The sequence below is a fragment of the Terrapene carolina genome, unplaced genomic scaffold, assembly GCF_002925995.2.
Source record: "Terrapene carolina triunguis isolate 2854851 unplaced genomic scaffold, T_m_triunguis-2.0 Scaffold131, whole genome shotgun sequence".
In the NCBI taxonomy this organism is placed as follows: domain Eukaryota; kingdom Metazoa; phylum Chordata; order Testudines; family Emydidae; genus Terrapene; species Terrapene triunguis.
In genome coordinates this window covers 1,192,661-1,264,749 of record NW_020664482.1, presented here as the reverse complement: position 1 = coordinate 1,264,749, position 72,089 = coordinate 1,192,661, and positions in this window count along the sequence as shown.

Below are 72,089 nucleotides of genomic sequence, written 5' to 3'. Positions count from 1 at the left end.
CCACATTGCATGCGCTGTGTATGTAATAAAAATACACACAGCATGTACAATGAGGACAACATAGAGCCAGGTTTGCAGAGGCTGAGCAGCAGGATCAAAGGGAAAAACAGCATTCATTTTTTGGACTGGCATTTACTGAAATATGAATTCATCTGACTGAAGACAAAAAACAGCCTTGAAGATTAAAATGCATTGGAGAACACCATTAATTTATCAGATTTCAAATTCAAAATTAAATACAGTCCATACAAAGACTTTTTAAAATATATAGAGGAAATAATATATTGACAATGCCAATCAAACTGATAACAGTTTAGGAGTTTGCAAGAGTTACTTAGAGCTCAGTGCACTTGCCAATCCACCTAGGGAGTAGTTTTTTTTAAAAAGACTGCTTTACTTACATTGTTAACACCTCTTCTATTACATAGGTTTTTTAAAATTAGTTGTTATTGATAATTGCTGAGAACGCTCTGTCAAACATGAGACATTTTTCCCCATTATGTCAAACTGAAATTGAAAATGTTTTTTAAACCCCACAAAACAGTGCACAATTTAGTGCTTCAGTTTTGCCATAATTTAAAACCCAGAGATTTTACATATTTACTGAAGTTAGCCATTTGGATTGTAAAATTGCAGCGGGAAGCACCCATCTGGAGACTCCAGAAACCTCCAACAGGTGATTAAAGAATAATCAATCACCTTAGATCACAATGGTTTGGGCAGAGAGGAGACGTGACCAGTCATAGGCGCAGGAACTAGGGGTGCGGAGGGTGCTGCAGCACCCCCACATTTTACATGGGTCCCAGCTCCCCCCTCCAATATGCCCGCGGCTCTCGGCTCCCTCCCCCACGCCCGCCCCCAGCTGTGGCCCCAGCCTCAGCCCCCTTACCTGTGTCCAGGTCCCCCCTCCTGGAGACACAGCCCTGCTCCTGGCCCCAGCTCTCGGGGAAGGGGGCTGGACAGGGGTAAAGGGGCTGACTTTAAGCACCCCCACTATTTAAAATGTTCCAGTGCCACTGTGACCAGTCAAGACTTCAAAGTTCTGTGACACGGAAATTTATTAAAACATGAAATTAACCCTCTTTGTCTTACTAAGCAGCGCTGCAACCTGTGTAGGATTCTCCAGATTCATGCCGTAGCCAGGGTCCTAGCTGCGTTAATTAAAACCAGTCTCTCCAGACTATGGGCATCCTGATCTTGTTTATAGTAACAGACTTTTTCTTAACCGATACCCTCTTTTTATGTCAAATGGGAAACACTCATTGCTCATGTTAATGTTTACGAGGAGGTAATGACCATCAGTGCATACTGACATATGAAGATAAGAATTCCTGGGTAGCACATCACATGCTTTCAAAAGTGATGCAGCATGTCACCTACTGCAAGCAAATTAAGCATACAGTTAACATGGTTAAAATGTAAAGACTACTGGAGCAAAGCCCCAGGAAGGGACAGGAGGGAGCTGTCCCTCTCCACCAATGACTTCTGACCCAATAGTAAAAGAAGTCTAGATTTGGCACTGGTTCATCCACTGCTGGAATTCTGTGTCCAGTTCTGGTGCCCACAATTCAGGACGGATGTTGATACGTTGGAGAGGGTTCAGAGAAAAGCAATAAAAAGTGATTAAACGATTGGAAAACATGCCTTATAGTGATAAACTCAAGGAGCTCATCTACTTAGTTTAACACAGAGAAGGTTAAGGGGCGATTTGATCACTATCTATAAATCTACATGGGGAATAGAAATTTGATAATAGAGGGCTCTTCAATCTAGAAGACAAAGGTATAACGAGATCCAATCGCTGGAAATTGAATCTAGACAAATTCAGACTAGAAATAAGGTGCAATTTTTTAACACGGAGGGTAATTAACCATGGGAACAATTTACCAAAAGGTGTGGTGGATTCTTCATCACTGACAATTTTTAAATAAAGACTGGATGTTATTTTAAAAGATACGGTCTAGTTCAACCCATAGCTATTTGACTTGAAGCAAGAATTAATTCAGGGAAGCCCCATGGCCATGTCATACAGGAGGTCAGACTAGATGATCACAATGGTCCCTTCTGGCCTTGGAATCTAGGACTCTATGAAAGTTTCCTGTGTAGCCAATGATTTGAGTTTAGTATCCATTTATTGTGTGATGCTATGATTAATCAATTTGTTATGTTACATATATTCATTGTATGTTAATTAGAGTTAATTTGTAGGATTATAAAAGTATAAGATTGATCAGTATTTAGAGGAACCAAATGTTAGACATGAGTAAGAAAAGCTGAAACACAAGACCTATACGTTGAGGCCTGCAAGACTTTAGCTTAGCTATTTTAGGCCTTGGAGACAAGAAATGTTGACTTAAGCCAATGACCAAGAAATAACCCAATGCTCTGAGATTATGGGAAAAGAGGTACCAAGTGGTAATACTGCACAAAATTACCCAGAAGATTAATATTAGATCATAAAAATACCATAAAGGTGCATCTGTCTCAGACATGTATCTTAACCACAGGGTACAGGTTGTGCATCAATGCTAATGAGAACAAAGGGAACTTACACAGCCTATAGAAAATTGGGGTCCCTTAAATTTCCAGGGGACACAGACCAATAAGAGAAAAGAGGGTGGACACTTTTATAGACGCGCAGAATGTAGGTGTAGACAGAATCACATTATAAAAAGGAGATGCCCAGAATGGGAAAACTGAGCTCTCTCTGGGAGACTCCAGCAGGAACCATCCCTCTACTGATGATCAAGCCATGAGAGACCCATCTGACCCTAACACTGTTATTAAGGATGTGGGTATACTAACTTTTTTTTTTTTAATATGGAGATATACCTATCTCATAGAACTGGAAGGGACCCTGAAAGGTCATTGAGTCCAGCCCTCTGCCTTCACTAGCAGGACCAAGTACTGATTTTGCCCCCAATCCCTAATTGACCCCCTCAAGGATAGAACTCACAACCCTGGGTTTAGCAGGCCACTGCTCAAACCACTGAGCTATCCCTCCCCCCAAACTGTATTTGTAACTTGTGCATAGGTCTGTATAGAATTCCTATATTCTTGGGTAATCATAACTTTAATTGTAACGTTAATAAAACTTATAAAATAGACTAGACTTTGTACTGGTGAATGTATGTGTGGTCACTACCCTTGGTCTCTGTGTGTTCCTAGAGACTCTAACTCTGAAGCAAGTAGCAGAGGTGACTTTCACTCTGTTAAGCTTGAAACTGTAACCGCCAGCGCTGAACCCACGGTGATGTAATACCATGTTATAAAACTCACTTTAAATAAAATAAAAGGCTACACCTGTAAAAATTTCCAAATGAACCTGAGTGGGGCAAAACAAGAGGGCTAGAGCCTTCTGATTTTCCAAGTTCCGAGGATATTAGTTGATTTGAAATGTGGTCTCAGACGTGAAGGCAGATACTGTTCAATTTTATTTTTAATGTCGCTGTTAGAATAATTGGGAGATTTCTGTACTCATTGCACTCATTGTTCCTGCCACTAAAGTTGCTATGGCAGCTTGAAATACAATACAACCCTCTTTCTGAGCCAGCCGGATTCCAAAAGACAATTCTTTCTCCTCATCCCGAATATTAATTGATTAAAAAATGTCTGTGGGTTAAATCTTTCATTTGACTCTAAATGCAGGTTTGTCCTGAGTAAATGCCAGGCGAAGATTGCAGGATTTGGCCTAATTAAAGAGCCATGAGAACTGTTTGGGCTTTGTAGAGGAATCCACTAGAGTTATAATCGAGTTTCAAATGGATTCTGGGCTCTACAAAAGAATCGGGTTTGTTAACATTCTTCACTAGGTCAGGTACCTCCTCAGTGCCTGTTTGAGAATCGCACTGTGCCAACCATTCTGGAAGGCATAAAGTCTGCAACCTCATTCAGCAGCACTGTGTGATATTAACAGCCACCCAGCTGTCTAGTGCTTCCAAATATTCAGATGGAGCCCACAGCACTGCAGAAGCCATTTTCATTAGTGGTACATTAAGGCCAAGCAGGCATGTGTCATAAATCCTTCATAATCTGTAAACTTTGTACAGATCAGGCATACATAAGATAAAATAACAAGGTTTTTCAATAAGATGAATAGGTATTGAAATCCAGAATCTTAAACCGTGGTGAGATAGTTGGAAATTTTTACAGGAGACTTTCATAGATTCCTAGATGTTAAGGACAGAAGAGACCACTGTGATCATCCAGTCTGACCTCCTCTATGACACAGGCCATAGGGCTTTCCTGAGGGCTGTAAAGACTCTATTATATTCCCAAATACCGCCTACATCACCCGTACTGTTTAACTTTCAGAAATCTGCCGTTGTGCTTGTACAAATACAGATCCCAGCCTCTGGTTGTTATATATTTCTTACTGAGGTAACAGCATATGGCAAATGATTCCAAGAACTGGGGAAAGTCTGCTACACGTCTGGGACTGAAATCTAGCTTTAGTCTCCACAGACAGTTCTCTTCTTAGCAAAGGAGTATCTAGTCTATGATCCCCAAACCTGCCCCTTGAGAACAGAAGAATGCCCATACTGGGTCAGACCAGTGGACCATCTAATTCAGTATCCTGTCTTCCAACAGTGGCCAATGCCAGATGCTTCAGTGGTAATGAACAGAACAGGGCAATTAGCGAGTGATCCATCCACTGTCGTCCAGCCTCAACTTCTGGCAGTCAGAGGTTTACAGACATCCAGAGCATGGGGTTGCATCCCTGATTATCTTGGCTACTAGCCATAGATGGACCTATCCTCCATGAACTTATCAAATTCATTTTTGAAACCAATTACACTTTTGCCCTTCACAACATCCTCTGGCAATGAGTTCCACAGATTGACTGTATGTTGTGTGAAGAAGTACTTCATAGAATCATAGAATATCAGAGTTGGAAGGGACCTCAGGAGGTCATCTAGTCCAACCCCCTGCTCAAAGCAGGACCAATCCCCAACTAAATCATCCCAGCCAGGGCTTTGTCAAGCCTGACCTTAAAAACCTCTAAGGAAGGACATTCCACCACCTCCCTAGGTAACCCATTCCAGTGCTTCACCACCCTCCTAGTGAAGTAGTGTTTCCTAATATCCAACCTAAACCTCCCCCACTGCAACTTGAGACCATTGCTCCTTGTTCTGTCACTGCTTGTTCTGTCATCTGTATCCTATCCCTACCCTCCAGCGTATCTACCACTCCTCCCAGTTTAGGGTCATCTGCAAACTTGCTGAGGGTGCTGTCCACGCCATCCTCCACATCGTTACTTCCTTTTGTTTCTTTTCAACCTGCTGCCTATGCTTTGTTTCCTATCTTTTAACCACTGATCCATGAAAGGAACTTCCCTCTTATCCGATGACTGCTTAATGATGCACAACAAAATAGTGTTCTCCCTTGCTCACTTTCCACCTAAAAAGACGGAAATTCATGCTGAATGGAGTGCATAATTACCCCAATATATTTTCTATATTAATATGATAATGAGCCCTATTCAGTATTCCCTAGTACATTTGAATGAACAATTGACTATTAGGCATGTGAGTATTAAATGCCAGAAACGCACTCTGAATATTTAAATATTTCAAATAGTTAAGTTATAACACTAAATTATTAAATTCCTCAGAAAGTCTCAGATCAGACTCACTTCATTGGTTAATATATGTTGCACTGTTATCCACGTGGATTAGAAATTGCTGACAGAGTAAATGGCTTAGAGGTTAGTTTAAGAAGCCATGAACCTGGAGTCATTTTCTGATATTTTCCAAAACTACCTGTAGAATTGAAAGGGGACTGAGCATGGTCTTCACTATGCGTGTGCCCATCACCTTGTCTCTTGCAAAATCAGTTTCCACATCATTTATGCATATGCATGTGCAGTTGCTAGTTCTACAAAAGACGCAGCATTTTGCACTTCCCTGGGTGAGAGCAGTTTCAAGCTTAGAGATACCATGTGGTTTTCCTCACAACAATTTGGGGACCTTCATTTATGGGGCAACTGCCTCAGCACAGGTGGGGTCAAATTGTTTATATCTGTTTACTAACCACCCATCAAGAGACTGGATAACAGCAACCCGTAGCCTTTTGCTGAGTCCCGTCCCTGTCCAAGGGGACACTGTCAACGCTGTTCAATAGCGCAAATCTGGACGAGCAGGTCTGGCTTCCAGAGCACAAAGGTGCCACCAGTCTGGGCATGTGAACAGCAAGTTCCAAGACGCCCCAACAGACCCCTGAACTCTGCACAGAAGGTAGTTTATGGAATCTGGAGAATTACAAGTCTGATCTGAAGACAAATCATGCTGGGAGCTTGCCAAGATTCTGCTCATACCATAACGAACGAGGAAAAGATTTTACAAGTAGAAATTTTAAGATGGCATTGTCCCTTTAATTAGAGCCCGATCCAAAATGACATCTCAGACTCAAAGCCCCTCCAAGCACGGGAGTGCCTGGATTTGATCCTCAGACCTGAGCCCACCTTCTGGATCTTGGCTCTATTTCCACAGAGCCAGTTGGAGGCTCTGGTTTCAGAAACGAGCTCATCTCCGGTCCTGCTGCACAACCCTGCCCAGACCTCTCACAGTCCCACTTCTCTCTCCTACCCTGATGGTATCATCCAGCCTTCTCCCTCTCCTCTGTATCCTACAAGCCCAGTTTTGTCCTCTCCCACCGTTTGTCAGAGATTGAGGCCTGGTGACTTCCCGTCCCTTTCTTCCTGAGGGGCTCTTCCCGGGAATGGATCCCTCTGTTTGGAGGAGTGCCACCAAGATCCCTCAAGGGACCTCTGCGGAAGGCTGGGGTTGTTAGCCACCCTCCAATTCAGTAGGGAAAGGCACCTCTCTGCTCATCACTACCCTGCCGCCTCAGCAGACAGTGCATGGTTCCCTAGCAACTGCATGACGACTGCAGGCTGCTGCAGGAATGTGGGTGGAGTATCTAGAGCCCCACAGAAAAAACCCTATAGATGGGATGCAGCAGCTCCCATTCCACAGGTGTGGGAGGTGTGGGGGGGACGGATGACAGCTGGCACTGCAAATGGCCCAGGAAGACGAGGAGGAAGGAGGCTCTCCTTCCAACAATGGCAGAAGTAGGTGATGCATGGGGAAAGGACAATCAAGTGGGGCAGAAATCTCACAAGAGCTGCTCTTGCAAGAGGGTTATTGTTCTGGCAGGCAGCACCTGGCAGCATTTGGGAAGTCATCCAAATCCTGAAACTTTGACCTGCCAGAATCAAATCTGAACAGTGCCACCATGGCAAAGATGAAGGCTGACTGGCGAACCTGCCACTATACAAGCACTAACTGACCTGCTGACTCTCTGGCACGCCCTTCAACAGTCTGAAGATTTATAACGTTGAACTTGAGGTATGCTACCTATTTAATCCCCTCATCGCCCTAGAAGCAGGAGAAGAATTATTTTAAGGGCAAAAGGAGATTATGTTAGCATGAAAATGTCACAAAAGCTGGTGCATCAATGTAAAATTCTCCATATACCTCTAAGTCCTAAATCCAATCCATCTAGTCTATCCCCCTTCAAACTCTATTGCTCTATGATTCTAGGATTCACTAATTAATAAATAGAAGTCTTTCTTACTCATTAAAATATTCTGGGGAAAAAAATCCCAAGACTATGCTTTGAAGTAAGGACCAAATCCAACAACCTTTCACTCACATCTGACGGAGAAGGTAGGATGTGGAGTCTTTAAGTCTAAAGTTGCTTTGAGCCGGACAAAACAGTTTCTCAAACAGCAATGCAATGGCATCTTCTCAGAGACAGAGTGCAAACCAGACCTGCACATACCTACGAAGCAACAGCTCAAGAGCACCCTTAGGGCTTGTCTTCACTACCGGGGTAAGTTGACCTGTTACGCTACTCCAGCTACATGAGTAACTTAGCTTAGGTTGACTTACCCCAGTGTCTTCACTGCACAGCATCGACGGGAGACGCTCTCCAGTCAACTTCCTTTCCTCTTCTCGGGGAGCTGGAGTACCGGAGTTGACCGGAGAGCACTGTGCCAACGATATAGCGGGTCTTCACTAGACCCACTAAATCGACCCGCGCTGCATCTATAGCAGCAGCCTCAATCTCCCTGGTAGTGAAGACCAGCCCTCAGTTTGCACCCGAGGCTGCTCACCCCACTGACTCTGCACTTCTATCATTGGGGCGGGGGGGAGAAGATAAGCGGGAGGGGAGAGATGGGCAAGAGTTAGTAGCTCAGATCTCTGTTAACTGACTGGAGACTTAACAGGTGGCCTTGCCAGCCAGGGGGATAGAGGGCATTTTACTGACCCAGGACTGCAGGGAATGAATATTTCTCTCTATGGAAACACTTCGATTAACATGATGGCAACATAGTAGTTCTCCTGGTTTAACGAAACAACAGTAAGAGACCTGACAGTTCAGCTGCAGGGTTCCATCCCGTCCCATCTCAGCCGGTTTTAAACAACTGCAAACCCCATGCTGTTTTCACACTGTAACGCTGACACTGATCTCCTTTGTAAGGCGCGTTGAGATTTATGGATGGAAAGTGTTCCGTGAGCGCTAGGGATTATGATAATCATAATTATTATTACTACTTCTTCAGCCTGGCCTTTTAAGAAGCACATTACAGCCAATCGGTGGGCTGAGTCTTTTTCCATAGCATGCTGCCAATCAGTGAGGAAGCAGGAACTCCTCCTTTCTCTCTAGCTTCCATGCCTTTTCCGGGAGCAAGCCCGCCATGTGCCACGTGCAGGACAGTGTACATCTGTCTTCTAAACAGATCAACGTGAACAGTTGATGTGTTCATGCTATTACAGACCGGACATTTCTTTGGGAGAAAGGCATGGGCTCCAACAGCCTCCACTTCCACAGCTCAGGGGAATGTCAATTTGCAAAACCACTCCTGTGTATTCAGTTTCAGTTTTATTTGCTTCAGGATATTGCCTTTCAGGTCAGAGGCAGAGTATACCGCAGCCTATGCAGGCTAACAACAATGAAGGATTTGGTTACTTAAAAGAAAGCATCCTTGGCATTCAGGTTAGTCAGTGTAAGTCCCACCAAGCATATCTTTCTTGGTATTTAATATGACAATTCTTGGTGATTATAAACAAGCTAGGATCAGTCCTGTAACCCAATGTCATTCCAGGAGCCTGAATCTTAACCTTTAATAACTGGGGATTGGAGAACCTCAAACAGTTCATCATTCTGCCTTGGAATTTGCAATTTTGGGCAGGAAATCTTGGGCAAACAGGATTTCTCACATGATTTTCAGCACTTCTGTTCCCAGACCTTGTTAGAAATTCCAAAAGTACAAGGTTTCTCATGGGTTTTGCTTTTTCAGTCCTTTATTGGAATTAAAAGTAAGAAACTCTCATATAAATAATTTCATGACATCAATAAATGTCAGCTTGAATTCGATTCTAAAAATGGACAAAAGTTCAAAAATGGGCGGACAAACCCAGTTCTCCCATTTCTAAGTTCCTCCCACTCCAAACCTTTATGTTAGCATTGCAAAATACCGATGTATTTGGAATTAAAGCAGAGTGAATGATTCACAAACCAGTCCAACACATTAAATTAGCCTCTTTCTGATTGTGAAACATCCTTGAGACCAGTGCACTTTTCTCAGACACATTCTTTATTCCAAATCGTTCAGTGACATTTGTGGAGTGTCTGTGGAAAGCAAACACAAAAGGAGCAGGGACAGCTCCACAATGAATGTGTTTGCTTTAGTCTCACAAATATTCAGAGACAAATACCCAGCTGTAGCTGGAATACAGTTGTAGGTCACTTGTTCAAATCTCGTCTGTGTCAGTACTGACCAGAAGTCATTACCATCTAACTCCGATTTGGCAGACTTAGTGCAGGTCATAGTGCACGGGTATTTGCGGCACAAAAGGTGCCATTACAGTTTATACTCCTGTCAATGTTATTAGCAAAGAGGTCACGGATTGGACGGGCAAGAAGAAGGAACTACTCTCTCTGCACTTGAAGTGGGTCCCTACAGGTCAGGGCTGAGCACACTGCCAAGGCAGGCAAATATTCAAAGATGTAATCCCCCCTCCAAAGAAGAAAAGCTAATGCAGTTGCTAGATTAGATAAATGTCCATTTATAAATCATCTTACAGTCCCTTGCTGTTTGACAGTATTTTAATAGCGATATTTATGCAGCATCGAAGGAGCACAGTTGCTGAAGCTGTGAAGTATCTCCTGGGTCACAGCATACCGCTGTGAAACTGAACTAAAACGGATGGTAAAAGCATGGGAGGGGGCGGGGGGGACTTAAAAATCTTCATTTCTCGCACAAGAGGAGAACTCTGACATCTGCTTTCTTCATACCATTCAAAATGATTGTAAAGAGTAGACAAAGAATCCAACCAAAGAAGCAAATGTGTACGTTTCGAGTGTGACGAGCCCAAGATGACTGGCAGGGGGAAGGGAACGGTTTGCTGGTTTGGTTAATAAAACAGAAGCCCCAGTGATGTACTGTGGGAAGTGACACCTCTCAAGTGCTAGCAGAAAACGGGTCTCTTTAAATGATGAATTCTCTGCGGCACCAGCAGGTTTCTGATTCTCCCCATTTTCTCCTTTCACCCTTCTTCTGTGCTCTCGCTCTATCCTCCTCCTCTTCCCCTGGCTGTCCTGTCTTTCATCCCTTTTCCTCCTCTACATCCTGCCACCCTGTATGGCTTCTGACCCACCCTCCTCCCCACTCCAACAGCGTCCTCACATGCCACATTTTATAGCCACCCATCACAGGGACATTTCTCACGCTGCGCCTCACCAAGTCCAGACCAGGGCCGGGCTATGCCGTCCCCTTTTTACCAGTGATGGGGGGAAGGAGGGGGCAGAGAGGAGCAAGTAGGGGCGGAGTCTTGGGAGGAAGAGGCAGTGTGGGGGCAGGGCCTCCGGGGAAGGGGCGGTGCAGGGGTAAGAGCTTGGGGAGAAGGGGCTGTGTGGATGGGGTGGGGCCACAGTTTGGGCACCGGTGCCCCCCCCCCACTTTTAAGGACCTTCCGCGGCTCCTGGTCCAGACCCCTAGTCCCTTCCCTCCCTTGCTCTCCTTGTTAGTATGGTTCTGTCCATCAGACAGCGAGTGAGACCTGGTTGAATCCCGAGGTCCTTGTTTTAAACAGGTAACCCTCCACCGATGTCAGAGCAAGTCCTAAGGAAGGACTGGCAGTTTGCCCACGTCTGTACTGAGTAAAACCTAAGCAAGGACAGTCGGATTTGCTCCTTGGAGTTGAGTTTCTATATGCTGGAGGCCACACAGCAGTGCCCTAAAGGAGGACAAGGGACACAAAAACTTCAAAGGAGCCCTTTCCACCTGATGTAGCACTTCTCTGAGCTGTGACATCATCTCCGCATCCATAGCACCACTGCAGGGATCCGCATGGGCTTGCACTGACATCATTAACCTTGTATCCATGTAACTGCATTTTGCTTTTACACACATCACATCATCCCCCCCCAGTGCTTCGTTACGGGTTTGTCTGTACACCGCTTCTGTATCATTTAAACTACACAGGTTTGAAACCAGTACTGTTGAAGCAGTACAGAGCCTGCCTGTGGATGCAGCTATACTAACAGAAGGCACCTTTTTATACTAGTATCATTGCATTCAGATCCCAATGAGGGAATAGCTCTGATGACAATTAACCAAGGACCATGCTCCGTAGGAATTTATCAAACCTGAGGTCCTGTTCAGCAGAAATAGTCTGCCGGAGGCCATCGCTGTGGCTTCTGCCATGAGGAGGAACCATTTCTTTTGTATTTCCATAGCCACTTTTTGCAAGGGTAAGTGGCAGAGATCTTTGTCTTCCCCTGTACATTGTTATGTAGGGCAATGAGAAAGGTAAGTGCACAGACGCCCGATTCCCTTAAACCTCGGTACAATCAGGAAATAGAAATGTACTGCTAAAGCATGCATCTGTCATGTGGCTAATTAATGCGGCACACTCCTCATGGCCACGAAGCTGTGACAGGCTGGTGACAACTGCACTCTCCAGTCATAGAAACAAGCCGGATTGGTCACTTCTGGTGAGGGGATATTTTAATGCTTCGGGAACTGTTTGTCACAGATGGACTCCAGATTTACAGGCACAATTTTGCATCTGCAAATAATTCCACCCTCAGTGTACTTCTGGTGCAAATATTTGCAGTGAGAAGCCTACCTACCTGTTCGTTCAATGTAGACTCAAACGGTGGGTAGGATTATTTGTGGGTGCAAATTGCTTATGCAAAAGCCAGGCCAGGTTGAGGTATATCTTAAGATCAGACCCCTGGAAAGAAAACTAATAAGAGGGGACAAAACTAAGGGATCTTTTCTAAATACTAGATTACGTGGAACTACTGTTTACAAGTTTTAGAAATAACTACTGTGGATGGGAAGCAATATTTCAGCCCATTCTGTGAAAATATTTAATTATCATTAATTAGTGCCAGTTAGTGTCCAATAGTCACATTAGAGTATATGAAAAATCACCACAACGTTTTGCTTATCTAATGGAGGTTAATTATCCTTTGTGAATGTAACCCATTAATATGAATATATTGACCCATATTAATATGGATACATTTCTAAAGAAAAAATGTGTAAGCTTCCGAGTGTTCTGAAACAGAAATGAAACAGCTTTTTAACCAGACGTACTTTGACATTGTCACGCAAAGGGTCTAGACCTGCCAATCTCACACAATCCAAACCGCTAGTCCCAGACTGGTTGCAAGGAGAAAGTATTTCAGATTTATTATAGCAGTACAGCACTGTAGGGCTTCCTTGGGCTCTCTCATTAGATGTCATGATTTTTTATGGTTTAATAATTAAAAACCACCACAGGATGTGACTTGCTATGGAAGATGCCCTCTGAGAAAATATTTTTTTTAAAAAATTTCACAAAGCATGGTTGCAAAAAATTTTTTAAAGTTTTACTGTTTCAGAAAACATTCCATTCAATATTCTGGAGTTCAGATGTTTTCTCAACATGTTGGCATTTTGCAAAAGATCTATATTTTGAACTAGCTAAGGTATTTCAGGAATGTCTCTGGGACAGTTTCAGAGCTCCATTACCACACAAACAAACCCTAGAGAAAATGATAGCCTTCCCTCTCCTAAAGCTTTGATTGCTTCTTTCAGCTACAAGCAAAGGATCTCAACAGGACAGAATGGGACTACCGAGGAACACAGGAATTGCCAGACTGGATCAGAGCTAAAGTCCAGTGTCCTGTTTCTGACAGTGGCTAGCACCAGATGTTTCAGGAGTTGTAAGAACCACACAATAGTTAGATGCAAGAATCTGCCCCTCATGCTGGCTCTCATCCTAATTGGTTTAAACCCTGAAGCAGGAGGTTTAATATCCCTTCCAGAAATTTTGTTATAAATAACTGTTTAAACTCAGGACATTCTTCTTATCTAAATAAATGTCCAAACCATTTTTGAATACTGCTAAATTGGTGGTCTCTTGTGGCAGTGAGTTCCACAGTCAAAGTACACACTGTGTGAAAAAGTATTTCCTTTGGTCACTTTTGAATTTCTCGCCTTTTAATTTCTTGTGTCCTTGTGTTATGAGACACAGCAAACAGGAACTCCCGATTTTCTTCATTGTTGCATGTACTTTTACCATGTCCCTTACCAGAGATCCCTACTTCTGAGGAGCGTTTATCAGAAGACTCACAAGATCAGAACTTTAAATTTTATTTTCCAAAATTCAGAGGGCTTGGTAAGTGCACATATTTTTGAGCAATACTTTCCATTAAGGATCATGTTCTATCCCACTTACTCATGTTCAGTAGTACTTTAAGGTCTGAGCCAAAGCCCACCGAGTCAAAAGACCTACTCAATGGGCTTTGATTTAGACTCTGACAATGAACATAGCCCATTGATATCAATAGGAATCCATGCAGAGGAGGCTATGATGGGAGGTGATGCAGGACGAGGGGACAGAAACTTGCCCTAAGAATTTTGTGTGAAAACAACAGTTGAGACAAATAATTTTGAGACTGGGGGAAAAAAGCCAGCAAGCCAAATCCAAATCTCCATGCGGACAATGACAGGAGGCCATGATTAATATCGTTGCCATGGCCTTTGCAAGTCATTAGCATCACCACACATTCAGAGTATTCCCTCCAACATCTATAGGGAATTGCACAGTGAGGCTGCCTACTTGCAAAAGCTAAATTGTAAAGGTTTTAATAGTGCCCACTCCATTGCCTACTAGTTCCTGCAGCAAAAAGAAAAGAAACAAGCAAACAGCTCCAAGAAAAATCCTCACGCTGAATCCTGCAACCTTGCTCCCACGAGCAAAGAAAGAAAGAAAGATCATGAAGTCAATGGCATCATTCGTGAGCTTTGAAGGACCGAGCACAGGCTGAGTAATGCTTTGCAGCATTGAGACCTTAGGCATCAGCTCTGCACACTTGTACACACACTTACTCCTCCTCGGTTCAATGGCACTGCCCACACAGGGGCCTTAATCTGTAACAATACAAACATCACCCTAGTACCTCACAAGCACAGAACGACAACGGGTTTCAAGTATTTCTCAAGAGCAGCAAACACTTTGTGTATATAATCCCGAAAGGTTTCCAGAGCATGAGGGGGACCTGTTTAACCAATCTACAATTGGTCTTCTCCTAGAAAGACACCTGAAGCAATGATAACCATTCCACCTCAGCGGACTGTCTATCCAGGATCATAGTATGACTCACTTTGCTGCCATTAGTACAATTATCAACCAGGTGTCCCCCTCTCTAGATAGGTTCTAATGTCAAAAGCGTCAGTACTAAAACAGCTGGTGAGTCTGACATAGCTGAATCAAGAACATTATATATGCCTTCCTCCGCTCTCGTTTGGACTACAGCAGTGCGCCAGACTTGGGCTTGAAGCCGTCAGCAAACTGCAGCTGGTACATACGCTGCAGTGCAGCTCCTCAGCAATGCACGCTACTACAAGCGCATCAAGCCTGTCCTCCGCTCCCTACTCAGCTTCCCGCAGAATTCTGAGTGAAGTTCTAGGTTTCAGTCTTTATCTTCCAATCCTCAATGGCCCAGGCCCAGAGTATCTAAAAGAGCATCAAGCTCTAGGCTGAAGGCCATCATCAACAATTCCCCTCCTCTGGCACAATGGAACTCTCCACAATAAGGACAAAGCATATCCATGCAGGAGACAGAATTTTTGCAGGGGCCAACTTGAGACTGTGGAACCAACTCCCCCAGGAACTAAGGACCATCCCAAACCACACCTCCTTCTGCTTCAAGTTCAAGGCAAAATTTCTTTAACCTAGCTTCTCTCATATAAACATAGAGCAACATGTGTATAATTCAGCAGTTCCAGATAAATTGCATCCAAGAATTTTAAAAGAGCTGGCCAAGAAGCTCACTGGAGATTTATTGCAGATTTTTCAATAAGTCTTGGAGCACTGGGGAAGTTGTAGAAGACTGCAAGAAGGCTAACGTTATGCTAATGTTTTAAAAGGGTAAATGGGATGACCCAGATAATTGTAGGCCCATCAGCATGACATCAATCCCTGGCAAGATAACAGAATGGCTGATATGAGATTCGATTAACAAAGATTTAAAGGACAGTAATATAATTAAAGCAAATCTACATGAGTTTAGGGAAAACAGATCCTATCAAACTAATTTGAGATATTTGTTATGAAATTACAAGCTTGGCTGATAAACATATCAGTGTTGGTATAATATACTTAGTCTTTTGTAAGGCGTTTGACTTGGTACCGCACATCATCTTGATTAAAAACCTAGACCAATATAAAATTAACATAGCACACATTAAATGGATTACACACTGGCTAACTGACAGGTCTCAAGATGAAACTGTAAACGGGGAATCATCAAGTACGTTTCTAGTGGGGTCCCACAGGGATTGTTTCTTAGCCCTATGCTATTAAACATTTTCATTTAATGACCTGGAAGAAACCATAAAATTCATTACTGATCAAGTTTGCAGGTGACACAACAATCGGGAGAGTGGTAAATAAGAAAGAGGACAGGTCACTAATACACAATGATCTGCATTGCTTGATAAGCTGGGTGCAAGCAAGCAATATGCATTTTAATATGGCCAGATGTAAATGTGTACATCTAGGAAAAAGGAATGTAGGTCATATTTACAGGATGGGGTACTCTATCCTAGAAAAAAGTGACTCTGAAAAGAACTTGGCGGTCATGGTGGATAACCAGCTGAACATAAATTCCCAGTGCAATGCTGTGATCAAAGGGTTAACGCAATCCTTGGATGCATAACCAAGGGAAACTCAAGTAGGAGGAAAGAGGTTATATTACCTCTATGTAACACTGGTGTGACCACTGCTGGAATAATGTGTTCAGTTCTTTTGTCCACAATTCGAGATGGATTTTGAAAAACTGGAGATGCTTCAGAGAAAAGCCATGAAAAATGATTAAAGGATTAGAAAACGCCTTATAGTGATAGATTCAAGAAGCTCAATCTGGTTAGTTTAACAAAGGGACTTAATCACAGTCTATAAATACATGTATGGTGAACAGAAATTTGATCATAGAAGGCTTTTCAATATAGCAGCCAAAGGTCTAACGAGTTCCAGTGGCTGGAAGTTGAAGATAGACAAATTCAGACTAGAAAGAGGGTGCAAATTTTTAACTGCAATGGTCATTAACCAATGGAACAATTTACCAAAAGTTGTGATGGATTCTCCATCACTTGACATCTTTAAATCAAGACTGGACGTTTTTCTAAAACATCTGCTCTAGTTCAAAGAAGAATTAATTCAAAGAGTCCTATAGCCTGTGTTATGGAGGAGGTCAAATGATCACAGTGGCCCCTTGTGGTGTTATCTATGAATATATTATAGCAACAAATTCCACAACAAGACACTCCCCTGAACACACTTCTCCAGCTGTGGAGAGGATGAGAAAACACACAACAGGGGTGTGTCACATGCTTAATGAATGACTGGAGGGGCTCAGATACTAGAGTGAGGACTGCAGTGTAAGAACCGAAACAGAATCGAAAAGAGAATTCTAAACCCAGTTCCCATCTGACTCTGGCATTTGCAATGTTGACAATCTGTCCATTTCACAGACTATCAATACCGTGCATTTATTGTTTTGAAAATACTTTAACTTACAATTTGCATTTCTTACTTGTGTATTTTTTTAGTAGACCCATTCTTGATAAGTAAATGATTCGCAGTGTCTTGATATCGTGGGTGGTATTTTTATCAAACTGTGGAAAGGATACAACTGTACTGCAGCTTTTACATTTCACACTAAATTGCTTGAAATATAGCCAACCCCCAAATATGTCATTAATCTCTGTCCGGCCATTCCACTAACTTTGCCTTCTCATTTAACTGTTGCTTTATAATTTGCTCAAAAATGTATTTCAAAGTTAGGGCCTCTAATTGAATCTGCCCTGCTAAAACCAATTTATTTTACAACGTACGTTAAGTGAGAGATTGGCTTTTAGGACCAGTTCAGGTCTGATAGAGATTGCAGAATATATGGTTAAAATATATGATTAAAAAACCCTATAGCAGGCTGGCACTTTGAAAGAGACACCTCATCACAGTACTTAGCACTTTCCATCCACAAATGTCAAAGCACTTTGCAGAGGTGGGGAGGTGTCCTTAATGCACTTCACGGATGGGGAAATGAGCTAAGCACCACCGCCATCAAACTCACTTCACAAAGGCCATTTGTCACTCCACATGCCAGCTGCAGTGCTGTGCAGGTTGGACCTGCTCCCAGCCCTGATTGGCTAGGACGGGGCAGACAGGACAAGCCGCTGGCCTCTCCCCCCTATGTCCCGCTTCCAGACCTCCTCCCACTGGAGCGTGGGGATGACATTGGAGAAAATATGTAGGGGCTGCTGGACAGTGTAGGGCTGCAGCAAGCCAGGGCCCTGAGCTCAGGTCTGGGAGATGGCACACAGAGCAGGCTAGGAGCGTGGCCACCACAGGGTCACACTGCAGGCAAGACTCGGTCACTGCCAAAGGTGCAAGGGTCGGAAGTAAAGGACAGAGGCTGGAGGGGCAGATGGGATTGTCTGTTTGCTGAGAGAGTTAGAGTTCCTTTGTGAGGCTCTGGTTTCAGAGTAGCAGCCGTGTTAGTCTGTATCAGCAAAAAGAACAGGAGTACTTGTGGCACCTTAGAGACTAACAAATTTATTAGAGCATAAGCTTTCGTGGGCTACAACCCACTTCTTCGGATTCTTTGTGAGGCTCTGACTTTATTACACTCACATTCGCCATCCCAGTCACTGACACAGACAGCGTTGCCAATTCTCATGGCTTTACGGCAAGTCTCATGCTATTTGGTTGTTTTCCTAAAGCTCTCGCTCCTGGAGGCATGTGATTGGGCAAGAACCTCCGTTTTCATTTTAAAAAGAAAGTTTCCAGCCCTTGTGGTTGCTGAGAAAAGCTTGAAAACGTGCCCCGAGCGCAGCCTAAAGACTCAAAAAGCAGAAGGCAAAGAAAAAAAACCCACTTTAAAAAACACCCCAAGTCTTGTGATCTTTTGGGATCTGACTCATGATTTCGGAGTGCAGGAGGTTGTTATTCTGTATTGTGGCTCTGTGATACGGGTGCTGAAATAGCTCTGCGCGCTGGAGCGATTCCTGAACGTATTCCTCCCTGTGCAGGGGGCTCTTCTCCCCAAGGCAAGGACAGGGAGTTTGGAACAGCCTACCAGGAAGGGCGCTCCACCACAACACTACCGACAGTAGGTGATAACTTTCATTCACCCAGACGGGAAACCTCTGTGACCCCTCCTGAGGCATTCATTTTGCTGGACAGAATGCCACTATGTATAGAAAGGCTCAATCTATATTAAAAACAGCAGACCACTGTCTGTAATTCTCCCCATGTACAAAGAGCAAACACACACTTTCAGGCCAGAATGGCCGTTATTTTTTATTGAGGGAACAACAAGCCAAAGAAGAACGCAAGTAAAGTCTGCAGGAGACAGCAGAGAGTGTGCGTCTCCTCTGACGGTCTGTCCTGAGCGACAAGAACAAAAGCTGTGCACCGCTGGAGTGCTAAGAAGCTCAGAGGTGCAGTATACAGAAAACAAAAGGCATCACAGTTTCATAGCTACCAACACTAGAATTAACAATATGCTTCTCGTGCCCTTTGTCACATGTTACAGCACCAGTGAAATGCAAGTGGCAGTTTTCGGACTAGGTTCTGACTGCATTAATGTGGCACAATGAGTTTTGTTCAACAATTTGCACTGGGATATGTCTGCACATTTTGAATACATTGGCCTGCGTTGTGACTGGCCCTTCTGCACCTGCACTGCTGAGGAGTCATAGCGCTGGTCAGGAATTTTTCAACCAAATATTTTTCCCCTCAGAAAATGCGGATTCATCAAAACCAAACCTTTTTTCAGAAACGGGATCAGTTGCAAGGGAACTTTTGTTGAAGAAGATTTCTCGTGCCCAGGATAGCATTTCTGGGGGTGGAAGGACGAGACAGACACTCACCCACAGAATAGCCAATCGCCGGGACCCACACCTGAGATATGGGAGACCCAGGTTCCAATTCCTGCTCTTCTTGATTCTGCACAGGGACTTAAACATGGGTCTCCAACATCCAGGGTCAGGGCCCTAATCCCCAGGCCACTCTGTGGGGGGCCTGTCTCAATCTCGGTCGTTGGGGCTGTTCCACTTTGTACAAAGAATTCACAATCCATTGGGCCAGCGAGAGAGACTGATTCTATAGCCCAGTGGTTGAGATGACAAAGCTGTGACTTGAATCTGGGTCTCCTGCGTCCCAGGCGAGTGCCCTAACAACCAGACTATAGAGCCAGTCGGTCTCTGGCTCTCCTCCCCCCAGCATGTGAATACAATTATTTATACAAAGCACAACAGCTCCAACAGGAGACAGACAGGCCAACAGCGTGGGTGCTGGCACTCACCTGGATCTCCGGCATCCCAGGGATGCCCAAACCACCAGGCTATTGGCTATTCTTGGATTGGTTTCTCTCTCTCTCTCGTTTTTTGTCAAAAGGTCTCTGTTTCCTCCCAATGCGGCGCAAAGCCTGGACAAGGAATTCCCGTTTCCGTCCAGCCCTAGTCCTAAGGAGCCTTCACTCACGCGAGGGCTCCTGGCAAGGGCCAGTTACCTTGCAGTCCCTGTGCTCAGCGGAGTGCAGGAACAGCTCCTTCTGCCCATCAAACAGTGAGCACTTCACCCCCAGAAGGGGGGAGGGGGCACTGCCTTGTCTGGCCCCTACGGAGCAGGCTGGGCACATAGGTTCGGGGGAGGCGGTTAAGGCTGGAGTGCACAACAGGTTGATGTTGGCTAGTTCACTGGGCACCGGAGCCCCCAGCTCAGGACTTCCCCTTACAGATACACCTGGCCCATAAGATGCTGTCAAGTCACAGAATAATAAATTATCTAGATATGTTGGCCATTAATCAAAATTAATAAACATCGTTTTTTATTTTGAAATTTCTTACTTTCTGCTTCTGCTCAAAAGGCAATTCAGCCAGCATTCTGCCGCTGTGCACGCTGCTACATCCCTGAAAACATGACATCGTTTCAGCCAGCTTGATTTTGAAAAATTTGCAAGAAAAATCCTCAATCTAGAATAGTAAAGTGGTGAAACCCAGAGTTGACCCTGTGACCATGAATAAGAATCATCATTGTTTGAGGACAATCTTGAAAAAGGCAGACTCCAAATATATTTAAATGGCTCATTTTATACTTTTATTTGTCCTGTTTTCTCAGCTCTAGGAAAAACCACTCCTTTTGATGTAAATGTCAGATCGGATGAAAACATCAGGGGTTATCTTACTGTCAGCCCGTCTTAGGCATACTGCCCAGCTGCTGTCAGGGTAGATTCTCATTTACCTTTCCTGGACTCCCTGCATGGAAGGGCTGTGTTTTCCGTCACCAATACGAAGAGCTAACCCTGTACTTTCTGTCTGGATGCCTGGTCTATCAGACTGATGGACCAACAAAGAGAGACTAAAGACACAGACAGAGCATTACACAAAGGGAGCGTGGGGAACTGTAGTGTTCACTTTAGCAGACACACTGAATCGAACAGGCAGCAGCTTCCTCTCCGGGAAAGCTGCAGGACATGGAAAGCAGAATCATCACACTGCCCACACCTACGCACCCCACACACGGTACGTGCAGCCCTTGTTCTAAGTGAGGGCCAACCCCCACCAGAAGTGAAGTTCACCTTCACTTCTATAACCCTGGTTGAGCCAGGCGGACGAGGCACAGAAGAGGGAACAGGTTTCAGAGGGGCAGCCGTGTTAGTCTGTATCAGCAAAAACAACGAGGAGTCCTTGTGGCACCCACAGTATCCCACTTCCAGTCCCCTGCGGGCCCTTCCAAAGGTGGAGAGAGGGCAGCCTAAGCCAGGATGGGGGATGGCCATCGTCTGTGGCAATGCCCCCAAGGAAACCGGCAGGAAGTGATAATGCTAATGAACCACAGTCACAAATGCACACCTGCCGCACCAAAAACACAGGCCCCGATCACGTCAAAGAGGAACTGCTCCAGCTTTCAGGTGACAGCAAGCTGGTTAGTCACTGGAAAGAGTCATTTCGGGGAGGCGTGAGCACACACTGCCATGCTCACTGCTCCTCAAGAGAGACCTGGGATACCATGGCAGGGCCTGACCCTCGGAGCACTCTGCTCTCCCACGGGTGGATTGGATTGTCCTCACCTCCTTGGCGAGGAGCTGCAGAGGGAAAGAGGCCTCTGAAACTCAAAGATAAACAATCCTAACAACGTGTATTAAAAGATAACAGCAAATCAATGCACATGCATTGCCCAGGGCATGCTGATAACAAGTATTCCGCTCACACCTGGGAAAGAGAAAACATTTTAAATGATGAATCTCATAACTAAGGTGTGACGAGTTCTAACCTGAGGGCTAGTCCAGAAAGGCCTCTGAATAATTTATCCAAGGTGTTTAATAAGGGGTGAATGTAGAGTGGCAATACCCAGCTTTATGGTCATCCTGGGACCACGGCTGCTTAGCTAACTGTACAGAGTCGGGCTCCATCCCATCTGTTCAGCTCACTTCTCGCGGGCACAAGCCTGGGAATTCCAGACCTAGTTTGGGCTCAGAGAAATGCCCTTGTTTTTGCGTTAAAAAGACCTTACCTACAGTCTGATCCTACACAGCTCTACGGAGAGTTAATCTGTTCAGAAACATTATTGCCTTCCTTCCACAGGCAGGGCGGCATGGAAACCAGCATGGGCAGCAGCAGCAGTGTGATGCCACTAAGAACGCTCTCATACATTACTATTCCTCTGTGTTAATATTTATTCTACCCTAGTAATAGGAAAGTCAACCTAGGACTAGAAATGGAGTTTTCCTAATAACAATGAATATTAACATGACATGGTCTAAATGAATGATGGCAACTGGATGACCAGAATGATTTTTCAGCTCCCCACAGTACAGTAGGAAAGAGCTTTCTGGGTTGGAACCTGCTCTTACCAGGAAGCTGGGTTTTTGTTTTACCTCTTCCAAGGGTTCTGTATTAGATTCATCCCAGTGACTAGCCATTGTGTGTCAGTTTGGAGACAGTATACAAGAATACAAGAAATTGTATCTTAATGCTGCTGTACTGTCCAACATGACTGAAATGAACCCGGCCGTTTACTTTGTAAGAACGAATGAGGGAGGCAACCTAGTGACAGAGGATGTGGAAAAAGCTAATGTACTCAATGCTTTTGTTGCCTCTGTCTTCACAAACAAGGTCAGCTCCCAGACTGCTGCCCTGGGCAGCACAGCATGGGGAGGAGGTGACCAGCCCTCTGTGGAGAAAAGTGGTTCAGGACTATTTAGAAAAACTGGGTGAGCACAGGTCCATGGGGCCGGATGCGCTGCATCCGAGGGTGCTAAAGGAGTTGGCGGATGTGATTGCAGAGCCATTGGCCATCATCTTTGAAAACTCATGGCGAGGTCCCGAATGACTGGAAAAAGGCTAATGTAGTGCCCATCTTTAAAAAAGGGAAGGAGGAGGATCCGGGGAACTACAGGCCAGTCAGCCTCACCTCAGTCCCTGGAAAAATCATGGAGCAGGTCCTCAAGGAATCAATTATGAAACACTTAGAGGAAAGTGATCAGGAACAGTCAGCATGGATTCACCAAGGGGAAGTTGTGCCTGACTAACTTAATTGCCTTCTATGATGAGATAACTGGCTCTGTGGATGAGGGGAAAGCAGTGGATGTGTTATTCCTTGACTTTAGCAAAGCTTTTGATACGGTCTCCCACAGTATTCTTGCCACCAAGTTAAAGAAGTATGGGCTGGATGAATGGACTGTAAGATGGATAGAAAGCTGGCTAGATCGACGGGCTCAACGGGTAGTGATCAATGGCTCCATGTCTAGTTGGCAGCCGGTTTCAAGCGGCGTGCCCCAAGGGTCAGTCCTGGGGCCAGTTTTGTTTAATATCTTTATTAATGATCTGGAGGATGGTGTGGACTGCACTCTCAGCAAGTTTGCAGATGACACTGAACTGGAGGTGTGGTAGATACACTGGAGGGTAGGGATCAGATACAGAGGGACCTAGACAAATTAGAGGATTGGGCCAAAAAAAACCTGATGAGGTTCAACAAGGACAAGTGCAGAGTCCTGCACTTAGGACAGAAGAATCCTTTGCACTGCTACAGACTAGGGACCAAATGGCTGGGTAGCAGTTCTGCAGAAAAGGACCTAGGGGTTACAGTGGACGAGAAGCTGGATATGAGTCCACAGTGTGCTCTTGTTGCCAAGAAGGCTAACGGCATTTTGGGCTGTATAAGTAGGGGCATTGCCAGCAGATCGAGGAACGTGATCGTTCCCCTTTATTCGACATTGGTGAGGCCTCATCTGGAGTACTGTGTCCAGTTTTGGGCCCCACACTACAAGAAGGATGTGGAAAAATTGGAAAGAGTCCGACGGAGGGCAACAAAAATGATCAGGGGTCTAGAGCACATGACTTATGAGGAGAGGCTGAGGGAACTGGGATTGTTTAGTCTCCAGAAGAGAAGAATGAGGGGGGATTTGATAGCTGCTTTCAAGTACCTGAAGGGGGGTTCCAAAGAGGATGGAGCTTGGCTGTTCTCAGTGGTGGCAGATGACAGAACAAGGAGCAATGGTCTCAAGTTGCAGTGGGGGAGGTCTAGGTTGGATATTAGGAAACACTATTTCACTAGGAGGGTGGTGAAGCACTGGAATGCGTTACCTAGGGAGGTGGTGGAGTCTCCTTCCTTGGAGGTTTTTAAGGCCCGGCTTGACAAAGCCCTGGCTGGGATGATTTAGTTGGGGATTGGCCCTGCTTTGAGCAGGGGGTGGGACTAGATGACCTCCTGAGGTCCCTTCCCACCCTGAGAGTCTATGATTCTATGAACACTCAAGGTCCTTGGAGACTCTCCATGTGTCTGTCTAGATGGAAGTTTGAAAAAAATCTTTGGACAGTTACTATTGTTTTAGATCATATCATAAACAGAAGGCCAGAGCCTCAGCTGGTGTAAACTGGCGTTATTCCACTGACCTCAATGGAGCTACATGGATTTACTCCAGTTGAGGATCTGGCCCTTAATATCCACCCACAGAGAGCTGTGCACTAAGTGACTCTAAAACGGGGGGAGGGGAGATCTGATACCAAAGCCCACAACCACAAGGTCTGGAAGCCATTTACGTTTTTTTTTATATAACATTCTCTGTCCAGAGCACTGACAATCTCCTGGTTCCAATGGATGTCAGAGGCCAGAACTGCTGCTGGGGCAGAAGAACAGAAGTTATGCCTTTTATAAGATCAAAAAGTATTCCTGAACATTTACCAAAGGCTTTAAAGATCCTGGCTGGCCTTTTGGCTCCAGCAGCATCCCCAGAGTTGGCTGTCCTTTCCTTGCCCTGCTTCAAAAACCTCAGCAGGCTTCAACTGAGTTTACTAACTTCCAACAAAGTCGTAGAGCAATCTGTCCAGATGTTAGGGTCAGTTTCTATAGAAATTAAACTGTTCTTTCCCTGTTGCAGGAACAGATAATTGTACATTATCACTGCCCAAAATCTGATGGCCCAGTGATAACATTACCAGGGATGGGCTCAAACCTTCATTTACTCCTTCAATCAAACCACAGCTGGACTGTGCTTTGAGATGAAGCTGGAAAGCAGAGGTCTGGAAATATCACAAGACTATTTTCAAGTTACTCCCAGGACTGGGAACAGACAATACCAGCGAGGTCACAAGACAGACAGTTCTCATGACATCTCCAGACCAGTATGGCAGACCAGAGAGGTCTGCGTAATTTGTGTAAGGGTTAGAACCAGATCCGAACTTATAGTTGCTTAACTGAACCAAACAATTGAAATCTAACCTATCACTAAATATAACCCTTCTAGCCACTTTACATGACAGCTCATTTCCCCAGAGATAAGAACATTAGATGAATGAAAAAACATATTCATCTCTTCATGGTCGATAGAGCCTGTTCCTTGAGGAATCTGTCAAGGGAGCTGGATAAATAGTTTTATTACTGCAATACATGGCAGTTGCTCATATTGATTTATTGTCCACTCAATTCCAAAAGGCAGGGAGCAACATAAAGCACATGCAAAGAGCAAATGAAAGAGTGTGCGATGAAGAATGGGAGACCAGAAGGAACGGGAGCTGGGAAGGTGGCACCATTTCCCAGCCAGAACAGTCATGAGTCTTGCATAGATGAGGCGTCGTATTTTGTATTTTTATAACTCAAAGCTAAAAGAACACTACTGATCTCATTCACTCCAATTTTACATCAGCAGAACTCTACTGACTCCGGTGCAGTTACTCCCGATTTACCCCACGGTGAGATCAGAATCAGGCCATTCGTTTGGACAAAAATAACTGCACTTTTGCAAGGTTTCTTACGCCAAGGTTAAGTCTACAGCAAATTTGTCCATTTTAAACTCTCCTAAAAATAAGGGATCTAATTATGGAAACAGCTAAATTCTTACGAGCCATGCAAACTGTGCCCTGGTAATCTATAATAAATGGGTGACAGGTTTTATGCAGGAGGGTCTTGGTGCTTCATGGTGCTGCACACTCTGGCCCCAATCCAGCAAAGCACTTACACTTAAACATGAGTAGTTCCCCTGATTTCAATTACTCACCTGTCTAAAACTTAAGCACAAACTTAAGGGAGAAAGATTTCCAAAAGGAACCTTGGGAGTTGGGTACCCAGCACCCCTCTGCGCCTTTGCAAATATCTCGAGTGCTTGGCTGGCTCAGGGCCACAGCCGCCAGCGCTGGCCAGATCAAGCACTACAACAGCAACCTGTGTCCTTTGGGGGTTACAGCCCCTGTTTGACACAACGTGTCAGTGCACAGAGAGGGGGCAGGATGCTTTCAGCAAGTCTGTCAGTACTCTAGAGCAGCTTCGGTAATGTACTAAATGGAGTTTGTGTAATTACTTCTTCACATTTACAAAATAAGCTCCAGGTGCCTACCCCTAGAGTAATACACACAGAAGGACTGTCCATGAATATAATCACCCAGCCCTCCTCTCACTCCTTCCTCGCTAGCCTGGGAAAGGAGAGAAAAGCTGGGCTTCGCAGCATGCCCAGAGGGTTACCAACGGCGGCTCCAGTGGTGCCAGGAGGGGCTGGAGTACCCAAGAGGGACAGAATTTCTCTGTTTTTTTCCAGGGTGTTGACTATGTGTGTGTGCGTAGTACTGGGGTGTACATGGTCTGTTCACCTCGGCACTGACAATGCATCCCCCTTCCTAGTCTCCTGCACTCCTAGCAGCTGACAGCAGCATTCTCATGCACTGTTCAGGGGCCAGGGGCCTGCTCTCCCCCAGTCACTCCAAGAGGGGGTAGCAGATGTTATTGCAGTGTTTGGTGGGATTCTATATAACCGGACTGCCACTGTTGAGTCTTCACGCCCTCCCCTGCCAGCTCAGCCTATGCAAACTGCAGCTGGGAAGCAGAAATGACTTCACAATTTTTTCTTAAAGTTGCAAGAGAAAAAATGGACAGCGTGCTACCCCCGGCCCCCAAAGACCTATCCATACCTCACTAAAGTCCCACTCTTTCTGGGTGCCTTCAGGCAGCACGCAGTCGCCCTGTAACACGGTAAACTTCAGCCTACCGACAGTTCTTTTCAGGACACAATTTCTGATCTCATGTAACATTCAGTGACAAGTATAAGTGACATCAGCAGATTTCTTCTCTTGTGCTTAATTAAAGTTAGAAAATGCACCATTATGTAACGCAGCATGGATGAGCTAACGATGAATGATGTCATTTTCATGTTCCAGAATGTCAAGTTATACCAGATATTCAGGATCTCCAGTGTTCGTGGTTTTTTCAGGAGAATTTTTTAAAAGTTTGTTTGGTTTATTGGGGGGAGGGGGTGTTGTTTTGACAAATTATGATGCAAAAATCACTATCTCCCTGTTCAAAATGTCTTCTCTCTTAAATCACACCAGGAAATTTTGTACATCTTTGTACTTCAGCTACAACAAATGCACCGTAAATTGAACAAAAATTGATTTGCAGCAGCAATTTTTGGTTTAAAGTAACACACCAGGTTGCATCAGGACTCAAACAAATGCGTAAGCAACATCAGTTTGGCTTCCTCTATTTTTATGTATAGGGTTGTCAGTAAGAGACAGCAAGTGATTTCTATCTTTCCCATCCATCGGCGAAAACTTTCCCAACACTTTGTGCCGTAATGGAAAGATGGAGTAGAGCGCTCAGGCCGGACATTATGCCAAGGAAAGGCCCTGAGCATGGCGTCTGGATGAAGTAAGTCTGAGAGGCTAGACTCCCAACTCTGGTGCAAAAGGAGACGAAGAGTAGCACCAGAGTGAGAGGCCTTCCTCTCTTCTGACTGGGAGGGGCACAGCCAGAGATCACAGGTGTGTGTGCTTAAGGAGAGCACCCTGCATGGTCTGTGGGGCTAAACCCTCAGATGTTCTGCTGGGGAGAGGAAAGGAAAACAAACTGCCTTATCCTGATGGAATGACCTGCTGGAAACCACATTAGGAAACTCCCGGGCTTTCCTACCTCCCACCTGAGTTGGGGAACAATTTGTCCCACACTCCCACTTCTCAGGCTGCTAGAAACTGGAAATCCCATAGAGGCCAGTCACTTTTTCCCTGTCGAAGGAAAGGCAGTTCTGCAGAAAAGGACCTAGGGGTCACAGTGGACGAGAAGCTGGATATGAGTCAACAGTGTGCTCTTGTTGCCAAGAAGGCTAACGGCATTTTGGGCTGTATATGTAGGGGCATTGCCAGTAGATCGAGGACGTGATCGTTCCCCTTTATTCGACATTGGTGAGGCCTCATCTGGAGTACTGTGTCCAGTTTTGGGCCCCACACTACAAGAAGGATGTGGAAAAATTGGAAAGAGTCCAGCGGAGGGCAACAAAAATGATCAGGGGTCTGGAGCACATGACTTATGAGGAGAGGCTGAGGGAACTGGGATTGTTTAGTCTCCAGAAGAGAAGAATGAGGGGGGATTTGATAGCTGCTTTCAACTACCTGAGGGGGGTTCCAAAGAGGATGGATCTAGACTGTTCTCCATGGTACCAGATGACAGAACAAGGAGCAATGGTCTCAAGTTGCAGTGGGGGAGGTTTAGGTTGGATATTAGGAAACACTATTTCACTAGGAGGGTGGTGAAGCACTGGAATGAGTTACCTAGGGAGGTGGTGAAATCTCCTTCCTTAGAGGTTTTTAAGGTCAGGCTTGACAAAGCCCTGGCTGGGATGATTTAGTTGGGAATTGGTCCTGCTTTGAGCAGGGGGTTGGACTAGATGACCTCCTGAGGTCCCTTCCCACCCTGATATTCTATGATTCTATGATTCTGTTACTCAACGGTGACCCTTGTGGCCAAGCGGGGAACAGCACTGATAAGGTGGATGGATGGATGGAGGGGGGAAATGGAAAGGTAACCCTACAAGAGGAGCTGTGACTCTTCCTGCCTAAGGCACAGGGAGCCTGGATGGAGAGAATGTGCTCCCTGTTGTGGTTCCAAAAAGAAATCACACGCGTTCCCCCCAGTGGCGACTGCCCATTGCAGCATGCGTGGGGGAGGACTGGGGGGATTGCCTACGATAAGCTAACAGGCCACACTTCCATTAGTCAGAGCCTCCAACAATAGCAAGTGCCACCTCCAGACCATGCCCGAGTCCTTCACAGGTGCGCTGGCAGGAAAAAGGGAAGAGGACGCTCCTTGCACTCTCTCCTCCACGCAGTATGCCCTTCCCAAAAGCCAAGCGTTACCTTCTCAGCCTGCCTTGCTACGCAGCTTCAGCCTAACCCAGGCCGTCTTTCGATCAGAAATCCATCAAAACATTTAGCAAATATTTGTTGAATAAAAAGTCAAAGTAGTTTTATTTTTTATAGAGTCTTCGGTATAAGAATAAAACTAATGAAGGAGAGTGATGCGTACCGGCTTCATTATAAGCACCATCTAAAAGCACTGTTGCAAACTGGTAATAATATGCTTTACATTTGACATTTTATTTCCCTCACAGCAGTATGAAGGGACTTGGAATAAAAAAGGATGCATAATCAGGAAAGAAATACTAAAAGCTGAATTAGCACAAAGTTACAAAACTCTAAAGGCCTTTTGAACATTTACGATATGAGGGTTTTAAAATCTAGCTATTCAGGCTGATTGTTCTGTTGTGGAATATTGTCCACAATGTTTCTGTTCTTCTTCCTATTCAAAGTGCAGAAAAAGGTTTAGTGCGATCAAGAAAAGGTGCCAGATACTTTATTGTTGTCTACTGTTGCTTGCTTTTTCTACTATTTGTTTAACAAAGAGAGACCTTAAATTTTCTTAATTAAAATATAGATCTTTGTATTTATAGGCAGTATCTACATTTGATTTCTGAGTGAACCTTATTGTGTGTATGTAATTAAATACTATACATTGTGGCCTGATTGGTTCTCACTTACTCCTGATTTACACCCGTGTATTTCCACTGAAGTCAGTGAAGTTGCACCTGTGCGTAAGAGCAGAATCAGGCACTCTATTTCTCTAAGGTACTTACACATACCTATAGAGAGAGGGCTGCGGGGGGAAAAGCAAAACAAACTCAGTGTTTTGGGCGGGGGTTGTTGAGGGGTTTTTTCGGGGGGGGGGGGGGGGGGGAATGGGGAAGGATGGTTGTATTTTTGTAAAATGAAAGGGCAAGTAGTTCTGACACGCATGCAGTAATGTCGGTTGCCTCCGAGTTAGAGCTGGATGTATCACTGGTTAGAAGAGTTCCATTTAATCTTCTTGGCGCTTAGGAATATTGCTTCCTATTTCCCGTATGAGGTAGTAGAGAAACCATTTGGCTGTCAGTAGGGGCAATGATTTCTGGTCTTCACTAGCAAAAATAATATATCTGTAGGATACGACTGCATAGCACTGAAGGCTTTTTTAGACTGGGGACATCAAAGACTTTTTATAACAGTGCAGCTTGAATATAAAGTACAATGAAAGCCAATGCAGTGCAGTACAGTCTGTGTGATTTGTAATGTACACTGCAGCATAAGCCCTGAGAATTAGACCCCTTCCAAGATACGATTTATTACTGGTCAAGCACTCCCTGTGATCTTGGCATGTTACAGAACACAGCATCCAACATGCTCCTACCTCACAGAGCTTGCATTCGCAGTGATGCATTGTTTGAGTTTGGGGAACACGGGTGCTAAAAATCAGTGAGCATTTTGGGAATGCAGGATAGGGTCCTTGAGATCTCCTCCTTTATATGTAATGGGCCAGGCCCTCAGCTGGTGGAGTTGGGCTACACTAATATATGCCAATTGAGGATCTGGCTCACTGTTTCACTCACAGAATGGCCTTGTTGTTTTGTTATTTCAGCAGATTGTCAGGAACTCCCATATGCCCTTTCCCTTTGCTTCTCCAGTAAGCAGTGTTTGGTTGTTTTTATATACACACACACACACACACAAACACACACAAACTACAGAGTCAGGACGGCAAGGCACAGGTGATTGATGTGTAATGCACATGACATATTTTAAGAAGCCGAAGAAGATCAACAGTTTACTTTGTATTGCCATTTGTCTCCCATCTAAGCCTGTATTTTTCATACCTGTACAAAACTCACTCTCTGTCTTAGAGCAGCTTAACCCCCAGACTGGTTTCCAGCAGGTCTGGGCAGCAGTGTCGCAGCTACAGGGGTTGCACGGGGATGATCAGATCTGGATAGGCACTTCCTCCGAAATCAAGGCTTTCTGATCTGGGCTTTGGGTCCAGAGGTGAGATACAGTGTTGAGATCCAGATCGGATTTGGCCACGTTCAGATCTGTGGTCTCAGTTTTCTACTCAATCTCAAATCAATTACCGCCCGTAGTGAAGTCCCTGCAGGTGACATGCTGACATTCTCTGACACTGAAGTGTGGGAGAAAAGTGCTTTCCAGCAGGGAGCATTCCTCACAAGTTGCAAAGCCATGAACACGTCTGCCACTGAGTGTGGGTTTAGGTCGGGCTTCTCCAAGGAGCCTAGGGGAGTTCTCTCTGTCCTTCCTGGGTACTTACTTCTAGAGCTCCCAGTGCCCTAAGTATGTGCATGCTTCAGAGTCTTTAATCGGTCCCCATTTTACAGCTGCCAAACTGAGGCAAAGGGGAACTGGGAGTGTATCTACATAGTGAGAAGCAGCCTGTGGCAGCAAGGCTCAGAGCCCGGGTGACAGACCTGGCCTCACTGGGCTCTCGCTACAAAGAGCAAGGTAGACATGCGGCTTGCACTCTGCAGCCGAGCGAGGGGAACGCGCTTCAGAGCCTGAGCAGCAAGAGGGCGATTTGCAGCAGCACCACACGAGGTCGACCTGGGCTCCGAGAGTGGCTGCCGCTCCCTGGGTCGATGTGCCCGTGTGTCTACACTGCGATTAAACACCTGCATCTGGCCCAGCTCTGCTGACTCAGGCTCAAGGGGCTAAAAACTGCTCTGTAGATGTTTGTGCTTGGGCAGGAGCCTGGGCTCTGGGACCCTCCCCCTGTAATATCCTCACGTAAGCCCCTTGTGGGGCGCCAGGTCCAATCAGGAACATCTACACGGCAATTTTACAGCCCCCCAGCCAAGCCCCGCCAGCCCCTGTCAGCCGCAGGTGGTTAACGGCAGTGTAGCCATACCCTATTATTACTTGAGATTTTCAAAAGGAGCCTGAAGGAGATCTCTGTGAAACTCAAAAGCTTCCACCAACAGAAGTTGGTCCAATAAAGGATATTAGCTCGCCCACATTGTCTCTCTAAATCCTGGGACCAACACGGCTACAACACCGTGGCAAACAGTATTTTCAGTTAACATTCAAAGAAAACATCTTCAGCTAGTGTCAATCAGTGCAGCTTCAGTGACTGCAATGGGGCTAGGCTGATGTACAGCAGGTGTAGGATCTCAGCTACTGTACTCTGAATCCCTTCAGGCAATGCCATCTGGTTTGCTATAAACTGCAAAGGTGCCATACAAATACACTTAAAAGGATGGACCCTTCCCTTCATCAGCGCTGAGGAATGAAATTAATAGCTACTCTCAGGGGTGAAAGTAGAAATAGGGACTTACTAGTACGGGGCTGGGTTGGGGCCGGCTCTGTTGGGGCCGGCCCGCCCTGTACCGGTAAGTGCCCTCCCCCTCTCCTGCTGGGGTAGCAGCGGCAGCCGGGGGCTCCGGCAGCAGTTTAAAGGGCCCAGGACTCAGCCGCTGCTACCGCCCCGGGCCCTTTAAACTGCTGCCAGAGCCCCCAGCTGCCGCTGCTATCCCAGGGCTCTGGGGGCTATTTAAAGGGCCCAAGGCAGTAGAAGCAGCGGGAGCCCCGGCCCTTTAAATAACCCCAGGAGCCCCGCTGCCACTACCCCTGGGCTCCAGCAGCGGGGCTCTGGTGGCAATTTAAAGGGCCTGGGGCTCCAGCCGCTGCTGGGAACCCCAGACCCTTTAAATTGCCGCCTGGGGAAGCCGTACCGCTCTTGCTGGTACGCCGTACTGGGGCACACTGGCTTACTTTCACCTCTGGCTCCTCTTGTGAAAAGGGGTTGCAGGCTGGTGGTATGTACCCCTGGCAAACCAGAAAGAGAAAAGCAGCACTTAAGGTTCATTTGTGCAAGGAGATTAGCCAAGAGCTGTTTTCTTCCATTTAACAGCTTTACTGTATGTGCTCACGTCTGGGACTGAAATCTAGCTTTAGTCTCCACAGACACAAGGAAACAGTTCTCTTCTTAGCAAAGGAGTATCTAGTCTATGATCCCCAAACCTGCCCCTTGAGAACAGAAGAATGCCCAGACTGGGTCTGACCAAAGGTCCATCTAGCCCAGTATCCTGTCATCTGACAGTGGCCAATGCCAAGTGCCCCAGAGGGAATCAGCAGAACAGGGAATCATCAAGTGATCCATCCCCTGTCGCCCATTCTCCGTTTCTGGCAAACAGAGGCTAGGGACACCATCCCTGCCCATCCTGGCTAATAGCCATTCATGGACCTGTCCTCCATGAACTTATCCAGTTCTTTTTTGAACCCTGTTATAGTCTTGGCCTTCACAACATCTTCTGGCAAGGAGTTCCCCAGGTTGACTGTGCGTTCTGTGAAGAAATACTTCCTTTGGTTTGTTTTAAACCTGCTGCCTATTAATTTCATTTGGTGACCCCCAGTTCTTGTGTTATGAGAAGGAATAAATAACACTTCCTTATTTACTTTCTCCACAACAGTCATGATTTTATAGACCTCAGTCATATCCCCCTTTAGTCGTTTCTTTTCCAAACTGAAAAGTCCCAGTCTTATTAATCTCTCCTCATACGGCAGTCGTTCCATAATCCTTATCATTTTTGTTGCCCTTTTCTGAACCTTTTCCAATTCCAATATATCTTTTTTGAGATGGGGTGACCACATCTACACACAATATTCAAGATGTGGGTGTACCATGGATTTATATAGAGGCAATATGATATTTTCTGTCTTATTATCTATCCCTTTCTTAATGATGCCCAACATTCTGTTCACTTTTTTGACTGTCGCTGCACATTGAGTGGATGTTTTCAGGGAACTCTCCACACTGACTCCAAGGTCTCTTTCTTGAGTGGTAACAGCTAATTTAGATCCCATCATTTTATATGTGTATTTGGGATTATGCTCTCATCCAGCACAATCTACAAACTACTATGTTGATAAACTAGAGATGCTTGTCAAAGATTTTGATGGAACACTTTTTCATCAGAAAATGTTGATCCATCAAGAGTGAAATGTTCCATGGAAATGTGTCGGTTTCAACAAAATTTCACTTGAGGGGAAAAAGAAAAGAGAATGGAGCATTCTGATAAGGTTGAAATGAAAGGTTTGATTTTCTGTTTTGAAACAACTTTGCTTCTTTTGTTCTTTATATTATATAATAATTTTTTAAAAAAAATATGAAAGAATGAAATGTTTCAATTTTTATCTAAATTAAACATTTCAATCAACTCAAAACAAACTTTTTTTTTTTAAATTTCACATCCTGGGAAACAGGATTTTTTGTTTTCATTCCATTTCAAAACAGAAGACATTCTGAAATTGCAGAATTTCCTGCAAAATTGGTCTCTGTCCAGCAGTAGCATTACATAGAAGTCCACGGACAATTCAGTCATTTAATCAAAACCAGAAAAATACTGTTGCAGTTATCTAGCCGTACGTCAGCCTGTCTAAACACGTTCACTGGAGTTCACAAGTAAGAATTCTATAGCACAATGAATTTCAGAGGAGCACTGAAACCAGAAAATCCCATCTCACCTTTGTCTTTTGGAATTTTATTTCCAATCTGTATTCGATTCTCAGGTTACCTACATCTTTCCCCTACTGCCAGCACTTTCCCACAGCTATTCAGTTCAGATGGGTGATTAACAAGCAAGACAGAAAAGGAAGAGATCATCATTATCATAATGTAAGTATTGCCAGGGCTTCAATTGCCTTAACATCTAGAACAACAACAAGGAGTCTGGTGGCACCTTAAAGACGAACAGATTTAGTTAGGCATAAGCTTTCGTGGGTAAAAAACCTCATTTCATGCTTTTTTTACCCATGAAAGCTTATGCCTAAATAAATCTGTTCGTCTTTAAGGTGCCACCAGACTCCTTGTTGTTTTTGTGGATACAGACTTACACAGCTACCCCCTGATACTTAACATCTAGGTGGCATTTCAGAGATTACAGCATTTGTCTGCAGCGGATCGAGCTGATTTCAAAAAGTAACTTAACATAATGGCAGCTCTGGCCTTTTCTCATTTGCACCAAGATGGGCAACCGTGTCTATTTCTCTCTCTCTCTCTTCCTTCCAAATGCCAAAAAGGTCCTCTCCAGTATCCCTACATACCTGGGGTCCATAGAAACTCATTCAACATCTGGGCCAGTGGGAGAATATTTTCACACGGAAATGCATATCAAGGTAGACATGCTACAATAGTGACAACTTAATGCCTGCTCTGCTAAATTTAACACATAGAAAAGGAATATAGTGAATGCTGTTAGAGGAACCATGGTAGGCTGGGAATCCAATCCAGAGAAGCCACGTTTCAATGTCTCATTTGTTTACAGATTATTCTGGAAAAATTCTTAGACTACACATCCGCTTCTCTGTTTTACAGCTCAGAGGACGAGGCTCAACAGAAGGCTGAGTGGAGAGCTTGCCTCACTGATTTCTGTACCAGTGGTCTGTGGGAAACTGCTCTCTCCTTTGCAGTTTCTGGCTGGAACGCTCTCCCATCCCATATCACATCAGGATTTGTCACTTGTGCTGAACTGAGGATGGTGAGAAACTTCACAATGTTGCATTGCATCCTGATGGCCCCAATCCAGAGTTTTCTTCGTGAAGCCACAGTTGCTGAAAACACACCAACTGGGGTAACAGATAGCACTAGGCTATTTAGTTTTTTGTTTTTTTTATAGACAAGTCCCATAATCCAAGAACCCTTCCAGAGACCTTTTTTTAAAAAAAAATGCAGGCTGATAAGCAATAAAGTGTTTATTTTGGCAAGTTAGCCGTGTGGACTATCACAGTATGCAGGCATGCCTTAGAACACAGAGAAATGACTGAGCAAACCATTGGCATGGCTTGCTTTGTTTTTGCATTTCCCACCCACTCACACTGCCTGAGAAAGACAGCACTGAAAGGGGCATTCTGGCTATTCCATCTCAATCAATAATTGCTACCTTTATGACTTACAGTCAGGAGAGTCTATCATTCTCCGCTATCCACCACTTAATTAGTTGTTATTAAGCCTTGCAGACAATGCAAAAATTGTGATCACCTAAAACTTTGTGCCTCGATCAGAATGTCCAGCTTAACATTTGGCATGTTCTGTTATAAAGGGGAATTAATATCTTGCAGAAAATGTCCGTTCCTCTGCCTATCAGATCCATTTGGAAGATAAAATGCACACACTTCTAAAAGATCTGCCATAGCAGGGAACACCTGTGAAGGAACTAGAGGAAGCGTCATAGAAAAGCCCTACAATGGACTTTTTTTAAGCCAGAGGTTTTGTCGGAAGCTCCCTTGACTTGCATCATTTTTGAGTTTAGTGTCTTGGTTACTATTTGTGAGTATTCCAGCTCCATTAGTATTTAATTATCTTTAATGTAATTGTCAAGTCTGATAATAAATTATAATATGTTACTATTTATTATGATAGCCCATGTATTCTAGTGCGATTTGGTGAGCAGGATATTGATATGTACAGTGATCTTTTACAGGGTATGCATTGGCCTTCTCCAAGGGACTATGGATCTTTTCCCACACCACCCCTCTAGAGGTGTCTGCAGGGCAATAGTATCTTTCTGTGGCACCCAATACTAGTCTCCATCAAGGTTTACAGATATATGGCTTCCTTTCACCTAATTCAAAGAGAACATACTATTTAGCTGTATGGTTATGGAACTAAGAATATTTGTGTGCTCTGTTGTCATGGAAATTGGAATCCTACTCCGTCACCCCAATGTAACAGCCATGGTGTAACTGGTGGCCCATTACAATTACGTTCCCCCATTGTCTACTATGTGAAAAACATTAATTATACTCTATGCTAAAAAAAAGGGATTAAGTTCTCAACGGGGAGCATTATTACCCATACAGCACAGTGTTTGGCAGCTATAGCATTGCTACATTGGCTTTATTTTTGTAATGTATTTTATACCTTTTCCTGCTAGATTTGAGAGCTGCAACTTGCTTTTCTTGAAGTGTACAAGTGAAAGGATTCTGCAATTATATTTAATAAAATAAGATCTTTACCTTCATAACAACTTCTTTCAGGTTGAAAGATCCCAGAGCACTTTGCAAGTGTATCTACATACATGCAGCACCACTGTAAACAGAAGAGGGAACTAAATGATGACAGAACTATATTGGATTGTCCAGGTGACAAAAGTGCCATTGCCTGTGACATGATCCAAAAAAGGACATGAAAAAAAAAAATGCAGAATCTGCCATTAGAGAAGACATATGCTTGGACTGGAGATTCATGGGTTTGTAGATTTTAAGGCTAAAAGGGACCATTCTGATCATCTTGCATAGCAGACCAGGTAATTTCACCCGTGATTCCGGCATCTAGCCCAGGGAAGATCCCAAGGAAAATTCTAGTGCATCCAGCAATTTTCTAGCAAAGCTTGGAAAACTGGGGTGCAGGCCAGAGTCTTAAAATGTGCTCTGAGGCATACAGATGGAAAAAACAGGACAGAGAAACAAAACAGAACTAGAAACAAAAATAACCTAGAAAAAATTGCTTGTCTTCCTGAATGGAAATTCCTGGAGACATCTTTTAAAACCTTTGGCAGTTCTTTATCAGTTTCATAGCCTCTGCTGGTTTCTTCTGACTGTTAACGATTTCCAGTAGTGGGCCACTAGCCCCCAAGAACCAGTCAACAAAAGACCCGTTGCTCTATTTCAAAAGCCAGTTGGCCAACTGCTGCCACGTGAAAATTTCCAGCTGGAATTTCCAGTAGGACAACCTTTAGCCAAAGGTTAATAACCAGTTAGAGACCTCAGATAAAGTCTTTGTATACTTGCAAGCCTTACAGCTGCTTGTGTTGAAGAATTGTACAAAGCAACACAGTGTCTCATTCATATGGCTATGCAGGACTGGGGAACATAAGTTATACCTCCAACCATGTATTTCATCATCTGCCTCTAGAATTATAAGCACCAGAATGTGGATAGGTCTGCTATCTGTTCTGGATTTGAATATAATTCTGACGGGTACTAGACGGTAATGGCAAATAAGTAATACCGCTGGCAACATCAGGATTGTCAGGAGGGAAAGAATTATTTGCAGTTTTCCTGTTCCTGGTAACAGAACACTGAATTCCACATAAAATAACATTTCATTCAAAGAGGCAGATGCTAGCTAAATAGAACGGGCAATAGGATCCCCGGGGATGGACCGATATAGGCAAGAAACTAACAGCCATGCATTTCTCAAGAGGTCTAAATTAAACAAAAGTGGAACAGGAAAAAAACTAAAAAACCAAAAAATTCCTAACCTCCACAAGCCTGTGGGGCTGGAGGACTCTCTTAATTTGGGGAAACTGAAAAGGCGACTACCAAATTCTGCCCTGAACCATTCCCTGAGCAGCCCACTGCACTGTATGGGCACCAAGGAACAGCTCCTCAGAACAGAAAATAGCTGGATGCTTAAAAAACCAAAGGCCCGATCCTGCATCAGGATCTGAAAGCACAGAAACCTGCCTGCGGGTGGAGTCCCATTGACGGGTCCATCCCCATGGGTCCATTTGTAGGACTGGAGCCTGGCTGGCTGCAGTTAAAACACTGCGTGCCGCATCCCTTCACCTATCCCTCTGGTCTGGCAGCTGTCTGCCTAGTCCCCTGCCCCCTCAACCTCCAGCGGACGCTGTGTGAGCGGACTCCTGTGCCTGCTCGGAGCCCCAGGGAAGACCTAGGAGAGAGGCCCTCACAAGATCGAGATCGTAGCTGTCTGGCTCAGGACCTGCCGCTAAAGCAGCAGCTCACTTGTGGGTGCGTTCCATTTCTTTTCAGCAGTCGTACCGCCCTCAGCAAACAATTCAGCTGGTCAATCCTGCCCGCGGAGGCTTCTCCCGGCTAACGTGAAGATGACATTTTAATTAAATGGTTTTGTATTAATTGGCCATTCCTCAGTCCAGGCTTTCCACAAAGTAGAATCGAAGCACAGTTCTGATGCGTCAGCACAGACAGCTCATTTTTACTCATTATCTAAAAACGTCTATGGCACTCCGTCACGGGGCACTTAACAATAATTATTTAATCTCATGAATAATCAAACTACAAACCTCAGCAGCCAGAAAGCCACCGTTGCACACAGCGTACACACACACTCAGGTATATTGAATAAGAATTCCCTTTGCTATCTGTGGGAGGAACCAAAGTTCCAGCAGGGTTTGTTTTAACACTGTGGATTACTAAGAGGAGAAAATTTAGAAATCCAGCCAAAATATCAAGAGTAGAGCTTTAACTAACCTGTATTCGAGATATGAAAGGGCCTCCACAAGCGTCATTAAAGTCTAGCATTGTTCCTTTAGGGAAAAAACAGAAAATCATGCTGCCATTTCAGCCATGTATATAGTGCAACATTAATGAAAGTGACCAGATGGTGCTATTGCAGATGGTCTTGCTAGTTCTATTTGTCTGAATGAACAGGAATGAGATCTGAGAGAGGTGCTCATTGTCAGCGGTGATTCTCTTCTTTCTTAGACGCTGGGCATATCACCAGAAACGACTGTTCTGACTAAGTGTCTGAAGAATTATTTCTTAGATGTAAAGCTGTAGCCCACAGGTTATATCCAGGAAAGTAACACCACAACGGAGAGACAGGTTGGGGTATGTGGTGGTGAGGGGAGTGAGAAGGGTCTGGATTTCACGGAGATGTGTAATTCGTTTGCAAAATGATAAACAGACCAAATGTTCTAGACCTTTATGTCTTGATACAGAGTCCCTATTCCCTGGTAGAGAGGCAGAGAGTTGAGGGCTTTTTTGTTTTCTGGTTTTTGCTTGAGGCAAAATTCCTTGTTCCTAATCTAAGTCAGCCGTACTGCAGCATCAGGGAATATCGATTCCATGAAGCAAGACCACATTCTTCAAATCAATCTTTCATGCAGCTGGTGCCCTTGCTCCAGAAGAGTCTGTCTCCCACAGAGCTGGCTGCAGGTAGCATATCATGACCAGCATGTTCATGACCAGCATGTTCAGGCCCAGCCCTCCCTCAGCTCAGGGCAGAGGGGAAGGCCAGAGTGGCAGATTGTTGTTGTTCTTAAGGCTAGAGCTCCGTCATGTCAGCTCCTCTGGGTGTCTGAGATGGGCACAAAACACCTGCACCCAGAAAGTGAAGACAAGCAGCAGCAGATGTGGCCCCTCAGGCACAAAATACCACTCATGACGCACTCCGCAGGGGAGGCCATTGTAGCCAGAGCAGATTGGATCAGGAGGCAGGTCTTCCTCGTCATGGTCTATCACCGACCAAGCAGTTCTGCCTCCAAGTGTCAGAGATGGGGAGGACTGAACAGAAAGTAAGGAAAGAAGGGGGTCAGGATGCTACGGCCACTGGCAGTTAGAGAAGCTCTGATGCTGGTGGCAGCCAGGTCCCCACACTGGAGATGAAGAAAAAAATTGCAGATGATACAAACTTACTCAAAATAGTCAAGTCCCAAGCTGACTGCGAAGAGTTACAAAGGGATCTCACAAAATTGGGTGACTGGGCAACAAAATGGCAGATGACTTTCAATGCTGATAAATGCAAAGTAATGCACACTGGAAAACATCATCCCAACTATAGATACAGAATGATGGGGTTAAAATTAGCGGTTGCCACTCAAGAGAGATCTTGGAGTCATCGTGGATACTTCTCTGAAAACATCCACTCAGTGTGCAGTGGGCAATGGCAAAAGCTAGCGGAACGCTAGGAACCATTAGAAAGGGTATAAACAATAAGAGGATAGAGGATAGGTCCATCAATGGCTGTTCGCTAAGATGGTCAGGATGTAAGCTCATGCTTAGGGTGTCCACAAACCTCTGACTGCCAGAGGCTGGGAGTGGAGGACAGGGGATGGATCACTCTCTAATAGCACTGTTCTGTTCATTCCCTGTGAAGCATCTGACACTGGTCACTGTCGGAAGACAGGATAGTGGGCTAGATGGACCGCTGGTCTGAGTCAGTCTGGCTGATCTTATGTATAAGATACTTCTGCTACCCAGGAGTGCGAAGCCACAAGGCGACATACACCATGGCAGACCAAGGAGGAGGGATAATAACGCAAGTTACTGTTATGGGACAGGTTTCAGAGGGGCAGCCATGTTAGTCTGTTTCAGTAAAAACAACGAGGAATCCTTGTGGCACCTTAGAGACTAACACATTTATTTGGGCATAAGCTTTCGTGGGTTAAAACCCATAAAACCGATAAAGTGGGTTTCAGCCCACGAAAGCTTATCCCCAAATAAATTTGTTAGTCTCGAAGGTGCCACAAGGACTCCTTGTTCTTTTTGTTATGGGACAGTCGCTCCTCAGCCCCAACAGCTGCCCGGCGGGAAGGAGCTGCAGAGGAGCACCCCTCTGCCCAACTGGATCTCCATGGATGGGGCGGGAATGGAGGCAGAGCAACTCCAAGGATAGCAGAACAGACCAGGTAAGGGGATGGCCAGCCATCTTGCAGGATATTGGGAGTCTGGGAGGCTTTGCTAACCACAGTCCCTGCCACCTCACAGAGTAGAGGAAAAGGTGAGCTGGGTCCTGGGACCTCTAGAGAGACAGACATTTTTAGTAAATATATCTAGGAAAAAAACTTATGATCATTGTTTTTGGCTCAAAAACGTGTGAAATGGAAATATGGTGACACTCAGCTGCTTTGATTTAGAGCTGTGGAGGGGAATGAACCAGAAACTCAAAGTGAAACTCAGTGGGTGAGAATCCATGATCCCAAGCTCATGAAAAATATTCGCCCAGACCACCGGGATGGTGAAGTGCTGGGCATGACACAGCTCGGCTCTGGTGACAAAGCAGTCTGTCTTAGATTCTGGGCCTCGGAACTCCTTGACTGAAATACAGGCATGAATTTCGGGAGGAACTATCTAACGGCTGTATTTGTTAAGTTCCCGCTGTGATGAATACAATGGAAAACAGAACTTTATGAGACCCGTGGAATAGGCATCAATTGTCTAGACTGCAGCAATACAAGCCTGTTCTCTCACAGCATGTGTGTCAATATACCTCCCAATGCATACACCAGTGTGACATTTCAACTGTCTAACTGCTGAATCTGTCAGGTTTGGAGAGCTACAATTGTCAAATCCATTCTTATTGAGGGTGGCTTTGTGACAGGCTTTCAGAAACTACGGATTAGCACAAAGCAAACCTTTCCCTTAGTCCTCTAAACTAAAGGGCTTTAAATTGGAACCATTATTAGCTTATTCAGAAATCACTGAATCAGGACCATTCTTAAAATCTGACATGGAACCAAATCTTGTCTCTGTGCAGAAAAATAATCAATCATTTCCTTCCTCTTCCAGCGCTTATGGCTGAGAGTTTGCATCTGTTCTGCCTGTCCCTATCAGGGCTAGGTTGTGGGCAGCCAATGACTCAGTTACCAAACTGGAGTCTGGATACCAGGGAGTCAGGTCAGGCACCAAGTTGCAGATAACAGGCAAATAGAAGAGTCGGGGACAAACCAGGTCAGAAGCCGGAGTCTAGGCTCCAAGGCAAGGTCAGGAGCAGAAGCAAGCCTGCAGTCTGCATTGTTGCTCAGCAGCTAACTAATTAATCCTCACAGCACCAATGTAGGTCTCACCACATTTTGTCTTTACGGAGGGGGAGCAAATGCGGTGTTCTCACGTCTGTGGTTTCAGCGCAGAAGTCTTCTGCTCTCCCATAGGCAGGTTCCGTTTTGTCACACAAGGGGCCGGATCCTGCAGTCTTTGCGCAGGCAGAGCTCTGACTTAAAAGACTACATTGTTTTGAAACAAAGTCAGAAGCATTAATGGCTTACAACTGCTAGTCACAAAATAGGCCAGTGTTCTCAGGTCAGTTGATATTATGAGAAACTACCTCATTTAAATTTGTGCAGAAAGCACGTAAGGAACTAACTAATTTCTCCTAACCATCACTTCTCCACAGACGGTTCAAAGTGACATCTACATGTCTGAACCTGCGGCAGTATCTGCGAAACCTCAGGGAGGCACCCTCACTTCTCAGCCAGCCTCTGGTAATGGGTCCCTACACCCACTGACAGGAAGGGGAGCTGCACGCCCACGAGTGGGAGACTCGTTTGGTTCCTCAGGGCAGAGGAGTACCCCCTCTGTCACACCTCCATGTCTAATCTAACCACGTCAGTGAAATGCGCTGAACAGCCCACCAGGCTGTGAGACAGCCTCCCCTGGGAGATGGCAGAGGGGAAAGTATGTGCTGCAGAAGCTGAGCCATCTGTCGCCGAGACCCTGTGCATCCCAGAGCAGAGACTCTTCCCGGGAGCCCAGAGGGGTTTGGTGCAGGACCCAGGGGCTCTGCGACAGACACAGGCTCTGAGCAGAGAGGTGGGAAGCAGCTGGCAACAAGTGCTACTGCACTACTCTGGCTGTGCATCTGCCTTGTACCTGCCTGAAGGCTGACGGGGAACTTTCCATCCCCGGGATTGCCCCCCACCCCCATGCAGACCCTTTTTACTCTGGGTTTGCATGAGGAACCGAAATTCCCCCCTTCCTTAGGCCCTCTCGGGGAAGGGCAGTTAGGAATGTGCTTCTGTGCCCCAGAAGTCAGTGGGACCTAGAGAAGGGCTCTCCTGAATCGGGGCTTATGGGAAGAAGCTGTGAACTTGCACTTTGCTGCTGTACTTCTACAGACGCTTTAATAAAAGTGATTCTTGTCAAAACTCTGATGTGCTTGAACACGCCAATTCCACGTACCCTTTAAGAAATCAGTCTCAGTCAGCAATCCGGAGAGCTGCATCGGAGCTCTCCAGACCGATTTTGCTCACTCATTTTTATCTAAAAAGGGGAAAGCAAATTAATCTAAAACTCCCTCTGGATTTTCCAAGGGAATAGTCTTATATTTCAGTGGATGCTTCTTTATTGCAGACATTCAGGAAGTCTGCGTGGTCCACAGAACAGAAACATCCAAGAGAGCCACTGCTTTACTAACGCCACGCGCAACCTAGATTAGGTCGACTGTCAGCCACAGCAGTAATTACTGCAGTGTGCATGTCCACACTGCCCTCCTGGGGTTGCTGCGCCGCGTCCTCACCAGGAACACTTCCACGGACCTAAGAAAGGCAGCGTGGGGTGTTGACAGCCTGGGGTCTCAGCTCCGCTGGCAACTCCCTGCCAGGAGCCCCACTGCCCCACAGGTTCCCGGCGGGCTCCCGCCCCCCAGAAGCTTCTTGCCCCAACTCCCAGCTGGGAGTGGGGTCCATTCTCCCCCAGCTATTGGGGTGGCTTCTGAGACCTTATCCAATCAGTGTCCTCTGGGACCTTAGCCACTCGGTTCCCAAGAACTCAGCTCTGAACTTGTCACGGAGGGTTTTTCACTGGCATACAATCGAGTTGATCAGGCTCAAGCACAGGGGTTGGGTACGGGGTATACTACACATCCAAAGTACATGGTCATGAATCAGCTCAGCAGCACATTCGACGTAACGCTATTGGTTAATACGTTGTATCACACACTTTATGATTGGGCTACTAATTTTGGTAGTCAATCCCACTTAGGTCATGAGCTGTTCACGCGCTGTAGTACATGCTAGGCCACAGGTGCAAGCTATGGCACATTGCTTACTACGCGGCTATCTCTTTCCTACTAGCTACAGCTCTTATGTATTTACAAGGTTACTGTAAATTCACACTTTGTTCACTGCATCATGTCCTTTCTCAGACTAGACCAATGCCCCCAGCCCCAAAGTCCTTTCGCTCGAAGATTTCATGCCTGACTACTGCCTTTATCCTTCTCCCTCGTGTCCATGCTGCCCCCGTTTGCTGGAGTGGCTGGACACTTGCTACACGTCTGCCAGGTCCCTCCTCAGGACACAGTCCTTCCATGCAGCCTGCTAGTCTTCATCCCACCACCCTGAACAGTGCTGCTGTTTCTTAATCGGAGCCAAAGACACTAGGATCCAAAGCTGCGGCACCACTGTGTGCTGAACCCAGTGCATTGTGTCTCCCGGTTGTTTCATGCGTTTGTCTCCTCTGGGCAGGGACGTTACCTACACTCTAGGTGCAGGCAGTGCTGGGTATGTTGTCAGTGCTCCACAAACAATAGCTAAAGTCGACACTGCTGGATTCTGCTTTCAGTTTTGGTTAAAGGGCCTTTTATCATGACTGGTTTCTCCTTTCTGAACAGAGGTAGGAATGCTGCTTCCTCCCTCGCCTGCCTTGTTAGCTATTTTTCTAAGATAACAGGGCAGCATCTTTTGCCAGAGGCATACGAGGGATCTGTCTGTAGCTGACCTATACCCTTTGCTATATTTTGCCACTATGAGATCATCTTACTAGGGTCCTTCTTCAATGCCATGTCAGGGAGCAGATACACATGTGGCTTCCCTCTCCACCTCGAGGCTCATCGAGAGCTGGCTGAAGCTGCTGCATTGCGTGTCACGCTCATTAAAAGCCGATCCGTCAGCCCCTTCAGGCTGTAGCGAGAAACTTTCCCCCCTTCTGCCCCCAGCCACGGGAGAGTGTGGAAAGACTGCAGAACGACTTCTCATCCTTTGCTAGAAACTCTGGCTTTTGTTTTTACATTCCCAGAACCCCTGTACACAGGAGAGGATAACTCACGATACAGGCCCGCTAGCCCCAGGGTATCTGGGTGACTCCACTAGCTGAACTGCCGGACAGCTCAGTTACTTGTGCAGACCATCTCTTCCCAGTGTGTCTCCCTGTAAATTGCTCTGTTGGTCTCCCCTGTCCAGCTGGCACTACATTATTCTCCCAGGAATTCCCACACCCTGCTCAGTAATACGAATATCATCAATGTTCCCTCTCCCTACAGAACAGTCTTCACTTATTCTCCCACCTCGGACTCCCAGCCTTTAGCTACGGACTCCCAGCCTCAACCCTCTCCGCCCATGGGAAGTGGGACAACTCCACAAGAGCAATTCACCCAAAGGTTTCCCAAATAATTCCAGGGTAGGACTGCAGTTTGCCTCTCCCAGGGAGATGCAGATTCTGGGAGATTCACAGAAGGCCTGAGTCATCTGCACACGCTTCGGGGTGCTCTGAGTCCCAGGCACCACAGCGTCTATGGAGCCGCGCTGCCAGGGCTTCTCCTGATGGCATTAGCCCCTTTGTGCAAGGGGGACCGTGGAAAAGCTAATGCAAGCTCAGGCCGGCATCCACTTAATACATTGATGCCTGCTCATAACTATGGAGAACTTCTGCTCATATCCCCAGCTTTACACAGATCACAAGCCGGAGCTGTGAACCCAAATCACTACAGAGAGATTGGCATTTAACCAGCTGCCTTTTACAGCAGGGCTTTTAGGTTTTCTTCATTTATGTCATCTCAGATTTCTAATTAAATATTTAATCGGAGATTTTTCTAAATTTGCCTCTTTTTAATTGAATGTTTGGATTAATTGTCTCAGAGATATTTGATGCTTCCTGAAGATAAATTAACAAGGAAGTTCAAAGGGAAGATCTCACAGCAATAATTATTAAATTAATCAGTGAAGCCAGTTCCATATTTGGGGGAAAACTTCTGTTTTAATAGACATGAGAGTGGGAAGCAAAACCTAGGAGACAGAGAAACCAAAGAAAGACAAAATGACTTTCTACAGGTGGCAATGCCCTAGATACTGGACTATACGATGTTCTAAAGGTCCGTCCTGCATCATGAGGGAGAAAGGGAAACTAACAGAGCTGGCCATCTCATTTCACTCTGGAGAGTCTCTAGAGCATTTACCACCATATAGAATACACCACCTCCCAGACCTGATGGAAAGGGCCAATGTTCTAATCTGAAAAGCTAAACTGTAGCAAGCAGCATTGTGGGGTTTCCTGGTCACTGTCTACCAATGATTTTCAGATCAAATGTGCTCAGTTGAGAAGTAGAAAGAGGTTTCCCTTTACCTGCCAGCCCTGCCAAGTTAAACTGGCACTTGAGAAGCAATCTGGGTTCTTTTCTTTTCCGATGTCAGCAGTACATAAATGTTGTGCAAACTCAATTAGACCAGCAGTGACAGCTGTGTAACCCCACTGCCTTAACTGAGCACTAACAGAGTTAACTGATTGGAAGGCAATACATCTTTCTACTGGGTGAAGAACACAAAGGAACAGTACTCAGTTCACCATCTCCCAGCTGGGCTGGTGTAACCACCAGCCAACACAGGACCTTCAGTACTAAAAACATCAGCACTTTACACGTGCACTATAAGGTGTAACTCTATCATCCGGCAGTATTAGTAGGCTCTTAACCTCTTGTATGGACCAGCCACTAGAGAGGATACCAGCCTTGGTGTACTACCTTATTTTAGCCACTGGAGCCACTAGAACTGACTAGTAATACACACAGGTAGCAGAAAGTGCCATTTTCCCATGGTCATTTTCACTGCAGAACCACATTATTACAGTTGTGGAAGTAACATTTTTTTTAAAAAAGCAGAGCTGAAATTAAGTAAGCCCCTGAGAGGAAGGCGGACTGGTCAGCAAGGCAAGGCTAAAGGGTATATTTCCTACAATAAATCCAGGGATGAAAAGTCAGGTTATTCAGAGAAAAATAAAAGCCCTGGTGCACTAAGTGTTACAGAGCGAGAAGACTACCATCAACGAGACATCAAGTGCTTGGTCCTGCAGAAATGCAGAACTTGCTAGAGGGACACAGCAAAAGGTAGATAGCTCTCAAGGATGCTGAGCATAATACTTACCTGGTCCCCATCCAACAGGATGGAGTAGAGATAATCCAGCTTGCTCAGCAACTGTGCAGATCTGCAGTATATGGCAGCACTATTAAAGTGGCCAGGAGGACTGTGTTTATGAATATGCAGTCTGTGCCTTATGTCTGTGCCTTATGCACGTCAGCACAGGATTTAGTTTGGGGATTGGTTGATTTAGTTGGGGATTGGTCCTGCTTTGAGCAGGGGGTTGGACTAGATGACCTCCTGAGGTCCCTTCCAACCCTGATATTCTATGATTCTAGGATTGATCCTATGATTTCCATAGTCAACAATGGTGATCTGCATGGCTCCCCTTTGCACAGTTACTCATGCAGCACATTTCAGGAGCTCTTGCATTCTCACTCTGGCTGTTAATGGGTTTGCAAAGTGAAGCAAGCCACTCTTGGGAAGATGGTAACACTCAGAATGTCAAATGTCTACATTCTGAAAGAACATCCTCAGGGCTGGCATTGCCAACAAGTACCAAAGTCCTGTAGTATTTAACAGGAAATAAAGGCAATGGTGTTCTATAGAAATTACTCTAAAAACCTATCTGGCTCAATAGAGAATGCTAGGGACAGATTTCTCTATTCAATTCTATAGGATGGTTCAAAAGTTCTAGAGAACAGCTATCATTTCTTAAGTCCCTTAAGACATTTCCATGGGGTGAGACCATGGCTATGTTGATTTATGGTTAACAGGCGGGATGGGAAACGGTTCTCTCATTCGGGGGGAGGGGGAGGGGGGAGAGAGATTTCAAAAAAAAAAAAAAAAATCCCATCCTGAATTGTGAAGAAAAAGTCAAAATCTTGAAAATATTCATGGACTGATAAACCAAACTGGTCTCTGTACTGGGTCAATCTAAAGGTTTCATTCTGAAAATTTCAGAACATTTTGTTTTGATTTTAACTTTTTTTTTACACTATAAACTACAATAATTTCAAACTGCAAACAGTGTCTATGTTGGTATGTTACAGGAAGCAAAATGGCTGCTGCACACCTGATTTCCCACTCCAGTTCTACTCACTGACAAGCCCATTTTAGTCACTTAACCCTCATGTGAAAGTTTGTGCCGCAGACCCTTTGGCTCAGCCTGGTGTGATCAAACACTTGACTGCTGAGCACACTGTGGGCTTCCACTGAGCCTCTGCTGAATGCTAAGCAACCCCCAGGTCTCTCCGCAGCACACCCTGCTCAGGATCAGCACAAGGGAACAGCAAATACAGGCAGGGGAAATGAGAATGAGACAACGAGACGAGAAAAGTCTCAGCCAAGAACTCTGGGACATTTCGGGTACATCTACACAGCAATGACACACCCACAGCTGGCCTGGGTCAGTTGACGCTCGCGGGGTTCAGGCTGCAGGGATGTAAACATTGCATAGATGTTTGGGCTTGGGCTGGAGCCTGAGGTCTGGGACCCCACAAGCAGAGCCCCAACGTCTACACAGCCCCCTCAGCCCAAGCACTGTGAGCTCGTCAGCTGACCCAGGCCAGCCACAGACGTGCCCCAGGTCTTTTATTCCAGTGGAGACGTAACCTTAAGGACCTAAAAGAAGCGTTGACTTTGAGAGTCCTGCCTGAGAGTCTCTTCTACAGTAAATGTTCACACACCATAAATGTCCATCTGATCTGTTCATTCCCTGTCTGAAGTAGCATTGCCAATACACAACTGCACCCAATCTGGATTTCAGTCTTAAATGGACACAAATCTGAGATCACGAATCATAACATTCAAAAACCAGTAGGAGAACACTTCAACCTCTCTGGTCACTCAGTAACAGACTTAAAGGTGGCAATTTTGCAACAGAAAAGCTTCAAAAACAGACTCCAACGAGAAACTGCTGAACTGGAATTAATTTGCAAACTAGATACCATTAACTTGGGCTTGAATAGAGACTGGGAGTGGCTGGATCATTACACAAATTGAAGCTATTTCCCCATGTTAAGTATCCTCACACCTTCTTGTCAACTGTCCGAAATGGGCCATCTTGATCATCACTACAAAAGTTTTTTTTTCCTCCCGCTGATAATAGCTCATCTTAATTAATTTGCCTCTTAGAGTTGGTTGGGCAACTCCCACCTTTTCATGTTCTCTGTATGTATATCTCTTCTTACTATATGTTCCATTCTATGCATCTGATGAAGTGGGCTGTAGCCCACGAAAGCTTATGCTCAAATAAATTGGTTAGTCTCTAAGGTGCCACAAGTACTCCTGTTCGTTTTGTCGGTGTTAAACTGCAGCTGCAGCCTTTTGGCTTCACAATCACATTCTACAGATATTTTAAAAGTGCTTGCAGGAAGAAAAGGGGAAACTGAGGCAGGTGCACATGCACTTGTTGTACCATGGCCTGTCACTGGAGGATGTCCCAGAAGTGAGCTGCCCTATGACAAACCAAATCCACTGGCTCCTACTGCCTCTATTGGGAAGGATGTTAAATCAAAGATAGACAAGGGCAACCTGTCGTTAACACCTGCTCCACTGTACTGTCGCAAACCAACAAGAGTCTGCCCCAAATTCACACTCTGCTTGTACCTCGCCCTTCAAATGTTCAACCCGTATACCCTGGGTTATAAAACACCTTCTCTTGTTCTTTCTGCTAGGAATTACATCCTGTGGCAATGCCTGGCCCTCTAGTATGCAAACAGGTCGCCCAGCCCAGCTCTCTGGAAGGATGAGGAGTTGCAGTGGTTACATGGATGGAATTAGGGCCATCACTCCATCGTATACGGTCTAATTTACTTTTTTGAAATTCACCTTGTCCAAGTTAATTTGAGGTCTATTAACTGCGTTCCTCAGCTTTGCCTATGCCTGCTTGCAAGTCTTAACTGCATTGCCCTTGTGCCCTTTCCCCTGTGAAGTCTGAAAATCCAAGAGACATTAGGACTTGCCCTAGTCCGTTTCCAGATGTGATCTAATGAAACAATCTTCCCTTTGTCAGCACAAAAGGGATTGTTCGCAACAGCATGTTGTTTTGCTTCTGAAGGGCGATGTTTTCACCAGACAATTGGACAGTTCTTTAGTTTTGCTTCAGTTTTTCCTCTGACAAATGTTACCTTAAAATTGCCACTCTCGTCATTCCACTCTCCACACCCCCCAGTGACTACAGCGAACTGGCAATGGATACTAGCTAGGTTGGCAGCCAGCGGGACATTGGATATTTAGCTTATGTTTTACAGTTTTGTTCAAATCATACGTAATCAGCATGAAGGCATCTGGCGACACACCGCTGGCCCATGTAGAGATGTTTCTGGCCTATGCGCGATTTTATTAGCTTTCCTCATCCCCACTGCCCCTTCACATTGTTTTACACAAACTGCGCAGCTTGTAAGATCTCCAGCTCTGTGCTCTCTTTGTACAGCACCTAGCGCCATAAAGCCCCTCTCCTGATTTGGGCCTGTAAGTGTTACTGCAATGCAAATAATAAATGATAACACTAACTCTAGCCATTCACAGCCTCCACCATAACTGATTCATAAACAAGCTAAACGCGAATTTGGTTTTCAGCATGTACTTACATTCCGAAGAGGAGCGCGTTGCAGTGACAGCATGATTTGTTTGCTAAAAGCATTAGTCTGGATCCCTCCTTTCCCTAGAAAAGCAGACACGTTCCCTGTTAGACACTGCATTGCTAAATACTTTAGCTAGTCACTTTTAAGACAGCACATTACAGTAGCCATAAAATTCTTTGACATCATTGTAGGAAAGCTATAGCCATAGAATTTCCAGCCCTATAGTGCACCTCTACCCCGATATAACGCGCCCCAATATAACACAAATTCGGATATAACGCGGTAAAGCAGCGCTCCGGGGGGGCAGGGCTGCCCACTCCGGCGGATCAAAGCAAGTTCGATATAACACGGTTTCACCTATAACTCGGTAAGATTTTTTGGCTCTAATGAATTAGAGCAGAAATTAAATGGCAAAACACAGGATTTTAAAATGAACACATGACTGCTGGTTTATTCCAGGATAACTAGAGCTTTTGACACAATTTAACATAATTTTGGGGGGTGGGTTGCGGGGGAGGGAGGGAGGGAGTGGGTTAGGTCCCAATCCTGAAGCCCTTATTCATGCGATTTTGTTGATTTCAACAGGACTATTCACATAAGACCTAAAAGTTTTAATTTCAAAGAGATCCAAGAAGACATATAGCTGCGTGAGCCCTCCATAAAACCACAAGGATACACTTTCTAGCTATGCATTATTGGCATTTAAATGAAGCGTCACATTTACTCAGTAGACCAATGCATCAGTTATGGCTGTTACAAAAGTTATTATTTGTATTGCAATAATCCGACAGGTACCAGACAGGTACCAGCACTCCAGTGTGCACAGCGCTATACAGAAACACAGTGAAAAGCCAGGCCTGGCCTCAGCTGCTCACGGTTTAGATTATACTGAGCATGCAACACTGTAAGACCTAGAACACACCAGAGCAGCTCAACACTTCCAAAGATACCCACACCGGACAGGAATTATTGATAGACCTCATTCTGGGTTGAGGGAAAAATCCTCCCAGAATATCCTAAGTATCTAAATTTAAAGTGTGCATTAAAATCTCAAAGGTGAGCGTTCCCATACTGGTAAAATGGGCACAGAGTAGGTATGTGCAGTGGTAAAATACATCAACTCATCTAGATATCTGCCTAGTTTTACATAAAAAGCACTAGCAAAGTCACTACAAACTAAAATTTCATACAATGATTTTATACCGCTCTATATACTATGCACTGAAATGCAAGTAGAATATTTATATTCCAATTGTTTTTTTAATTATGTGGTAAAAATGAGAAAGTCAGCAATTTTTCAATACTAGCATGCTGTGACACTTCTGTATTTTTATGTCTCATTTTGTAAGCAAGCAGTTTTTAAGTGAGGTGAAACTCGGGGTACACAAGACAAATCAGACTCCTGAAAGGAGTACAGTGGTCTGGAAAGGTTGAGAGCCCCTGTGTTTTTGAGCTAGTCCCAGCAAAACCTCTCAGATCACATGGTTTAACACTGCTCAGGCTTTGCTATGCAGTCCAGTACCTTGGGCAGTAGGGTCTATTGTATCCAGCTTTCACTCCATAAAGGGTTTAATTGCTCCTCCTATTTAGCCAGAAAAAGGGGTTGTTAGCACACCCATCAGTTTTATCCAGGTCTGTGATTAATCTACAGATCAAAGACGTGCTTGATGACGACCATTAGCACATTTCAGCCTAACAATAGATTTGAACTTTAGGAATGTAAAATAAGCATTTTATACACAATATGTTTAATTATTTTATCTTGATTTACTTGTCAGGGTATGGAAAGGAAAGAGGCGAAAGGGCAGAGAGAGTGTATATTGTATAGAAGGCTCAGGGAGTAACATTATACATGCAGAAGGAGATGGAGGAGAAAGGTACTATACTGGCAGTCTTGCATTAGCAATGTTTCAGCAAGTGGGAAAAGGTTGAAAGAAAGAGACACCCAAATTAATAACTATCTACAGAGGCATAAACTCGCTAGGGTAGCTGTCACAGATGTACCAGAACAAAGCGATCCTGCACACTGATAGCAGGAGAATGCAGTAAATAGAAACACTTCAGTGAACAGTGGCTGACCTTAAATTGCCATGAAGGCTGAGTACAAGAAAGCAAAATGGATCTCTTGCATGGAGGCAGAGGTGTTATTACTCTGCAATAGTTAAATGAAGGGAGACTAGAAAGTTCAATGAGGAATTATTTTTCTAAATTCTCACACAACATGAAAAACAGAGCATGGCAGAATTGGCAGCATCTCCAAGTGCCTTATATTGTCCCGCTTTAAGCTGCTGATCCAAAGCCCATGAAAGCTAATGACCCCTGTGCACTGACTTCAGATCCATCCCTGAATGCTGAAGCAAGTTGAGCAGAATTTGAGCTTTTGGAGAGCAAGAAAGAGGGCACAATTTTCTATTCTATTCTATCCTCTCAGTCTCTGAGCTCTGCGGGTACCTCACCGGCATAGGCACATCCCCTATTTGGAAACCCAAGTCAGCAGAGGAATGTTTGTGCCAGTTTAAACCTCAAAATGCAGGACATGGATACATGGGAAAGTTGGGTCCAGAGAGAGAACTGACAGCTGGCTAAAGGCATTTACAGCTAAGAATGCCTACCAATACCTTCTCACTCAGAACAACTAAGAAATATAGAAAATAGATGAAGGAAGCTAAGCAAATTATCCATGTAAACAGGGAAGAGATGTATCAAAATGAGAGTGTCATGAAATGTTGGTCTTTACCCTAAAAGAATGTTAAAGGTCTGATCTACCAACCAACCATACCAAGGACTTGCTGAGTCAGTTTAAATCCTTGGTAAAGTGGGTGGCATCCAATCAAGTGGGTAAAGCTCCATTCACTTGAGGCTGCTTTCCTATCCCTAACGCATGCCACTGCACTGCAGAGGCCTAAGACATCTGTCCGCCTGCTTGATTTGTTTATTATGGCGTCTGATTTGTTCTAATCTTCTAACTCAGCTTTTTATAGCAGTTAATTTTTTGCTGCTTTTATCAAACTGGAAATATTAATAAATATTTATTTAATTAAATGGAAGGCATTAATTATTTGTAATTTCAGAAGCTGGCTTCAGATCACAGCCCCACTTAACCCCAAATCAGCTCTATTACACACGTGTAAATCAATTGAAACTAGTTTGGATTTACATGGATGAAGCCCAGCAGGGTCCATTCCTAAACACGAACTGAATCTTAGCTTAGGAGAGCACCTCGTTAGAGAAGCAACAGAGTTATTCCAGATTTACACCACTGCAGCTATGAGCAGAATGTGGCCAAAACAGGCCTTAATATTTTGAACCTGTTTATCTGATTTTTTAAATTTAATATCCTTGGGGTCAAAGTCTGCTTTATGGAAGAAGAAAAATGCAAACTCCTCTTGGTCAGAAGAGCAGAATTTAACCTCAGATCTATAGATACGAAGAGGGAATGCTGAATAGCCCGATAATTATTACTGTTAGTTGCTGGCAGCACTCATAGCATACTGAGTGCTCTCCAGGCGTTAGGGAAGGAATGGCCCCTGCTCCAAGGAGTTCACAGTCGAAGGAACCCTGTCATTTGTTAACTAAACAAGCTGCCACCAACAACTGCTGACATCCCCACCCACCATATTAGTTTGATGGACAAATTAAAGACAGTTAATCAGACCAACAACAAAGTAAAGACTTACTTTGGTAAACTGTGTCTTTCCTTTTAAGATGAACAAGTGCAAATCTGAGTCATCTGGCTCTAGGTTACAATTGTGAGCAATTATATCATTTTTACTGTGAAACTGACTGTTCCTACCTGTATATCATTTTAAGAAGAGTGACTGCTTGAACTGCGTAATATGTGACAGATTACACCGCAACATAAGCAGAGAGAATTGTTTCTACAGAGTGTGCTAAAACAGACGGTAAGCCAAGACATTTTGGGGAGGATTTCTGACCTCCCTGCCATCTCTGTGCTTACCCACCCATAGTGGTGCAGAGGCAGCACCGTGTGAGAACTGAGCCTTAAAGGGGATTTTATTTCAGGCACTAAGTGTTCAGGGATGTTTGTGTAGCCTTTGTGTCTCTATTTAGTGAGATGGTGCAGTAAGTGCCTGGGCTCTTTTATGGAAAAGGCAGATTACATTTCATAAGTAAACTATCGCACCAAGAAAAAAAAGCATGCAGGCAAAAAAACCATGAACAAGTAAAACGATTAAAAAGATAAAATACTAGGTAAAAACATCAGAGGGGTAGCCGTGTTAGTCTGGATCTGTAAAAAGCAACAGAGGGTCCAGTGGCACCTTTAAGACTAACAGAAGTATTGGAGCATAAGCTTTCGTGGGTGAATGCCCACTTCATCGGACGCAACGACAAAGTGGGCATTCACCCACGAAAACTTATGCTCCAATACATCTGTTAGTCTTAAAGGTGCCACAGGACTCTCTGTTGCTTTTTCGGTAGAAACAGACAGTGGCCTGGACTTCAAAGGGAGCAGCTAAGCCAACTCTAAGTGCGTTTGAAAATCCCACCCAGAGCACTCTTCATTCTTTTTACTTAATTTTAAGTAAACTTTTATGTCTATTGTATTAAAATAAGAACCACAAAAAGCTGCAATTTTGGCACATTTACCCCTCAGTTTTGCCTGTGGGTAAGATTTCAGAAGTCCCAACTTTACTTCTGCAGTGATCGCCAACATTTCATAATCTTTCCATGATTAGATTTCATCACCCAATGCCAACACTTTCTTTTCCAGACATAGTGCTCATAACCCTGGGGAAATTGGGGTTAGTTAAAGAGCTGGCTAACTATGATTTTCAGATTTCTAAAATGGCGGCAAGTTCCCTTTTGGTCAACTAACATCTCCTGCCATTACCTTTTATTGTAATTCCTTCATCATCCACGTCTGCACAACCAACAGGAGCTCCTGTGGCAGACGGTTGGTTACGTCCTCTCACAATCTAATATGGCATCCCAAATGGAGCTGACTTTAGCAGTAACTGGTCTTATTCTTTAGATCCCTAGTTATACAAACCAGGAGAAAGAGCCTGATTCTGATCTCACACCAATTTGACAGCAGTGTAATAATTTTGCTTATCTCAATGAAGACACTTCTGATATGCACCAGAGAAGATTGTCAGAGAAAAACAGAGTTCTCACTCTCAGGTTGGGTGCAGCAAGTCAGATCATCAGAATCCGGCCCCAAAAGCTTGATCCTTCACCCATTTACTTCACTAGAAGTAGGATCCAGCCTAAAGACACAAAGGAGGGGAAAGAATGTGGAAGTGCAATTGTCTGCACAGCTTCACACAAGTCTGTGTGGCAGTGGTGTGAACCCTGATTCTCGCCTCACTTACACCAGTTTTAGCCTGATAGAAAACCACTGACTTCAGTGGATTTACTCGAGTCACACCACTGCTAGTGAGCTCAGAATCATTCTCCCTGCAGGTGGGGTTCTCATCTGGAAACTACCATTGACCTTTGTACGTTTTGTAATCCATCCCACGCCTCTGTCTAGTTTAATCCTTAAGTCATTCCTACCCCATATGGGTACATTAATAAAAGACTTTTTTTTTTTTAATAGTTAAGCCTGATCAGACAGTTCCATGTTTATATTAGATTTTACTTTCAAACTTTAATACTCCTAAATAAATACAGATGAAAGTACCATGGAAATAGTGCTAGTAAGCACCAATTGATTACACAAGCCTTCTGAATAATGCATGGGTAGAAGTCACCTGGAGAAAAAGCCAGGTTTTCTAGTCCCTGAAAACTACATTTATAAAGGACTTCTTTACATTTTCTATGACGGTCTGTTACAATCATCTATTGATGTACAGCATTTATTATGCATTTGCACAATGCCTAGCACAGTGGGGCCAACCTGATGGAGGCTTTTAGGTGCTACTACAATTGAAGTATAAAATAAATACTAAGGCCCTCATCACCATAGTACCCAAGCACACGCCAAATATTTAAAAAGAGAAATAATAACCCCCTCTTCCTGCCCAGTCTGTTGGAGAAAGCGCTGGACTAGTTTATAGCGCTTGGGTTGCGTGTATGTGAAGAACTTATCAAGACACTCCACGGTAAACAAAACCAAAACACACTCAAGGGGTAGTGGTTTTGCATGTATTTGGTTCTGAAAGTGGGTGGCATCCAAAGTCTCTTGCAGGAGTGAATTCCATGATCCAGCTCTGTCTCCCACATTGGCGAGTCTCCCCCATTGATGTGGAACACAGCACTTCTGGGTGAGAGCGGGAGGAATATGGGTTTGGAGAGAAAGGGGTAGCTAGGGCCAACCTCATTAAGTGTTCTGAGTATCGGGACAGAGTGCTGGAACTGAGTCCTATTTAATGGGAAGCCAGGGCAGAGAGCAAACAGCAGGAGAAGGGGAGGCCTGGCAGTAGGCCCTGGGCACAGGAAGGGACTCTGAAGTCTATAAAGATTGTGTGGCTGTAGCAAGGCGCAGCTGGGCCCCTCTTAGTTCTGCCCCTGCTGCCCTCACAAACCAGTCAGGGACGCCTCAGGTTGATGCAATCACCAGTGCACTTTATTTGTAGCTGTTTCATAGAATCATAGAATCTCAGCGTTGGAAGGGACCTCAGGAGGTCATCTAGTCCAACCCCCTGCTCAAAGCAGGACCAATCCCCAACTAAATCATCCCAGCCAGGGCTTTGTCAAGCCTGACCTTAAAAACCTTTAAGGGAGGAGATTCCACCACCTCCCTAGGGAACCCATTCCAGTGCTTCACCACCCTCCTAGTGAAATAGTGTTTCCTAATATCCAACCTAAACCTCCCCCACTGCAACTTGAGACCATTGCTCCTTGTTCTGTCATCTGCCACCACTGAGAACAGCCGAGCTCCATCCTCTTTGGAACCCCCTTTCCGGTAGTTGAAAGCAGCTATCAAATCCCCCCCTCACTCTTCTCTTCTGCAGACTAAACAATCCCAGTTCCCTCAGCCTCTCCTCGTAAGTCATGTGCTCCAGCCCCCTAATCATTTTTGTTGCCCTCCGCTGGACTCTCTCCAATTTTTCCACATCCTTCTTGTAGTGTGGGGCCCAAAACTGGACACAGTATTCCAGATGAGGCCTCACCAATGTCGAATAGAGGGGAATGATCACGTCCCTCGATCTGCTGGCAATGCCCCTACTTATACAGCCCAAAATGCCATTAGCCTTCTTGGCAACAAGGGCACACTGACTCCTATCCAGCTTCTCGTCCACTGTGACCCCTAGGTCCTTTCCCACCACCACCACCTTCCTATCTATATACAGGTTTGTTTCACAGCCAGGCTTTACAAGCAGCAGACCAGAGGCACCCGCCCCTCTGCCTCTGGCCTCTCCCTTTCTCATCCTCCTGTCCCATCCCCCCGGCTTCCTTCCTCCCAGCCCTTTATAGCCCCTGGCTAATTAGGCTGGCAACTGCTAGTTGCCAGGCAGGTATAGGCCTATTCAGCCAGCTCCCATCTACTCCCCGTCATGGGGGCTGGCACGGCAGGGGGCTGGTTAAGCACACCGTACCCAGCATCCTGTCACAGTGGCGTTGAGGTGACAATGGACTGTTATGTTCAATACAGAAAAATCTGAAGGGACTGATTCTGGGGCTGTTGGGAGTTTTATTGGATGTACCAGCTGGGTCAGGGAGAGTTGGGTGTTGACACCTAAACATCCCAGGGGACGCTGAATGAGGGACCTACACCTTCCCACTATTGCGACCCCTGGCCAGAGGTTAAATCTCAAAGGCTGAGTTCTATCTTATTTCCAGAAGTTCAATTTTCACATGCTGCTGCGTGAGAGGAATTCTGAAGATTCAGGTAAAGGCAGGCTAGAGCTGACAGCCCTGCGAGACGGAATTAGAGAATGAACTCACCCCCCCGTGGCACACAGAACAGTCTCTAGAGATAGCCAAGCCTGTCTCCAGTCAGTCAGTCAACAATTTCCTGTGCCTGCAGTTAAACTCTTCCAACTCTGCACTGCTAATAGCCTCTCTTTCTGGGATAGTGTCATGCTCTAAAGAACTTGGCTTTGGGAGCTAATAAAGGAACTGCAGTTTAACTAGTTACTTGGTTTTTACATCCGGAAAGAACCTGCAACAACATAAACCCACAACTTAACCGGTAATTGCCAAGAAGCCCAATGCAGAGATGCAATCCTTCAGTTTTGTGGAGACTGTGGCTGCCCTGGAGTTAAACAGAATTGGCAACCACTGAAAGACTTGTAATGTATTATTATGTGCAATGGTCTGCACAGGAGTTAACCTAGTGAGATACAGTCTGTTGAAAACTGAAACAATCTCCCCAAACATTAGAGGGAATTACGTGTCCAGACCCCAGCCCACATATGAATCTCTCAACTAAGGCACATGTATGTAATGGGCCAAACTGGGATCTTGAATCTGATTGTTCTACACTGCGCACAGTAAGTCAATATTATTCTTTATCTAGAATCACCTTTGCTTTCCTTGTTTTTATTCTAGGGGGGGGCTGGTAGCATCTCCTGTTATTAAAGTTGCCAGACACTTCCCTTTATAAGGCCCTGTTTTCAGTTGCTTATAACCTTGCCAAACTTGAACTCTTTGGACTGAGTTCTCCACGCTGGGTGTCTACCCCAGGCTGAATTATTATTATTTTAAACTTCAGCCAAAACAACGTAGCCATTTCCAAAAATGGGGGTGGGGGTAAATTTGCTGTTCTGCCCAAGTAAAAAATGTCTGGGGACCGTTTGTTTGCAAAGCCCTAGCTCCTCCGGGCTTAGGAGCAGGGATTTGAAGTTGGACAAAGGGGTGACCTTTGTGCGCAGGATGTGCCTGTTGCCATCTCCAAGAAAATCTGCCCAAATATGGCCACTTTATAAGCCATGGGGGTGGGTGGAGAATCACAGTTCTCACATGCTCAGTAGAAACTTCTTACATTTTAGCATCTAAATTGACAAAGAACCTCCTTTACCTTAGCTCAAGGGAAATGTAAATCTGGCTATGAGAACAAGTTTCTTTTTGTTTTTATGCCATTTCCTGTTTTTACTAAACCTTGTCCTTGTTGCGAAATCTGCTTTGCATATGGTGAAGGTTTACTCAGCCCATCTCCAAGGAGAACAGGCACCTGCAACCTCCAAAGAGAGGAGGCCAAAGAGGATCTGGAACCGAGAATCCCCCTCCCCACCTTCCCCATCTTGGTCAATAGGACACAGGTAAAAGAGCTCACACCCTGTGAGGTGTATTGCAAAAACGGACAGAAATACCTGAGGAGATACGGCAAGAACAAGGAAGTGAGTTTACTTATTGGTGGAGACAGGTAACAAGTAATCACACATTCAGTCTTTCCCATTCCCTCCCTCACCCCTTAGCAGTAACCACAACTCACCTCCCACATTTCTTCCATCTGCTTTCCCTCTATAGCCTCACCAGGGCCCTCTGCCAAGTGCCAAAGCCCCCTGCCCTCTTCCCCCACTGGCTTCTCAGGTACGTATATTCTGCCGTCTCTTCTCATCCACCGGTGCCACCCTCCTGTAGGAACGTCTCTGGGATCCAGGCTGGGTCCTTCTCACCCCAGCCCAACCCCTTGACTCAGCACGCCTCCCCGTTGCTGGTTCCCAGCCAAATAGAGACGTTAGGAGCCAGCGTTGGTTGGTCACGCTGGGAGCACAGGCCAGAGGAGAGGGTACCTTGCCAGGAGTTACTCTATAGTGGAGTCCCTGCAGCCCAAATCCTTTACTCCTTAGCAACCTCTGAGTGATTCCCACAAACTCCTGGATTTGGCCAGTGAGCAGGTGAAACCCACATGGGGATCAGCTAATCCCTGAAGGGCCCAATGACTCCTCAGATCCCATGAAGCACTTATTACCGTAGGAGTCTGACTTTTCATCAGTGTGCTTCCAATCCTCCACCTGATACGTATTCTCCACAGCTCTGAATGAGTCACACCCAGAAATATGGTATTACGCCGGGAATTGTGCAAATGCAATATTCTCTCTGTAATCCCAAATCAGGATTTTCAGACAGTCTCTAGTCACGCAGTCCAGCATTTAATTTGGATTCTATTACAGTGGTACCTAAGACATACAAATTGAGATATTTCTACTATGGGCACCTTTTATTTTAGTTGATACTTCCTGGTTTTGTTCTTTGTCCTCAGACATACTAGCTTTTCTACTGCATGGAACTCAATTTGTGTTCTATCTGCTTTAGTACTCAGAAAGGATCTAAATCTTTCTATACCAGATTGCCAGTTTCTCCCTCTTTGCTGTGCTGCTAGTGCAGCATTTGTTATAAATGTGGGTCGTATTTCAATATTACCACCCCAAATATCTCCCTCCCTCTTGAAAGAGAGAAAATAAAATATTAGCAGGTCAAAATGCCCAGAAGCAAATTTCAAGACTGTGCACCAACAAAACAATAACTGGTTTTGCATCCATAACTAAGGTTGTACAATATGCTATTGAGTTTTAAAGGAACTACAGTATTTCATGATTTTCTACAAGGACCTTTTGTTCTGTTGATCTCCACCTGCCCCTCTGCACCACCCCTACCCTCCACATTTTTAAGCTTATATTTGGCTTTTTTTTAAGAAAATTGTTAACACACACAGAATTCCAATGATTCTGAAGTCACACAAAGTAATTCAAAACGGTGACCAAAGCAACAGACAACTAAGAGAACATTTTTGTTTAAAACGCATAGGACTCAGGAATCATGACTTCTTTGTAATTCCACTGTGATATTTCCACATAGTTTTAGAACCAAGTATATGAAATACAGATATGACAAATGGTGAGGTACAACAGAATAGAATAAGTGACTTCATAGCCATGGTCTGTCAAGAAAGTCAGTGTGTCCATTAGCGATATCAGATTCGCAACCCTTCTTAAAGCTAAGGCTCATCTCTAAACTAACATCTCACAAGCAGCAACACATACTCTGTGTGTGATTTCACCCGCACTCCTGTTGTGTCATTCAGGCCATATTAACCCTCTCCGCAGTTCCCATTTGGCTGCCTGGAAGCACTAGCTGCTCATTCTTCCAGCTCTCTGTGCTGTCCCGTAGGAGTCCTCATCTTCCTTCCAGTTGTAGCTTGGTGCTATTTCTCACAAAACAATTTCTGCATCATCTTGCTGCAGCATAAGGAACACGTTGTTCATTGTGACTGATATTATTTCTAAGAAAAATAATGGCCTCCAGTTGTTGCAGTGTGACACTATTATAGCAACAACAGATTTATAGAGTCTTTTTCTTCCAAAGAAAACTTTACAGATATACTCAGACTCCAAGGCCAGAAGGGACCGTTGTGAGATCATCTAGTCTGACCTCCACTAGAACACAGACCACAGAACTGCCCCAAAATAATTCCCGTTTGCACATACACTATCCTGTAGGATTTCATGGGTGTATACGGACACTCTCACTCAATAGGATTATACATAATACACAAATATAATGTATACATTGAATTTTAGATTTATCAATCAAAATATATGCTAAATAACAATGCATCAACTTATCATGAACATTTATTTACCCAATTAATGCACGTAAAAAGTGGTCTGATTTGCAAAGGTCCTGAGCACCCAGCAGGTCCCACTGGCCTTCGTCAAGTCAGAAACACCTTCCTCCTGGGCGTGGCCATCCTCGTACCTAACACAACAGAACACAGACCTTTCCCTAAGCTTTCTCGCCAAGCCAAACTGTTCTTAGGGGTTCCTGCAATGCAGAAGCGGTGTTAAAGGAGATAAACGCACTAACAGGAAGTTAAGAAATACCTCATCCAGCTGGAACTTCACCCGGCGTGTAACTGCCCAAACAGAATTTGGCCAGGGCATTTGGGAAAACGTCAGGAGATTTTTAATGATGACAACTGTTCAAGAGTTTAATTATTATGGGTGATCCCCAACGTCGCCACGGTGTTTCTATTGCCATACTGAGGCATTGGTTGTTTCCTGACAGAGGAGAATGCCATCTCACGATCACCATTCCCTTCAGCATCTACAGTAGGTTTTATTCAGTGAGGCCCAGCTCTGCTTCGCTCAATAGACCTGACAAGAACAGAGTCCGAATAGATGGCACTGGTGCCTGCCAGTTTCTTTGCATACGAGTCAGAAAATGGCTGCACGTATCCCTGTAGGTGGGCTACAAGTGAGGCTACAATTCTTGACAGACATATCCACTTTTCCAATCCCAACTGGTTAAGCGGCAGTTCCCCAGAAAAGGACCTGGGGATTACATGCAAAGTAAGATAAATGCTACTGAACAGATTCCATAAGCAAACGCTCAAAAATGTAATGCATACTTTTCTACTCCATTCCCCCTGAAAATTAGCATTTAAATGTATATGCATACTTTATACTGGAATACAATTGAAGTGCACAGATAAGTGAAAATTTTGCATGCACAAATACTATGAGCTTAAGATTCAAATGTCCATTTTGCTGTTTTTAATAGATGTGCAGAACTCTAGCCATCCATCCCAATCCATTTACAGATTAGTAACGCCTCTTTGACCATTCGGGACCTGATTCTGCTCCTGGTGAAGCAGAGCACAGGAAAGGGCCTTTCGAATTACTTTACAAGAGCTTATGGCTCCCAGTGTTTATTTCAGATTTTTATATAAACTATTTTTCAGGCTGCCTCACTGTCTCTCTGTCCTGCTTCTGAGTCAAACCAACCCACCCACACCAGATTACTGGTACAGAGGAGGAGATCAGGCATTTGACCTTTCAGCACTTATCACTTATTTCAAGTTGAACTGCTAGTTGTGTGCAGAGCACCATAAAGACACTCTTGCTTTAGCACTGAGGTCTACGGGGCTCATTTGAAGTTAATTGGGAAGGTGCTCCAATACTACAGGGATGGGTGGCAGAGTAAAACCATGAGCTGGATAGTTTCATGATCCTGTGTGTAACTGTGAACTCTAATTTAGCATGGGAGGTTCTCGTATTCATCTGTACACTAACCCTCTCCAATCTGGAATTTTTCATTGTGACAGCTACTAATCCTTAGTCCGTTTCTAGCATTGTGGCGTCTGACAGAGCTTCACCTCAGGTGCCCCAAGAAACCAGCACTGCTCCTTTCATTTCATTTGTCACTCACATTTTTCAGAATGTCAAACTATTAAATCCAACACTTTGGCATTTGGCTCGTTTCTCCCCCAGCTAGTTTGACACCTGAATACAAACCACTTCCCTGGCTCCTCAAATCAAACTCCCTTTGGTTGGACTCTTCTATGTGTCTATGTTCGATTCCTCCACTCCCTCAGGAAGCTTCTCAGGCCCGGTTTGTCCGCAAACACCGCACTTATCTTGCTTGTCTCGCTCCCCGCTCTGTGGCTAAGATAATGCTCTCAGCATAGGCAGTGGCTCTCGGGAGTGCAGGACGGAGCTTTATCTCCTCTACTCCCCACGACGGCACTTAGACATTTTCCTTGTGATTAAACATTTCAATTGCGGCAACACCTACAGACCAGCCAAGGGCTCATGCCCTACACACAAGCAGGCCCCCTTTGTGCCATGTGTCAGACAATCCCAACCCCAAAGAGCTGTCAGTCTTACAGACAAGACATCATTAGTACACGGGGCAGACAAGCAAGAGGTGAAGCAGGTCAAACAGGGTAACAAAAGTAACACAACCTGCGTAACCCTCAGCCAAAGAGGGACGACAGCCACAACTCACCACCTGTCCCTTCGCACTCTTTGTCTCTATCACGCTAGATATCTGAACACTGTTCGCTGTGTGTTTTAAGCAACAATAATCATCCCACGCCTGGAGAGATTAGTACAGGAAGAACGCAAAGCACGTCGATATGGGCTAAGCATCTCTCGGTGCAGACTTAGCAATGTTTGAAGAGTGTACGTAGAGAGAATGGAGAGAGATTTAGGACACAAAAGAGGTGGAAGAAATGAGATAAAATTAATACAAGGAAGATTCAGGCTGAATACCAGGAAAGTCACCTGGATCTCAAGGCAAGTCTCCCAAGCGAAATGGTGAAATAATCTCCCAATTTAAACGTCGAGTGGACAAAGCACTAGCAAATCAACGTAGTACTCACAAATTGGCAGGAAATGGACTAGAGCAGTGGTTCTCAACCAGGGGTACGTGTACCTCTGGGGGTATGCAGAGCTCTGCCAGGGGGTACATCAACTCATCTAGATATTTGCCTAGTTTTACAATAGGCGACATAAAAAGCACTAGTGAAGTCAGTACAAACTAAAATTTCATCCAGACAATGACTTGTTTACACTGCTCTATATACTATACAGTGAAATGTAAGTACAAGATTTATATTTCAATTGACTTGTTTTATAATTATATGGTAACAATGAGAAAGTTAGCAATTTTTCAATACTAGTATGCTGTGACACTTATCTTTTTATGTCTGATTTTGTAAGCATGTAGTTTTTAAGTGAGGTGAAACTTGGGGGCACGCAAGACAAATCCAACTCCCCCACAACCTAGCTACATTCATCCTTCTCTCAGGACCCTCCCCTGGGATCCCCTGACAAACTCCCAAACCATAAAACAGAGATGTGAACCCACCGTTGCCCTCCTGGGGCTTGACCTTATGCCCCTCTCAACTTTCCCCTGCTCTGGTCCGACTCAACGCCTGCCAGGGGTCTCTCCTTGGAGGTCCAGTTCCTGTCCTTTGGTCAGGGTTTCCCACCAGAGTCTGCTCTACACCGGTGGCTGCTATGTCTCTCCTGGCCTCCTGCCAGATGTCTCTAATCAGGACAGGATCGCAGAGCGAACTCTCCCCAGTCCCACCACTCCAGTCCCACAGAGTGAGGATCAAGTTTCTCCCTGAAGCCTCCTTCTGCTCCAAACGTCCTCTGTTAAAACTCACCAGCCAGCTCCTCTCCCAGCTGGGACTCACCTTGAATTAAGCCTGGCCCACCCTCCAGCTGCAGCAGATAGCCTTACTGGCCTCTCAGGCCCACATTAACCATTTCAGAGCCTGTGCAAGGAACACTCCCCGTCACAGTTGGGTCCCTCTGCACAGGGGTGAATTTCTCCCTTTATGCGTCTACTGTACTTATTTGAGAACTGATCTGCCTGCCTGTGAACACGGGGAAAGCAGTGGATGTGATATCTCTTGACTTTAGCAAAGTTTTTGATACGGACTCCCATAGTATTCTTGCCAGAAAGTTAAAAAAGTATGGGCTGGATGAATGGACTGTAAGGTGGATAGAAAGATGGCTAGATCGTCGGGCTCAACGGGTGGTGATCAACGGCTCGATGTCTAGTTGGCAGCCGGTATCAAGTGGAGGTTGGTCCTGGGGCTGGTTTTGTTCAACATCTTCATTAATGATCTGGATGATGGGATGGATTGCACCCTCAGCAAGTTCGTGGATGACACTAAGCTGAGGGGAGAGGTAGATAAGCTGGAGGGTAGGGATAGGGTCCAGCGTGACCTAGACAAATTAGAGGATTGGGCCAAAAGAAATCTGATCAGGTTTAACAAGGACAAGTGCAGAGTCCTGCGCTTAGGACAGAAGAATCCCACGCACTGCTACAGGCTGGGGACTGACTGGCTAAGCGCAGTTCTCCAGAAAAGCACCTGGGGATTACAGTGGATGAGAAGCTGGATATGAGTCAGCAGTGTGCCCTTGGTGCCAAGAAGGCTAACGGCATATTGGGCTGTATTAGTAGGAGCATTGCCAGATCGAGGGAAGTGATTATTCCCCTCTATTCGGCACCGGCGAGGTCACATCTGTAGTATTGCATCCAGTTTTGGTCCCCCCCACTACAGAAGGGATGTGGACAAATTGGAGAAAGTCCAGCAGAGGGCAACGAAAATGATTAGAGAGCTGGGGCACATGACTTACGAGGAGAGGCTGAGGGAACTGGGATTGTTTAGTCTCCAGAAGAGAAGAATGAGGGGGGATTTGATAGCAGCCTTCAGCTACCTGAGGGGGGGTTCCAAAGAGGATGGAGCTCGGCTGTTCTCAGTGGTGGCAGATGACAGAACAAGGAGCAATGGTCTCAAGTTGCAGTGGGGGAGGTTTAGGTTGGATATTAGGAAACACTATTTCACTAGGAGGGTGGTGAAGCACTGGAATGGGTTCCCTAGGCAGGTGGTGGAATCTCCTTCCTTAGAGGTTTTTAAGGCCCAGCTTGCCAAAGCCCTGGCTGGGATAAGAACATAAGAACAGCCATACCGGGTCAGACCAAAGGTCCATCTTGCCCAGTATCCTGTCTACCGACAGTGGCCAATGCCAGGTGCCCCAGAGGGAGTGGACCAACAGGCAGTGATCAAGTGATCTCTCTCCTGCCATCCATCTCCATCCTCTGACAAACAAAGGCTAGGGAAACCCTTCCTTACCCATCCTGGCTAATATCCATTAACGGACTTAACCACCATGAATTTATCGAGTTCTCTTTTAAACACTGTTATAGTCCTGGCCTTCACAGCCTCCTCAGGTAAGGAGTTCCACAAGTTGACTGTGCGCTGTGAACTTCCCTGTATTTGTTTTAAACCTGCTGCCTATTAATTTCATTTGGTGACCCCTAGTTCTTGTATTATGGGAATAAGTAAATAACTTTTCCTTATCCACTTTCTCCACCTCATTCGTGATTTTATATACCTCTATCATATCCCCCCTTAGTCTCCTCTTTAATCTCTCCTCAAATGGGACCCGTTCCAAACCCCTAATCATTTTAGTTGCCCTTTTCTCAACCTTTTCTAGTGCCAGTATATCTTTTTTGAGATGAGGAGACCACATCTGTACGCAGTATTCGAGATGTGGGCGTACCATCGATTTATATAAGGGCAATAATATATTCTCAGTCCTATTCTCTATCCTGTTTTTAATGATTTAAAATTAAGGGAGATATCCTATCGCCTAGAACTGGAAGGGACCTTGAAAGGTCATCGAGTCCAGCCCCCTGCCTTCACTAGCAGGACCAAGTACTGATTTTGCTCCAGATCCCTAAGTGGCCCTCTCAAGGATTGAACTCACAACCCTGGGTTTAGCAGGCCAATGCTCAAACCACTGAGCTATCCCTCCCCCCCATGATTTACTTGGGGATTGGTCCTGCTTTGAGCAGGGAGTTGGACTAGATGACCTCCTGAGGTCTCTTCCAACTCTAATCTTCTATGATTCTATGCCGTCTATTTCTTGAAAACTAGTATTTAACAAATGGGAACCCATGTTACTAAACTAACATCGTTCTGAAGTCACAATGCTCAAAGATGCTTCTTTGAATTTCACTTCCTTTCTAGAAATGTTTCTGCTACCCAGATGTGCAACACGGCACCGCACCACTTTGCAATTCACACGTTCAGTTCCTAAGCGATTTTCTGCTACTTGATACTTGCTACACTGCTGTCCAAACAACAGGGATACAAGAAGAGACTTTGTACTGTTAAGGGAAGAGGCCATGTGCCATACTAAAACATATCACTACATAAAATATTCCCATTGTTAGACTTATTTTCTCCCTGTCAATTTCTTCATTCTAGTTTTTGTTCGGTGCTACAGAAATGTTCTTGTTTCTTCATTTTCCCCTTAATGCTTCCAAGCTTTTGAGGAGCTTTTTCTTATAAGTTTAACATTGCTCTTCCTGAGTTCCTCTTTCATCATTTTTCTTATGGTCTTGCGCAGACTTTACAAATGCTACTGCATGTTGTTTCTGGCATTGAAATCCCCCTTCATTTCTCTTTCCTTTAGCAGCTGCCTTCCCTTTTGAAACACAATTCTAGATTTATCTGACTTCACCATATCTTCTTTACTACCATTTCTTTTCATTTGAAATTCATGTTCCATCCTCCTTCTATTACTTCTTGAAAAGCTACCCATCAGGTGTGGCTCTCCCTGATCTTCCATTCGCTACCGGATGATATGAACATTTCACAGTGAATTCCCCCCCCACACACACACACTCTCTCTGTTCCTTGGCATTGATCAAGGGCCAAATGCTGTTATTTTTATTACGGTAGCTCTTAGGGGCCCTAATCAGAGACGAGAGCCCCATAGAGTGCATCTACACAGCCCATGAGCGCGAGCATCTCAGACCGGGGCAATAGACTGGGGCTTGCAGGGCTTGTGCTCATGCTCAAAAAACAGCTGAGTAGACAGCACTTTGGTGTTGTAACTCGGGCTGACGAGCAGGAGTCACAGCAGCAAAGTGCTGCGCACACAGCTATTTTTAGAGCACTCGCGTGAACCTCATGACTCCGTAGACCCAGACTAGGAGACTTGCTGCCGCAGCCTGTATAGACACAGCCAGGTTGCTTGGCCCCGTACAGACATAATGAGAAAACTGCCCCTACTTCAATGAGCTTACAATATAAACATACAACAAGCAAACCTGGGAGGGAAAGGGGCCACACCAGGGAACAGAGAGACAATTAAGAGGCGTGTAATCAGCAGGCACTCAATAGTGGCTACCTAGCCATCATGGCAGGTGAGTGCTAAATTGCAGTTGTGTCCTGACAAGTTCCCACTCATTTCAATGGGAGGCCCCCACCTAAAACCAAAGGTAGCACTTGGCTCATTTAAGTCAATGACCTTCCATTTGCATGGCCGATGGCTGAATCTCTTTGTTAAGCTCAATACACCCCTACTGGAGCAGCGAGATGGCAATTGCTCGTGGGCACCAGCAGACGGCTCCCAAATCTAAATCTGGCTGGTGTTTGCAGCTTCAGGACAGACTGCGGGGCACATTTCGTTAGGCCTCGGGGGACTCCATGGGAGTGCGGAGTGAACTTACTTTACTGCTCATTGTGGTCAGCACGGGGATGGTATGCCATTTGTTTATACGGAGATAAGCACAAGAAATGGAGTTTGAATCCACTTCTAAACTTTCCCCAGAATCCAGGGGAGGGCAGCTCTGGTTTGGGCCAATCTCTAATGAGCGAAGTCCCGTGGAAATGATGCACCAATTTAAAATCCATTTTTCTGAAGTCATCCGTGGGATGACATTAGAAACAGTAGACTGGCTTCTGGTAAAGCAGCTGATTTGCATGCTAAGGTGTTGTGGTTCAACAAATTCTTGTCTCTATGTCAAAAAAGTATTGATTTTTCAATCTGCACCAGCAACCCCACAGCCACACGGAACCAATTAGATGGGCACGCACAGATGTGGGCAAAGCGGAGAGCTATTAAGAGCTACGTACAGTGACCGATATGATTGAGAGAAACCCAATCACAGAGAGTGCAGAAGTGACTCAGAGGCACAGAACCATGAGACTTTACAGGCAAGTTGCAATGGGTGCTTTAGCGATAGGAGAGGACTGGCCCTACCCAAACAAACGATTGTGATGAGAGATTCCAACAAGACGATATAGTTTTTCATTTCAATTCAGTCTTTCTGAACCCACCTCCCCAGCCAGTGCTCTCGTCATAACCCGCTATCCCCGTCCGTCAGGGCGGGACACAAACAGCAGAGAGGAAAGCGACATCCAGAGAACTCTGGGGAAAAACCAGCACAGACTTTAAAGAGTTTCTGTAACAACCCACCAGTCAGTGTTTATTACAGGGCCCCTCTGTGCCCAGCCAGAGAACATGGGTCTGTTACCACCCAGGCTAGAGAGCTTCGCCTCTTGAGCTCAAGGCGGACAGATTCACGTTTCACTCTGGAAGCCTCAAACCCCAGTGAGCCAGCCAAGATGGCGGCCGTCACATTAAGACTTTCAGTTCCAGAGTCTAGAATGTCTCAGCTTCTCTGGCCTCTCCTTGAAACCCTTCCACTGCTTGGGATAAGGTAATACTGCCCATCACCCAGCAGGGCACACAGACCCCGGGGGCACAGTGCTGGGATAGGGGTTACTTCAGAAACATATTCAGAGTGTAAAGGCCGTGGGTTTAAGACACGACCTTAACGCATCACCATTATTAACCAAAAACCTCTTGTGAGCACATCGCCACATCTGGGCAGAAGCTAGACACCGTGCGAGGCAGGGGAACCACATGCTGATCTCACACTCGCCTCACATATGGGGGTGTAATCACCCCGCCCCACCCCCGCCCCTGGAATCTACACAGGGTGGGGGTCTGTGCCAGGGGATGGGGTGGAGAGAGAGTGGGCCAATGGGATGCACACCACTCCCTCCAGTTCCCTGGACCTGACCTGGGCAGGGTAACAAGTCCTGGCTGTTTTCTTTTCTGCATAGCTCCCATCTCCCTCCCCGCAGCCAAGGCATCGCTAGAGGATGTTGTAGTGGTGGGGATGGGGGCAGTGGAAGTCCCTGGTAGAACAGCTCCAGCTGTGGTCGGCCGGGGGAAGAGGACGTCCCTGGTAGGACACCTCCAGCTGTGTTGCTACACAGCCAGCAGCCACCCAGCCCTGTGAGAGATGTGGGCAGAAGGTTGAATTGCTGAGGATGGGGGAGAGCATGCAACACTGGTACTGCAAGGGGACAAGGCAGGAAATAAAGGCACACCGACCAGTGAGGGAGATTAACCACTGGCATGAACTCCCCAGGGAAGTGGTGGCATTTATGATTCAGTCAAACACAAACGTGATTGGGCTCAATACAGGGTGGAACTTGGTGGCCTGTGTTTCACAGCAAGTCCGATGAGATGATCTAATGGTCCCTTCTGACCTTAAACTCTGAATCAGGAGCGACAGAGAGATTGAGAAGCTACGTTCTCTCTCCCTGCAGGCTCCACTTCTGCACCCTCCCTATCAGAGACCCTGGCCCCCATGTAAGGGGGGGGGGTCCTGCTCTAATTTACACAGCTGGCACAAGGCCCCTTATGCCAGTGGAGGGTTGGGGCCATGCCCAGCCCGTCCAACATGCAGGGGGGTGGGTAATGCCACCAGGAGAGTCTCCACTGCGAATTCCCGGCTGGCTTACAGCCACTTTGCACTGCATAAACACAGAGCGGCCTGCAGGAC